At 45.3% G+C, this 67,137-nt stretch overlaps 6 protein-coding genes across 6 annotated transcripts; 4 read left to right on the top strand and 2 right to left on the bottom strand.

The window, feature by feature from the left end:
• Window positions 1-9,804: 9,804 nt before the first annotated feature.
• LOC131294297 (uncharacterized) lies at window positions 9,805-17,161 on the top strand. The gene is made up of 8 exons (XM_058322343.1): window positions 9,805-12,179; window positions 12,251-12,434; window positions 14,005-14,350; window positions 14,436-15,054; window positions 15,122-15,293; window positions 15,377-15,547; window positions 15,626-15,784; window positions 16,062-17,161. Exons 1-8 carry the CDS (start codon window positions 9,805-9,807, stop codon window positions 16,389-16,391), a joined length of 4,356 nt encoding a protein of 1,451 aa, XP_058178326.1. The 3' UTR covers window positions 16,392-17,161.
• A 1,495-nt stretch (window positions 17,162-18,656) lies between these two features.
• On the bottom strand, window positions 18,657-20,564 carry LOC131294298 (mitochondrial sodium/calcium exchanger protein-like). Its single transcript, XM_058322344.1, has 4 exons — window positions 20,310-20,564; window positions 19,481-20,246; window positions 19,044-19,400; window positions 18,657-18,970 (listed from the first exon to the last, which is right to left on the bottom strand). Exons 1-4 carry the CDS (start codon window positions 20,562-20,564, stop codon window positions 18,657-18,659), a joined length of 1,692 nt encoding a protein of 563 aa, XP_058178327.1.
• Window positions 20,565-20,707: 143 nt separating this feature from the next.
• Window positions 20,708-22,828, top strand: LOC131294299 (putative sodium/calcium exchanger 7). The gene is made up of 7 exons (XM_058322346.1): window positions 20,708-20,779; window positions 20,844-21,064; window positions 21,137-21,552; window positions 21,661-21,987; window positions 22,060-22,413; window positions 22,488-22,555; window positions 22,622-22,828. The coding sequence occupies exons 1-7, from the start codon at window positions 20,708-20,710 to the stop codon at window positions 22,826-22,828; spliced, it is 1,665 nt and encodes a 554-aa protein (XP_058178329.1).
• Window positions 22,829-23,675: 847 nt separating this feature from the next.
• Window positions 23,676-28,596, bottom strand: LOC131294300 (troponin C). Its single transcript, XM_058322347.1, has 4 exons — window positions 28,530-28,596; window positions 25,752-25,895; window positions 25,427-25,678; window positions 23,676-23,701 (listed from the first exon to the last, which is right to left on the bottom strand). The coding sequence occupies exons 1-4, from the start codon at window positions 28,594-28,596 to the stop codon at window positions 23,676-23,678; spliced, it is 489 nt and encodes a 162-aa protein (XP_058178330.1).
• Window positions 28,597-40,678: 12,082 nt separating this feature from the next.
• LOC131294301 (protein rogdi) lies at window positions 40,679-43,417 on the top strand (the record flags this gene model as incomplete). Its single annotated transcript, XM_058322348.1, has 5 exons — window positions 40,679-40,779; window positions 40,880-41,282; window positions 41,992-42,195; window positions 42,277-42,765; window positions 43,181-43,417. Coding segments are annotated over 5 exons (1,266 nt in total), but the record flags the coding sequence as incomplete, so codon positions are not given.
• A 6,877-nt stretch (window positions 43,418-50,294) lies between these two features.
• Window positions 50,295-59,572, top strand: LOC131294302 (3 beta-hydroxysteroid dehydrogenase type 7). The gene is made up of 4 exons (XM_058322349.1): window positions 50,295-50,328; window positions 58,289-58,396; window positions 58,479-58,892; window positions 58,962-59,572. The coding sequence occupies exons 1-4, from the start codon at window positions 50,298-50,300 to the stop codon at window positions 59,570-59,572; spliced, it is 1,164 nt and encodes a 387-aa protein (XP_058178332.1). The 5' UTR covers window positions 50,295-50,297.
• The last annotated feature ends 7,565 nt before the right edge of the window (window positions 59,573-67,137 follow it).

The following is a 67,137-nucleotide window of genomic DNA, read 5'->3' on the forward strand; positions in this document are numbered from 1 at the left end:
ATGAATCACTTCTGAATCAAAGTTGATTTAGTTTGTAGTTTATCACACATGAGTGCCGGCCTCGAATAATTCATCCTGAAGCAGTACAACTGAAAATGGTCCGTTTGGAAGTGTACTTGGAGGGGGAAGTGTTTCTTCTGAAAGCCTCATATCTCCGTCATGTTACCAGCTCGTACATCCTCATATGAAGAATTCACCGGTTGAGAGTTTGCCTTTTGTAAGCTTTTTGTCTTTAGTTCTTAATGGCTGACAAGTGCATACATTTTGTACAGCTTCTATTTGGTTCGGAAATAGCTCGTTACATTTGTGTGATTCAACTTGAGTTGGCGGTTTTTATTTGTGCTTCAAAAGAGACTAAGCGCTGAAAACCATTCCACATCAACACCGTTGCATCTCGTATGCAGAATTGCAAATATGCGTGCTAAAAGCTTATCTAAATGCAGCAAAATCGTGCTGCTGCATCGTGCGCTGCGCTCCTGTGTTTTGTTAAACGGTGTGAAGCAGCTCATTTGTCCTCCCCGCCGAGCCTGAAGACAATCGGGGAATAATTTATCTCCATCCCTCATGCGGCCAGACCATGTTGTTGTCGCTGCATTTCAATGTGACAAAGTGTCTTGCCCTTTTTCGGGGGCTGCTACCATCGTGCCACCGTTTAATCTCGGCGAGCTGAAGCCGTGGCCGTCCGTGGTTATGGGGGTTGCCTTTAAAACAGTTATCAAACCAGATGCACACCCAGGTCGCTACCGGGGGCCGGATGTTGGTTTTCCCCGCCTCGTGCCCGTGAAGCTTTCCCCGAGCCGGCCCGAGGGAAATAACACATAACAAATGAGCTCCGAACGGGTTGGTGATGCCCAGGGCAGATGCGTGCCCGCCGATTTGGATTTCTTGATGAGCTGATTTAATGTGGCCATTGTATGCTAAGCGGGATCGGGTGGCTCGGTGGCCCAGTGCCCGACGAAATTTCGGTTCGTGGTACGACGGATGATGTCAGAATTTTCCCATCGTTCGTTCGTGGAAACGGTAACGCGAGAGAGGAAGGTGAGCGAGACCGTGCTGTCATTCGGGAGATAGAGATAGAGAGATAGATTGGGGCTCCCAGGTTTCTTGTGACAGCTCGCGGGGTTAAAGTGATGCATTAATTTACCGCGCATCATCAGTAGCGATCCGTGGTTTCGGAACGAGACGCTGAAGCTCGCCTGCCATTTGTATCTCGTTGTGGCAAATGGCACCGAAAACAATCACACCTTTCCATCGACTCGATTCGTGTGTTCATTTGGTCTGGCAATGCATTTTTCGTCTTCTGTTTCAATGATTGGCCCGCTTTTCTCGCAACGTCATCATCTTGACACACGCCAGTGTCCTTACCGTGACGTAAGGGTGGTGTGGCTCAACCCCAAAACTGCGTGGTAGTTGTCAATTTCTTTTCGTTATTTTTATGCAACACCTCGCCGCTGCAGGTTCGCTGCACGCGGCCTGCCGAAATCTGGTTCGCGCGATTGGATCAGAAGCTAATTTGACAGGCCGGGCGCGCATAAAGTGAGCTGAGAAATGGGTATCACCTTCCCCCTTCGGGGGGCTCAAGCATGTTTAACTGTTCCCATGAAATGGACCACCAACCGACGCCGGTTTTGATCGGTTTGTGATATCTGCCGATTTGGGACGTTGTGCAGTGTTTCCGCTAGTGGTTATCTAAGGCCGACTTGCTCCAGATATTTAGCTTCACCGCGTCAATCACCCGGGGTGGCAAGTGAGGGTGCATATTGTGCGCGGCATTCCTTTATGTTGTTACATTGCCTCGGGTGGATCGGCTTGATTTTGGGGGTAGATTTGCGTTTTCTCACTTTCGAACGTCATGTAAAACGCGCGCGGTCCCGCTGTTACATAGTAGAGTTTGTGGTTGGCGAGGGTCGTCGCCACTTCAGCCTGACACACGCGACTCCCTTTTTTCTTCCCTGCGGGCAATAAAACCCCACTTATTAAACCTTTCCTTTCGAATGTGTTGGACGCCATGATTGCACACCCATTTGGGTTGATAATGCTGCCACGAGTGCAAACGTGTGATGTTTTTCTGACAAAGATTTCCGCCTTGAATCATTTGGATCTCGCGTTGGTGTGTGTGTTTCATAGGAGAACGGGGAGCAGTTAAAGTAGAGTTCGTATAAAAAAAAAACGAATAGGAGCCGGAACTGAGTCTGAAGTGCATCGGGGAAGGAAACACTGTGTGACGGCTTATCGTGTCCGCTGAGAACCGAGAACAGATTCGACCGCCTAACGAACCTAGTAGACTCTTCAAAGTATTTGTCCCGTGTGGGAACGGCGTGATTTTTCTCCCCATTTAATAAACCTAAGGCGACCCTCACCAGCGAATCATCAGCATTGTAAGTTTATTACCATTTGATAACTAAATTGCCAGATGCCTGAGAACGTGGAGAGGTCGTTCTATTGTTGTGTTCCCGGAGGAAATTGACGCCCGCTTCCTTGCCGGTACGGAAAGTCGTAATAAGCATGCATGTCGCTGGTTTCTAGACGTTTATACGGCACACTTCCGGCGGACTAACTCTCGCCTCTCGGATGGTTTGTTTTTCAAAATGGATTCTGGAAAGAGAATCTCCCAAAAAAATATTAATGCTTTTATCGTTTCTCTTTGTAGTTTCGTAACACGGAGATGGAAATAATTACCCACCCTCGGAATGCCAGCTGCCGTGTAGGAATTATCAAATTGGGATCAAACCATTCTCTTCGGGCCATTTCCAGGGTTCGAAAGTGTTTTTCCATCCTCTTCCCTGCCTTTGACTAATGAGTGGCTCGACAAACTTTATCGATCATGCGACGGTGAACTGTTAATTACCGCTTTGCTTGACCGTTTTTCGAGCGTCTTTCGAGCGCGTGACGCCACTATCCCGCGGAATGGAAGGCTTTCTGGTACACACTGAAATAAAGACATACGACGGAAGGAACGCAAGGGAAAAATCGGGGCCAACGGGAACAACATCAGTATAAACCGTCGGGCGAAGAAGCTGACGAATAAGTTTAAACTCTCATGAACCGCAAAAAGCGACCACCAAAAGGTAGCAATCAGGATGGCAGCTGCCGGACCGACCAGCCTTGTGAAGGTCAAACGCAAAGGTGCCGGCCTCGAAGCCGCCGCCGGCGACCGACTTCTACCGAAGATCGTCTTATTTTCTCGCCGCTTCCCTCCTTTCTTCGAGACGACGGTCGCCTGACGATCGTTAAACCCTCCGAAGAGAATTCAATAAGCGGACGAGCGTTTTTCTCTTGTCTTCGTTACCTTTCCAAAATCCACCAGGGGTGCTCGCTTCTTCAGAGGAAAAGGTGTCATGTTCGGTTGAAAGTGGAGTTTGTTCCTGGTCGCTTTGTTTTTTGTTGTCTGCAGAATCGGTGGATTGCTTTGCTGGGTTATTTCTTGTGCCCTCGGGTGGGATGACGAAGAAGAGGGCCGGGTTTTGGAGTCCAATGATGGAACACGACGGCGATGGCACCTAGGGCTTTTCGTTGTTTTCGAATAGCCAAGCGAGAAGTAATAAGAAAAATTATTCAATGTGAGGCTTAGATTGCGTGTTTTGTAGAGATAAAACCCCATTTGACGTCAAGCAAGTAATTATAAGGGAAGTAAGTAGTTAATGATTTTTAGACAAATCGGTTTCAAACTGTTTGGTAAAATGATTTTAAAACATGGTAAAAATATACAACTTTTTCTCGCTCTCGTTCCAACAATCAAATCGAAATGAATCATCCGTAAATTGTCCGCTCAGATCATTTACCTCTCTGAAGTTCATACCACAAAATTAAGTGACGCCCCCGAATTGCGTCCGACCCAGCATCGACGTCCGTCTGTTGTGTGGCTGAAGATATTTTCCTTGAACTCCCTCCCGGACGGCCATCGCTCGCCAACAATCAATCTGTGCCCATCTTTGGGCTAGTTTTCTTACCCATCGTATCTTATTCGCCTTATTAATGATAGTCACCCACCGCAGAACTGCCCACGTGGTGTTTCGTGGGTTGTCAAAAGAAGAAGTAAAAACGTCTTGCGGATGCCATTGTTTCGCCTTTTTCGGAGCAACGTTTCGGGCTTAGACCTTCTGCGTTTTCTGCGCAATCGATGCGTTCGCGATGCGAGAGGGTCCATTTATTTCTGCGTTTGTTAATTGCGGAGCCGATTAACTCCTACTACAGCTAAGGACAGACACCAAAAAAAGTGTGTTTTTCCAAACGTGGGAACACATACGTGGTAGTTTCGACATTCGGTGAAGGAAAATGGGACGTTTTCTTCTCTTTCGGACACTCGGCCACTTGGGATCGCGAGGTGGTTTATTAATTCCTCCACGCTTCGATCAACGCACGGCAGCATCAAAAGTGTTCGATAGATATCTTACTTTTACTTTTTTTTTGTTGTCTAATGAAATAATTATCCATGTCGTTAGTTTATTACGCAGAAACACCTCTCGTTCGTTATGCGAACGAATATTCGCGGATGGTGTATTGCGAATCAATTTACGAATTTGCAGAAGGTGCTTCCCAAAATAGCGCAATGACTTAATGATGAGATTTTTTTAAATAAAGTTTTCCTTTTTTTCTCGAGACTCGTATCATGAAATTGGTATGTTTACGAATTTTTCTGCTTCACTGTGCTTTGTTGAATTTTAAATATTCACCACCAAACCGCATGGATAATTTTTCATTTTTCCATCCCATCTGACAACATAAGTTAACATTTCCGCCAACAGAATTTTCCGTAATCTTACAAATTGGATCGTAATTTAATTCTAGCGCGCCCGCGCGGAGGGCGTTGCTTCTTCGTGCGGTTTGTAAATTCAACTGTTAACCTTAAATCGATACCATCGTAAACATTCCGTGATTGAGCCATATTCCCATGAAGTTTGTCATCCTCGTCGCGTCCCCGGTCTTTCTTTCGGAGTCCTTTACCCCACTACGCTTAGCGTGTGAAAGTATGCAGATCGTATGTAACTCCCTGCAAACCGCCTCCCCGTCCCCTTTGCATGCCACCGCGGGGAATTACGGTGGAATTTGATCCGATTGCGTGACGTTGGGTAGTTATAATAATTTTCCGATGCCACATAGCTGCCCAAGGGTGAGAACACGGTATATCCTGGCTGAGGACGGAAAGGATGGTGGTCAGATTTTTAAGTTCATCACAGTTTGTACACAAAATAATCCCTTGGTTGGGTGGCAGAAGTTTTCGCGTGCATAAAGAAAACCACACCTCGAAACGTGGTTGGAACGGAGATTGAAGGAAGATCCGGTGTGTGTGCAGTTTTTGCAGCTGGCTATCGTTGGCTTATGTTTTAATTAATTTAGTGAATTATGGTACCGACGTCAGAGGGAGCAACTTTCAGCCACGTTCCGACCGTGCCTTGATGGCGGCGAATGAAATAATGTCATTGTCTGTTGATTACGCTGGTGAAGGCGATGGTTTCGTAGACATTTCGGACAGACGTAACCGATGGGTTCTAGAAGGTAATAGATAGTTAGCCGCTTGCATTTTGCTGCATCGCGTGACCTTCAGTATTCTTATTCGTTGGATGATGTCACTATGATCTTCCTTCAACAGGAAAGGATTTGAAAAGAATAATATGGAGGTTTCTTTTATTGTCATTCGTTGCACTGGGCATTAGCAACGTTGGACTCAATAGTATTGATTTTTGTTCGGATTTTTCTTGATCCAATTACTTCCCAGGAGGACGTCATTCGAAATAGGAATGTGCAAATAGTTGTATGTCTTATGCCTTGTGTATTGAATCAATAATGTTTCAGCGCGTTGTGGTCGATCTAATTTGTCTTCAGGGAAACATCAACGAATTGCTGTTGGATTGCAACCAGTAAGATGTAACAATGATTTGATGGACCAGAGCGCATACTCCCGAGACATCGTTGATGAAACATTCACAACTTTAGTTTGCAGGGAAGGTCAAACCTCCGAGAAACGACATTGCCCATAAAGGGAATTCCGGTCGGTAGGCATAATGCAGGCGCATAAAGAAATCCAATATGCTGCGAGGGTTGCGATAAGCATACGGCACATCCGTACCAGCGTTGCAGCGTGCCATTATGAATCCCCAAGGAATAAGGTTGCAAGGGGGACGTGGATGCTATACACGGGATGACACGCACCCAATCCCGCTGTTTTGTAATAAAAGTAAACCTACAATAAATATCGGGAATGTCTCAGATAACACGACGAGTCTCCCTGCACGTGGCGTGCGCGGAACATGCACACGAACCAGCACGCCGTATCGATTGTAGCCACCTTCGGATGGCTTCGTAAGAAAATCGTACCAATTTGGGTGCAATCGATCGCGTCCGGCCACTTCTTCGACGAGATTTGGTGTGAGTGAAAGTGGTCGGCGTGAACAATGTATAACATGAACCTGTCGAATTGCGATTTTTGTTAGCAAGCGGTCCGAGGGGCTACACGTGTCCAAGATATATTGGAGCATTTGTTGAACAACCTTCCCCTCGGACAAAACATGATAACATTCGGGGGGGTTTTGTGTTCGCTAAACGAATCTCTGTTGACGAGAATGACGGGAAACGATTTAACACAAAGGTAAAACTGCCCTTATCCAGGTCCAAAAAAATGTTAGAACGTAGAAAGCGAGACGATGATAATTCACCTTGAAAATATCAAAATTAATAGATATTAAATCCAAAAGTAAGTCTATATATTTTCGAACTTTAAAAAAATGATGTTAAATAGAATGAAAGTAAGAACTTCTCGAAAGTTTCCGGTGAGCTGTAATTTAAACTGGAAACATGGAAAAATATTGCATTTCATACAATACAACAACAATACTAGAAAATGAAACACGTAAAGCATAAACGTACATTAAACTCAATAACCAAATTTCCTGTGCTTTTACGCGTATATTAAAAATAGTTAATAAAACAGGTAATACCCCAGTGAATGGTGTTTTGCCGGCTGCTAAATTTGGGCAGAATATCACGTTTTCCAATGTTCGCCTTCACCCCTAAACTACCCTCATGCCTTTCGCGTACGGGAAAAAAACACTACGGTCATATGTCCCGAGGGATAGTGCCGCAGACAGCCTAATTTCGCACGAATCGACCATTTCGGCCATTTGCCAGAATGGACACATCAAAACATGTGCAGCGCCAGCAGCGTTCACCCCTAAGCGAAAAGGAGTGGCCTCTTTCTGATTGGAATTATTTCCCCCATTTGCTAAACGTGGGTTGGAAGATCATCCCAAAACTTTGCTCTGTACTTTTGTGTATTACTTCGTGTCTCTGGTGAACCAAAGTGTTGGACACATTGGTAGATCTCCCTTGTCATCCCCGGGTGTGCGGAAAGCCGTTTTGAGTCCGATTCGACACCGATGTATCTGCATCAGTTTAGATAGAGGTGTTGAACTGGAAGAGATTGCTCCGCCGAAAGCAAATTTGATGGACAGGAAATTCATTTTGAATTCCCCCAGCATCTCAAACGTGCGGCGGAAGGTCCGCCTGCTAAAATTCCACTCGCTCTGGGCGATAAGGAAATAAAGGAAAAGGTTTAACTTTTGCTTGCATTAATGTCACATCTCTAGCAGTTTCCGTTCGGTGGATGAATGTGACCGCGGTAACGGCTCCTGCGCCAACTGGCCCAAACGGAAGGCCGCAGGTTATTGCTGAAATCAAACACGAATTGCTTCCGCTCGGATTTTGTGTTTTACGAAACTATAACCTTTCTACTGACGCGTCCGCATATCATTATTCAAATCCACTCCGGTAATGGCAACATTTTGCTCAACTTATTCGAAAATGGGTAGCCACCGGTTGGTTAATATATTTTCACGAAAGTTTTGCATCGTTTTTGTCCAGGAAATCCGTTCCATGTGGTGTTGTATGAATGATGCCGCAAGGCTTACAAAATAAATTAACTTCGCAAAATGTTTCTTCCCAACTCAAAATAACCGGTCGACGCCGTCGGGAAGGGTTTACGGTAAAGCGTAAGATTTAGACCTTCTAAAGTTCAACTCCACGTCCGGCCGGTTTTCGCTTCCCATCGCTTACGACCGTGTTAATCCGTACTAGTGGGTATCGTTTATTTGCCCATTAAAAAACATCGTTGTTGTACTCAGGGTCAACCATGTGTTTTATTTTTTGGTTCTTGTCCCACCAGCCCATTTGCAAACCATTTTTGCAATCTCAAGCGTGATCTTTCGGAGCTATTATTTCATCTTTCCTTATCGCTCCTTTTTGCCTCATTACGTGGTGTAATGTAATGTAGGCGATATTCTTTTCAGGTTTTACGATACTTCCACTGCTGTTTGGACGTAAAAAAACCGAAACACGATCGAGCGTTAAGTTAAGTAACCGGCGAGCATTTATGGAGTGTGATTATAAAAGGCCGATTTAATAATTTCCAATTAAGCTACCACATACATTTCGTTGCCTCTCTTCCACCATTTTCCATTCCCATTAGTTGTTTCTCGTCGGTTTCGGTCGCAATCGATCTGGAGCAGAAGAAAAAGCGAACGCTCGCGCGCCAGTGAAGCTGCAATCTCCCCTTTCTTTTGTTGGTTAAATCATAATTTTCATAATTCCGTGTAATAGGCCACGTTCATTAGGTTTCGCAGCTGCAAATTCGACCGAAGGCTTCGGTTTAAAGATCTTTATGCGCGCCTGTTTTCCACCTCGTCTGCCGAGATGGGCGTAGGATTGAGTGGGTCTCCGAAGCGGGGGACGATTGATGTGAAAATCGTGAGCAAAGAAGCCATTTTTTTGCGACAGAGAAGCGATCCTCCCTGGGGGTATATGTTCATCATGCTTTGTTTTTCCCACGAAATGCACAAAATTAATGTTAGTTGGTTGTGGGCATGGGAAGCGAATGCGATTGAACCGAACGACCCGAAGAATCTGCCAGAATGCATTCTCCTATGCTTTAATGCTCGTCATCATTGCTTTGTGTGAACGGAATGTGATTCGAATGTCTTTTTCGCGGTTTCGGGAAAATCTAGAAGAATAAAGTATGATTGCCGAGTGAAACGTGACCTTGTGTGTGGCCATTTCCACCGTAGACCGGCGTAAAATACATAGTACGAGTTCTTGTACTCATTTCTCACTAAGATTTCCTCCTAAAAATTATAATCACTATCGACCAATTTTATTTATCTTCTCCATATTTTTTTGAAGAAATCGAAAATCAGACAAGCGATTGAATTTTGTTTAAAATATGTTTCATATGGTTCGAATACAGCAATATAATACCGTGTACCAATAAAAATAGTCAAAATAAGCACAATTTTGCAATAACATCTTCTTCACTTCATCATAAAATGGTTTGACGAAACAATCGAATGTGCTTTACTCGTTCGCAGAAAACTGAAGCCACTGATAGAAATCATCGTGGTAGAAATTTATCGATTTTTGCAAACACTGCGTTGTCATTTTATCTCCTCGGCTAATAGTACTTTGAAAGTCCCGATAAGATAACCCCCACTGTCGGTACCTTGTTTGTGGGTGGCCATATAATAGCTGCCACGCCGCCGAGAAAGTCGGATCACTTCAGTTCAGTTTTTAAAGTGTTTAGCTTCGGTATGTGTCTCCCTTGTGTGTCACTAATGGAAGGTTTTTATTCTCCGCTTGTCTTTTCAGTTTACACCAAGATCGTCAAACGTCAACCATCTTTCGCCGGTACGCTGTACAATCGATATGACAACCGGCGGCCTGGCGGGTTGGAGATTGTAGGACGAAAGCGCACTGCAAGCGAAGGCTCCGGTGAGCCACATGACGACCCTATAACGACCGGTTTTGGCCTTCCGCACGATGGAGGACGTGAACATCCCGTCGGAACCCGTCGAATCGGTGGGGCCGACCGAAGGATGCGAAGCTGGTGAAGAGCAGGAGCTACGGCAGCCCGCCGACGCGTCCGACGCGAACGAGACGGAGCAGCTGGAGAAGATCCTGGCGCTGCAGGACGGTGACTCCACCAAGTCGTCCATGGAGAGCTCCTTCACCGTGACCGACTGCAACTGCTCGTCGCTGATCGAGCGCACGGACAAGCTGGACGCGAACGAGCTGCAGCTGGACGCGAAGGTGAGCGAGCTGATCGAGGATCTCATCAAGCCGGAGCTGGAACAGTGTGGCGAGAAGCTGAGGGCGCTGACCATCGGCGAGACGACGGTGGTAGCTTGCACGACCGCTGGCGGTGGCGGCGCGGTGGTTGGAGGCGGCGATGGCAGCGATAGCGGGGTCGAGTTCGGTGCCGGATCCGGTTCCCTCACGGACACGGGCGTGCTGCAGCGGGCGCTGAGCAACAATAGTGCCGGTTACGCAAGCAGCTGCTGCGGGCTGGACGGGGAACCGAACGGGATGAGCATGTCGTGCAACTCGAGCATGATAAGTTACAGCTCGGATATCTACGATAAGACTGGCAGCACGGTGCTGTGCGGGCGCCTCAGTACGGATTACTGCGCGAGCGAGGGTGGCAGCGAAAGCTCGTCGGTTACGGGCGGCCCGGTCAGCTCGCTGCGCAAGGCTGGTGGCTGTGCGGTGAAGAAGAAGGTGGCGGTGAAGGAACCACCGGCCAGCCGGTCGCCCCGGAAGTCGACCGAGAGTGTGTCGAGCAGTGGTCGGAGTAGTTCGCGGTCGCGCGGTTCATCGTTGGGTCGGTCGGTTTCGCTGAACCTCAAGTCGACGCCACCGGCTTCGGCGCTGAGTGTGGCCGCCGCCGCCAGAGAGCGGGCACGCTCGAGGGATAAGTCCGTCTCGTCGACCGGCACGACGGCCAGCAGCTCGATGTCGGGTAGCGTGAATCGCATTCAGCAGACACCCATCAAACCGATGCCACCGCCAAGGCGCCCGCTGAAACCGGACTCGCTGCCGACGGGCATCAAGGATTCGCCGTCCGGGCAGCGGGTGACCGTTTCGCGCACTCCGTCCATCACCCGCGGGCGCACACCACTCGGAACGCCGACCGACGACGGTCGGTGGCCGTCGGTTGGTGGCAGGGGAGGGCCCAGTTGTGGCGGCGGTAATACAACACCCCGTTCCACCCGAGCGAGCTCGGTCGTGCCCGAAGGGTTGTCCGTCAAAACGCGCGTCGGACCTTTGGCACTGGACGGGCCATCCAAGCCTTCCACCGGCACCACCGGTTCGCCGATGAGTTTGCCCAGCGGAGTGGATAAATTCGCCACGCTCCCACGGCGACGAAAAGAACGCTCGGCCGAAGATCTAAAGGCTGGGGCGGGCAGTGGCGCCGGTTCTCGTAGCAACTCCGTAACGCGCGAACAGGTCTCCAACCGCATGGCCATGTCACTGTACAAGAAGGTGCCTACGACGGCAACCACCACCAACAACAAGTCGGACCAGCAGGGTATGGCCTCGAACAAATCGATCTCGTCCTCTCACTCCCGCCTCGGCGCGATGGCTTCGTCGCTCTCCTCGTCGTCGGCCGCGGCGAAAAAGTTGTTCCAGAAAACAAAGATCTACCACGAAACGAGCGTACAGACGGCCATCACCTGCCAGGACGTGGAGGACGCGTTCGGTGGGAACGCGAGGAACATCCGCATCGATGCCGTCGAGACGGCCACCAAACAAACCCAATCGGACATCCGCGACAAAGAGATGGAACGGCTCGAGGAGAAGCTGAAGAAGATCACCACCGAGTACACCACGCTCATGTCGAAGTTGTCGGAGAAGTCCCAACTGGTGACCTCCCTCGAGCAGAAGCTGCTGGTCGAGCGCGAGGAAAAGCTTGCCGCTCAACGGGAACTGCAGAACAACACCGACCGGGTGCTGGGCATGCTCGAGTCCATGCAGGCCATTCCCAACAACGCCGACACCGGCGACTGCGACAGTTTGCTGATGCTGGAGTCGCAGCTGCAACTGTCCGGCACGGTGTTGGAGAAGAAACAGGACGAGATCGTACGGCTGCAGTCGATCTGCCGGGCGCTGCAGATGGACATGGAGCGCTCGCTGAAGAACCAGGAGGAGCTGCTACGCCAGAAGACTGAGCTCGAGGAGGAATCGAGCGAAATGCAAGACTTCCTGCAGGTGGAAAAGCAATCCTGCATGGACGCACTGAAGGAGGCCGAGCAGGAGGTGGCCCTGCTGCGGCAAAGCTTGCAGCAGCGGGAGAGCAGTATCGAGCGGCAGCAGGAAGAGTGCCGCCATCTAGTCCGAATATCTGAGCAGAGAAGGTAATTACAGCTTTCTGTGTCTTTCACTTTGCAGTTTGGTTCCTTATTCGAGATCATTTTTTACCTTCTAGACAAGAATACCTGGGAATGCAAGCAAAGTACAACGCCCTAGAGAGTCGTTCGAAAGATATCCTACTGCAACAAGGGGCCGCCGTCTCCGGTGCGTCGGTGGCACTCTCCGGACTCGGTTCGCGGCTGGACAACCTGGTCGAGCAGTTAATTGCATCCTACAACATCTCGGAGCAGGACCTAGAGGTGAGTCTTTGATGGTGGCTTGTGAAACATTTGTGGGTTCTTGGGAGTTATGTTATCGTCTTTCGTTTAATTTGTAGGCAGTTGTGGTAGAATGTTGTAGAAATTATGTATTTTAATCAAATCATGTGGCTAATTACATCATGTTCAATCATTCACACTCGTACTAACACCGTCTTTCCCTAACAAATCACTCTCTGTCTTTCTCTCTCCCTCTTTTTCTCTCTATGTGTATTCCATTTTCAATCGACAAATCGACCCGTTGCTCGTTGATCCCGTTTCGAATACGATCGTATGCGCTCGCTCCACCTCTTTGTCTCTCTGTGTTTTGGTTTTTCCGCTTGTACTAATGTGTTTACATGAAATGCACTCCCCCGGGTGCAACGGACGGCTGCGTATCGTGTGCTGCGCTTGTTTACATTATGTCCCCATGAAATGCATCGGGCATGCTACACCCCTTCCCCAAACGGGGTTTGATTCGTTGCTGCAAAACCCCAAAACGAAATAATTGGTGATTCGCATTGCGGGTGCGTTTGCTAAAACGAACCCCCTGTCGCGACTAACAATTAAAATTTGTGTAGCGATTACGTGCCATACGGTAAGTCGGCAGTGTGTCCAGGCGTGCTTGCGTGTGAGTTTGTGAGTGTTAACTTTCCTTCATTTAACTACGAATAGTCTCCCGGAATGGCCCTTGTGATGATCCAGTATTGTTAGATCCTATATTCCCCAACGTGCATCTGATTTCGACTGTTTTTACAAGAATATCAATGCGACTTGTAGGATACGCACTATAGGGTTTATTTATGTCCGGGACTACACTACGGCCAACCCAATTTTGTAAGGCAAAATGATACTCTCCTATTGTACTCTTCAAATTTTGTTCTCTCGACTATTTTTATACACAAGAAACATTTTAAATACATGAAACTCTCAATATCTTCATTCATTTTTTTATTGAATTGTGCGCATCTACTTCCTTGACGATACTATTGACAATTGAAAAGCAGATAAACTGTACTAATATATAAAAATGAAAAACTTCGATTCGAAGAACTATCCCCACAATATGTTTTTTTACAAATCAGAAAGAGGTAAAAGATACCAGAAAAGCCCACGAGTCGTTCGATACTTTGGTAAAGCTTGAGGCCCATCATCATCATCATCATTATCATCTCTAACTGTTGCTGTACAGTGTCTCTTAGCTTATAATTATATTATTGGCAGCATGACAAGTATTATCGGACATATTTTATCCACTTCAACGGTCGTTAGTCCCTGGCTTTAATGAAAACCACAAGCAAACCAACGACTATAGATGTTCAATAGAATGTCCTCAACTCTCCTAACCTACGCCAGCTCCATCTGTCCGTCGTTTTAATGTACCGTGTTGCTTCCTGGGTGCTTGGATGTTGCTTAAAATAGATGAAGAATGACCGTTTAGCTTGAAACGGCAATAAGTATCGTCGCATTTGCATGAGAAAATGTGGCTGTGTGTGCGTGTTTTTTCTTATTGGTTTTCAACAGGAGTCCTTAGCCGAATGTTAATCAATGTTTCGGTTTCTCGTTTTCACAGGACGTAATATACCACAATGAGGCGTACACAAACAGTGCCAGCAGTGGTGACGGCAGCCCAGAATACGAGCAAACGTCCGACAAGTATCCGTCCGATTCCAAACACCAACAGCAACATCTGCAACACCAGCAGCAGTCGCAGCAACAGGTGGCTCAGGGTAACGCGAAGAGTGGCTTCGATGGATGCGATGTGCCACTTTCGCCGCAACGTGGCCAATCGTTTATCGCAGCCGTCATAAGTGCGATCAAGAACGCGACTAGCAAAACGACCAGTGTAAAACCAGCCGTACCTACTAATGGGGCCGCTGGCCATGCGAACAAGGAGTGTCGCGAAAGTAATGGCCATGGTAAGGGCGAGGTGCTCTGCCAAAATGGGTTGACTTATAGTTTCACTGATTTGATTGTTTTTTTGTGTCTTCTGGTAAACTTTAGAATCGGACTCAACGGAAATGCTCGACTCGGAAACGGAACCGTGCCTGATGATGGACAACGTGCTGGAAGACGTCACGATGCCGGATTCGCACTCACACAACATGGTCTCGTCGTCGACCCGCATTTCACAGATCGAAATGCCGTCGTCGATGGAGAGCGGAGTGTGTGCAAACGCGCCCAGCGGACACATGATGATGGCACATGACGAATCGCTCGACAACCTCTCACAGGCCATCGCCAACCGGCAACAGATCGAGCTGCAATCGAACATGATCGCCAGCGGGCGTTCCTCGCGGTTCCACCATTCGACCAGCAGTGATCAGCAGGCGCGCAACTCGGCCGCAACGATGGCCTCGTCGGCGGCGGCCGGTGGTGCGATTACTACGGCCACACAGGACCACACAACCGCAAGTCACTCGTCCTCGCTGGACGACGACGAGAATAGTTGCTGCGCGGAAGCATCGATGGCCGAAATGCCCTCCATCTGCGAGTATTGCAACGCGCAGTCGCTGGTTGATCAAGTGATCGATGTCGATAATCTGATCACCAAGCTGCTGAAGGTCCTGCGGATCGTGCAGATGGACAACGATCATTGCATCCAAGAGCTGATCAATCATAAGTATGTGTTCTGTTGACCTTTCGAATGCTTTCTTGTTCTAATATCGAATGTGTGCTTCCCCCCTTAGGAACAAATTGGCGATATCTAACGAGGAGATTCATGATCGAGTAAAGGAGTACGAGGAGCTGAACTACAAGCTGCAGGATGACCTGAAAGATGCCTACCATCAGCTGCAGCTGCGGGGAAGTGAACTGAATAGTAATAAGGTTGAATTGGTAAAGCACCGCAAGGAAATTGATGTGAGTGGACGGTGGATTTCTTGAGCCGAGAAGTTCTATTGCTCATTTTCCGTTTGTTATTTTTTTCTTCTTCAATTTGGCAGAAACTAAACGAAGACATCTGCCAGCTGAGCACACTTTGCAGTGATAGTAAGCAGGCCAAAAAGATTGTGATCGATCGTGAGGAGATCTTGAATGCATTTAAACTTTGCAATGAAGATGAAGCTGTACCGGAGCAGGAACTGTCACAGTTCATCGTACAAGCTTGTACTGAGGTAATATGACGACAACAAGCGGCCGGAGAAGAAACTTGTTTTAAATGTCGATCTCTTCTTTTTGCCTACTTCCAATAGATACCCAAGCTTAAAACAATGCTGTATGAAAAGGAGCAGCAGTTGGCGAAAATGGCTAGTAATGCGTCGAATAGTCCAAACATCGTTATGACAGCTAGCTGGCACCAAGCATTGAGCGAGGCCAAGCGACAGTATGAGGCCATCGATCGTGCACTAGAGGTAGGGTAATCTACAGAACAGTAACACGTAACATACACACATTTTAACACATAAATCGAAATTAATTTTCATGTTCTAGAAGTAAAGATATGGAATCAGTCTAATGTTTGTCCTATCAGATATTCAAAAGGTTTGCAAAAGCCTCTTGATGCTTTAAGAACAAGCGTTAAATTAGTGGTTCAATTTATTGATAAAGCTGATATTGTTGTAAAATACTATTTGGATTCCTCCGCTGTAAAGTGTAAGACATATCTCTTTTTCGCCATTTGCCCCCCAGACTTTGGACAGCGTAAAATCGATTGTACAACAAACGCCGGCCCTGATGGAGCTGCAGCGAGACCTGGAGGAAACGAACTTTGCGGCCGCCTCCAGCTTTCCGCTGGTGACCGCCGCACAGCTGAATCATCTAAACTGCGCTGGCGCGAACGGAAACATTGCCGGCGGACTGAATGGCAACGGGAACGGTATTATCGATCTAAACGCAAACGAAACAACGACAATGGGCGACAATGTGGCCGGTGGTGTTGTCGGTGCCCCAGCAGCGGTAGCAGGACTACAGCTTAGTCAGGGTGCTGATGCAAGCTGTTACATCGATTCGACTGCGTAAAATTGACTTGTATTTGGGAGAAGTGTGTAATTATTGTTTTGCTGACTATCCTCCATGTTCTGCTTAGTTTTCTTACTTTTTAATAATTCTTTGTTCATTTATCTTTGTACTCATTATGTCATTTGTTCTTCTGAAAACAGCAGCTTTTCTTGTTACCTTTAATCGTATCTTTGTTTTGATGATTATATCCGCTTCAACGATATCCTGTCTCTTTTGTTATTCGCAACCTTACGTTATAGTTTCTCCAAATACATCCACATTCTCCGATGTTTCATTCATCCGAGCAGCAAGCGAGATTAAGTAGAAACTAAGGATTTGATGTGGTAGAAAACCCGGAAGCTAGATAACGAAATAATACAATCCCCTAGTTCCATGATAAACTTTAGACTGTAGTTTATGATTGTGATTTGCTGTTCTCGCTATTAGAGTGTCGTATGCAAAATAGAACAAACAAAAAGGAATCTTAGAGTTAGATATCTTAATCCGCGGTAAACAAAAGAACAAACGTTTGCTAATCGAAGCAGTAATAAAAATAGTAATTTATTTCCTAAACGCATTTCCAAACAGTTCTCTTTCCAAACTACACCACCCAAGTCAATGATGGCAGCAAAAGAGGGTTCTATTTTGTTTGCGCAAATAGAACCGGAAGAGTTAGTGACATTTTCTTCCTTCCTTCCATGGTTCCAGGCTGCATGTTTTAGCTGTATGTAGGTTTATTAACTTCTAGAATACCTTCCTTATCATAGATAGAGTAAACTGAGGCAAATAACAATCGGAATTGAATTTTAAAAGAATTTATGCTCGAAACGTGAAGAACAATTCCACCCATCTGAAACACGAACAAACACTTCCATGGACCCTGCGTTTGTGTTTCTCTCTGCACCATCATCATCCGCTGGAATGAATTTAAATTGGTTGACGACATATACTTTTTTGAAAAATCAACAGGCTTCCCACGTTGCTGACCACGTAGTTTTCTCTAGCATTTATTATAGTCTTTTCTCGGTGTAGGAGAAAATGAATCTATATATACGTTTCACTGCTGAGAGTAAAATATAGATCTCCACCTAGTACCACCCGCCAAATATACATGTTTAGTGTTGCAGATGCAAAGAATTCCACTTCTCCAGAACACTTTTAGTCTAGCACTTTTTTTTTTGTAAATATTCAATGTGTAAAACCATTTTGTATTTAACTGTAATTTAAAGGCACATCTTTTGTTTGGTCTGGTGGTTTATTTCCATTATACTGTTTCCGGGTCAAACAAATGTTTTGGTAAAGGTTTTTGTGTTACCTTGAAATATGGTTTTATTAATCAATCCTAAACTCACAATCACCACGAATCCACTATCTACGAACTGCTCTTGCTTTCACACAGTTTGCACGTTTAATCAAACTTTATAGAAAACGAAGAGCAAGCAATAGGAAGCATGACCATTAGAGTGACCGGGTAATGACATGTCCTTTTAATGACTGTAATGGATGTGATATGATGGTGCAGAAGAATAACATTCAAAGAAACCAAGTCCGCAAACACTTAGACCAGTAGGGCGGATAAGTAACAATTCCTAATTCCCAATGATCATTTGTTTTTTTAAGTATACTCTTCAAAATCGTCCGTCTGCATCGGTATTTGGGAACCAAATGGAATTATTCGAATTCGAATTTATATAAAAATCAAAACAATTACATGCACTCGAGCCAATTTGTCGGAAGCAAATGCCTTTAAGTGATAAATGCGCAGCAAAGAGATATAGCGAAATTGACTTTCGCTTTCGTAAATATCCTTACACAATCCGATGTGGATATAATAAGATTAAATAATACCTTTGATACGCTCGAGAGCACACAGAACATATAATTAGCAGTCCAAATTGCCATTGCATGGAAGTAAATGAAATGAGAGATTCCACAACGTGTATAATTCACCCAATTCTATCTGTTACGATCATGTTGTTGCAATGAGGCAGTCGTCAGGCGGGAATGAAAGAGTTATGAAGATTGCCGAACATATAACAACAATAAATAAACCAATAACAGAATAGCTACGAAAAATGGAGATGTATCAATGCAAGCAGTAACTAATAGTGGACGTATGAAATGTTATTATACATTATTCATCTTTTAAACCGTTGAAAGCTAAATAAAGCAAAGCAACTATTGTCGACCTATTTTGGGAATAAAACAGAAATAAAGCGCCAAATATTACCTTTGTTTTGTAGATCGTATATTACGTTCGTATTCGTCTTCAGTTAGTACGGCATTTCATCTTTGGTTAGGAATTTTATCCAGGAAATACTCGCCATCGTCATTGTGGTCGGTTCCATAGCCGTGGGTTATTTCAAACTCGCACAGCACGATGTACACCAGAAAGGTGAAGTACAACGTGAAAAGACAGAAAGCAAGACTCGTGCGAGCCTGGAAGCGGGAGAATAGCACCGAGAGGAGCAGTGTTAGCGTGATCACCAGCAGATACGCAGCACAAGTTGGACCGGATGTGCCATCGCGCACATGGATTGTGGTGGACCCGGTCCGTATCATCTGCACACAGAATACCGTACATAAACCGATCAGAATATCTGGAAGAAAAACGACATCGTGTAGTGAAATGCACCGCGCACGGAGAGAGACAATGGGAGAGGATGGACTTACTGAAGACAGGTCCACCAAGACAAGCAGCAAACGCGAGCCTTGGATATCCTCGTTTGGCCAAGGTAATGCTGGTAACCAGATCGATCCAACAGTTACCCCAGGATAGTACGGTGATCACGAACGAAGCGGAAGATATTTTCGCAATGATGGAGAGTGTTTCAAGGATGGCCACCATTTCGTACATCAGGAGCATTACGAGATATGAGGTCGCAAACACCGTAAAAAGAGCTAAGGCGTTGAAGAAAAATGGTTTGCGGTCGGTTCTGGTGGTGCAATAAATAATGGTTGTTAATACAACCGTTGTCGCCAGACTGCCAAGGCAAACGTATCCGAGTTCCAGTGTGTCCAACACATCAACTACAAAACAGAACATGTTAAGGAAGAGGTATTATTTATCGATCCCTTAGAGATGTCTCATATTGACACGTTTTACTTACCAAAAGCCGTGTAGATAAAGAACAGGGGAAACAAGTTCAAATTGACCGTGAATAAATGTTTCGACCAGCCGTGAAGCGGTAAGCCATAGTTCACTTGTGGGAGAAGCATCGCTGTAATCGCTTCTATAAGCAAATTGCCTAGGGAGATAATCTTCCCAAACAAACTGGCGTTACGAAATCCTCCCCGTCGTAATGTTCGCAATATTTGCCATATGCTATTCTGTTCTCCTTCATTCCCATCAGTTTCGGTGCGACTTATATCCAACGCGTTGCCGGAAGCATCTCGAACAGTTATTTGACTTCGCGATCGGTTCCCTTGTCGGTCAAGCACGAGCGAAATTGTGTAGAGCGCCGAGAGGAATGTCACATACAGCACGAACAAGATGACCGTCTTCAGGATCCCAACCTGTTCCTTGTACATGAACGCCTCAACAAGTATGGCAGTCACCAGCAGGGTGATAATGTTCGGTACGATCACTTCCGGGTAGATGTAAAAACGCCTCATCGAGATCACCAGTGCGGCCAGGAAGGAAGTTTGGTAGACGGCCGTCCCGAGGTACTGGTTGAAGATAAGCTCGGTGTCACCGGTTGTGTGTTGCTTGAGCATGGACAGTACCTGCGGGAGTCCGTTGCCGTAGGTGAGCAGCGTGACGCCTGCAATGTACTCGTTCAGGTGTAACGACTTGGCCACGTAGAGTACCGCATCGACGTAACGGCGAACGCAGATGTTGTGTATGATGCACGCAAGCGTCAGAGCTATCAAACACTAAGAATTGGAAACGAGATTCTAATGACTAACTACTCAATAGGAACAGATGTTCTTACATACCAGACCTGTTACTGCGAGGCCAAACAGGATCACATTTGAGCTATCGACTATGCAATACATAAAGTGCATATAATCGATGTAATGTGCCGACTCACGGCAATGTTCGGTTTCCTGCACGAAAAGGCACCTCTCATCCGCGTGTACTGAATGCACGTTACTGCACGGTTGAGTCTTAAGGGACACGATTATATTCTGATGGGCTTCATACGTTGGCGTATCGTTGGTAAAAAAATCTAACAACTTCCCGGAACTCATCTTTATAGACAGGAGTTGGTTACTGGAACTGAAGAACAACTTTTAACCACAGCCAACTCTGATGCAGTTCATGTTGTCGAAATAACCAAAGTGTCCAAATTGATCAAAGAAGCCAGGATAAAATTGTTGTTTGTCGTACAACAATGTGTAATCAAACGAGTTCTCTTTTCACACGCTCTTCGCGGCATGCAACCTACGTTAACTTTCCTCGAGCTGTAAGTTCCTAATCTATCAAATACTGTACTGGATTTCAGCCTCATTTGTACCATGTAATTTCAGGATGATTGTTCCTACTTACACAAACTAAGTGTCGAGGAGCAGTGTGAGTTCGTGGAGATGGCAGAATCGTGCGCGGAAAGTCGGTTTTACTTCAATTACGTTGGTTTCCTGTACTGTACCATCGGCTCTGACCGGGAGTACCTATTTTGGCTCGGATTTTTACTACTATTATGCGTTTGCATGTACTATTTTGTTGTCCTGGGTACGACTGCGGATCAGTTGTAGGTATTCCAGGATCTTGTGTGTCTTGCTTCTGCGTGCTTCTGCTCATCGTCATCATGTTTGCTTTACAGCTTTTGTCCAACGCTGGCCACCATTGCAAAGACGTTGAACATCAGTGAAGCGTTGGCTGGAGTGACTGTTCTTGCGTTTGGTAATGGTTCGCCGGATCTCTTTACAGCCGTCGCCAACCCGGATGCCGATACTGAGCTTATGTTTTCCGAGCTGCTCGGTTCGGCGGCATTCGTTATCGGTGTGATTGGTGGCGTGGTGTTGCTAATACAACCCTTCAGCTTTGCACCGTGGGCAATCTCGAGGGATTTGGCCCTGTTTGTGGTGGCTGTCCTGTGGATAACTTATCGGGCATCCGACGAACGGTTTAGCTTATTGGATAGTTCGGTGCTGATTGGAATCTACGTGGTATTTTTAGGATTGGTTGTTTGGGAGTTTATCCGGGCAAAGCGTCAAGTGCGTAGAGGTAAATTCCTTCGTCTCATTTATATACCAAGGTTTTGAAAATGAGTGCTTCTTCTTTTTTCGAAAGCATCACTTCATGGGCAAGTTCCCGAGATGGACGTGTCCTTTCAAAATCTTAGAGAACGAGCTGAAATTATCATTAGACGTCGTGAACCAGCACCGGTCCATGTGCAAGAGAGGACAATTCCTCAACGTGAAGAAAACATACCCGACAATGAAGGATTGCTTCGGGATTTCTGGATTCATTTGAACCCCATCGATACGGATGAGTGGACGCAAGGAAGCTGGATGTCGCGAATGTTCTGCATTATGAAAGTTCCCTTCGTGTTAGTGCTTTTGCTTACCATTCCAATCGTGGACGTTACAGCGGAGCGTGACGGTTGGTGTAAGCTGCTGAACATTTTGCACTGTTTGACTTTACCTCTGTTCATTACATTCGTTAATGGTTGTAAGTATCTTTAAAAATGCTTTCCCTGTTGAAGTTGTATAATAATCACTTTATTTCACTTTTTGGTTTTAGTTGCTTTTACGAGCATTTTCCACGTGCCTGTGCCTTGTTGGATTGTTCTAGCGTCCGTTCCATGGGTGCTGGCTATATTCTGGACCTCACGTACCGATCGCTGCCCACGGTACCACAAACTCTTCACCGTGCTCAGCTTCCTTGGCTGCATTCAAGTGATCTACATCGTGGCCCAGGAAGTGGTGAGCGTGCTGGAGACTGTAGGGATCGTGCTGAAGCTGTCCAAGTCCATCCTGGGTCTGTCGCTGCTCGCCTGGGGCAACAGTGTCGGCGATTTGTTCTCCAACGTAGCGCTAGCTCGCCAGGGATACGGTAAAATGGCGTTTGCCGCTTGCTTCGGTGGGCCACTGTTGAGTATGTGTCCATTTGTGAGGACAAAATCACAGAGAAAATATTGTACAATGTCACAATCTTTTTCATACTTTTAGATCTTTGCCTCGGGTTAGGTCTTACATTGATAGCTAAGGCGGTTGGTGAACCCCATCTGGATGCAGAGGTAAGTGTTAGGCGCGGTTTTTTCCATCGTACAATCGATCTCTGTTAAACTCCCCTATACAAGTAGGTTCGCAAAGGCGTAATGGGAGAGAATTGTGAAGTGTATCTACTGCAAATCCTAACGACCACCTGGATGGGGTTGCTGTTCACCAATTTCCAAGGGCGAAGAAGCATCGGGTTGTGCATGATAGTGACCTACCTGGTGTTTTTGATCTTTTCTTTCCTGGGCGAGTTTGAACTCATTCACCCTTACGGCACGGATCATCATCCCTAACCCGAAGCGTGAAGCATAAGTGCACTGTTCTTTATTAAACTTGTAACTTTATTAAATATTAATAATACAGTACGAAAACAAAAGACATAAGACAAATACAGTAGTGCCTCGAGAAAGGTCGTTCAAATGCGAAACGCTGTGTAAAACTTTGCGCTTACTCGTGAAAATTAGGACAGTAGTTGCTCCATAAATGTTGTCGGTAATTCATGGTTTTACACATTAGAAATCAAATCAAATAATTCGAAGGATTTAAATTCTTGCAACACTCAATCTTGTTTTGTTGTGGTTGTTGTTTATATTTTGTTTTAAAAAAAGGTGCTACAGTGTGTAGTCTAGGAATCAAAGTAAAAATCTTCCAATAACTAATACCTGACGGCAGAATCTGGTTGAGAAATCTGCACGAAACTTGCGCGGTAGTTCCACTACGAGATGCCAGACAGACCAAGATGTCCACCATTCTTAATTTAAGAATTTGCTACGCTTCACAAAAGAAAAAAGAACTACAGTCCAGCAACACTGTAGCAATCGCATCGACTAGAAGGAAGATGACGGGGTCCGCCCCCTGGGGGGTTGTTTCACCCAATAGATGGAAGAAACGAGGTGGTGGTGGTCTTGGGAAAACAACTAATGAAGAGCGTTGGAAATGGAAGCTATCAGCTTTGGACCAAAAGGTACAAAATAGGGAGTTGAAAGTGTATGTATGTTTGAGTGTGTATGTGTGTGTGTATGTGTGTGAATGCAATAAATAATGATACCGAAGTATGATGGTGTAGCACCATTTGATTAGCAGTAAAATTCGCCTCCCGATGCGCCGTCAGTTCCGGGACGAACGATGGAGATGGAGCACTTAACCGGTCATCATCTCCATGAATTCTGAAACAATAAAAAGATTGCGAGAGGTATTAGGAACATTTGATCGCAGTTTAATATCGCTGTGGGTTTGTGTCCAGGTCCAAGATTGTAGTAAAAGATGTCGCCTAGATGTGACACATTAAGCGAACAGCTGCCTTTTATAACCGACCCAATGAAAGGTGCATCGTTTGCTATCCACAACCAGAGAGGAACATGAAATGAGAGTTTAATGTTGTCCTGGAAATTATTACTACCACCTCCGAAGACCGTTGGACGCAGTTATGGGTTGGTTTTTTTTTTTTGCTCTGTTCAAATCTCAAATCGCATCTGGATGTAGTTTGTTGGCAACAGTTTCAAAAAAAGACGCAACCGCTTGAGACAAAACCGACAAACTACGGCCAACTGTTGGTTTCCTGGACAATGTACGTCCCGAGTCCTCTTTTATTTACGTCCTACACAAATTTCCACCCCACGTCCGATGAAACCGATCCCACCCCGTGGAAAATGGCCCCATGGAAACACCCCTGCTCTTCAGCGCTCTGGACTAATTTTAGATTTTTTGCCAACCGTACGTGCCGTGGGACACGAGACCTCGCGATTCACCGACCGCGAAAAAGCGTGAACACGGGGAAAATGGTGTCGGGAAATGGTTTTGTTCTTTCCCGACCCGAATCGGATCGGTTTACGATCGACCGTTCCGTCGCGATGATCGACATCCTCCCCCCGAGGAGGACCCGTTTTTTTCAGAAACGTCCTGTCACCGAGGGCCTATGCCTGTGTGCAGGCTTTCGCTAAAAGTACGCGAGACATGATGGTGCTTCGTTTGATGATTTACGGCACGCTACAAGTATGGGTCGTAATTTTGGGGCCTGATTTACGGTCGCATAAACCACGGATCAGCAAAGAAGTGGCAAAGTTTTACGGCGGACGGCATTTAGGAAGATGCTTGGAATGACGATAATTTGAAGTCCCATTATCGGGATGAGACGGCTGAGTTGTTCAGGGTTCATAGCCATGCACATGCTTAAAGGGTGCTTTACTTTGTCTGATACTGTTTAGCCTTTGAATAAAACTCAAAACTCACAAAGGTAGCCTATTGTGAATGAAAAATCTTCCTCCAAAATGGATTCCTTCCTTCCCAAAAAAACCCAACGTCAAACAGTTTAAATTTTCCCCAAACCCTGTTTGGGAAACCGAAGAGAAATCGTTTCACAATGCGTACAACGGTTCGAAGACGACAACAAACGCACCAAAAACGTTCTTGGCCAACCGGTTTGGCAAGGGCTCGTTCCGGCGAGGTTGTGGCTGTTATTATTAGCATTTATGAGATGTTTATAGTGGCTATGGCGCGGTCCACACACACACACTAACACACACACACACACACTCGTCTAAACGGTGTTTCGGTGGCAGCCGAGATCGAGATTCGGAAGGTTTATTTGTCCGATTTCGTAAACATCAACTCGCGTGCGCTTTTCCGGCTTGGGAAAGGGTTTTCGCCGGCACGGGAGCGCTCGATAAAAGGGGGCATATGGCGTTTTCGATGTTTTCCAAACGTGCGGCCATCGAGAGTGAAACCAAAGTTATGGCTACGCGTACGAGATGGCGTTTTTTTCCCGATCGGGGATCGTAATCCGGAACCGGGAAGGTTTTTTGGGGAATGATAGTCGCGCTGGTCTTGTTTACAAACGGGAAGGGAGGGAGGGACCGTGGGACTGACGTCAGAGCGGTGGCCAAGGGACTTACCGTCGAAGTCAACTGTGCCGGAACCGTCGGAGTCGATCTCCTCGATCATCATGTCGAGGTCCTCGTCGGTCAGCTGGTCGTCCAGCTCGCGCAGAATCTCCCGCAGGCAGGTGGTCGGAATGAACCCATTACCCTCCTTGTCGTACAGGCGGAAGGCCTCGCGCAACTCCTTCTGCAGCGCCTCCTCGTCCTCCTCCACGATGAACTTGGCGGCGAGCGTCACGAACTCGGCGAACTCGATCTGGCCCGACTCTGGGAACGATGCGGAACAAAAACGATGGGTGTGATTCGGGAGCTTGGCGATGCGGGTTTTCCGGATACTCACTGTCCTCGTCCACCTCCTCGATCATCTCCTCGAGGATCTTGCTGTTGAAGGGCTGGCCCATCAGCCGCAGGATCTCCGCCACCATGTCGGACGAGATGCTGCCCGTCTTCTCCCGGTCGAAGCTGTTGAAAGCCTTCTGGAGGACTGCCGGGGGGGGAGAAGGTTAAAAACGGATGGTTAGAAAGCCGAACAAGTGCCAAATGGACGGATGGTCGATGTTCACATCGGTCGATGTGTATTAATTGAAAATGAAATAACACGGTAGAGAAATCATTAAAACCTAATAAAACTGTCCCAAACGGCTCGCGGGAGGCGAGGGGGTTCCGTCAAGAGACGGCGAATACTATCTAACTCGCCACGGTCCATCCGACGGGCAGTGCCAATAACGAATTCCGCCCAATTAGCGATGTCAATCGAGCGGACAGCATCCACCGAGCGGCCGTCTATCGTCTGCTCGACGTCTGCCCGAGACTCGCTCGCCTGAGATTTTCCGCCAGCGCCAACACGCACCGCTCGCCCTGGCCATCTGCCAAATCGGGCCCTCCGCTCGGTCCGATCATGCTTACGAAAGTGAAAATGTGCTACCGAGGTACAGCTTCACTTCAACCCGACGATCAGCTGAAACGGTAATTGTTCGCAGGATCATACCGGACAGGGCCAATGGCAACAGGGTGGCTTGTTGTCGCCGGCGAAATAAATGTTCGCAACCAAGCGGCCACGTTTAATTGGACCGTGAAAGGTTCGGGGTGGATATTATGTTTCCGTGGCTCTCCCGGGGAGGGGTCGATGAACTTTGGGAAGATTGTTTCTCTTCCTCTTTAAGGTAGCACATTTGTGTTTCTCATTAGTTGTATAGACTTGTTGATGTCTTACGTTTTTTGCCATTTGTTTATTTTATTATTATTTTTTTTCGGAAATGTTTATAATTGTTCACATGCCCTCTTTTATGTTGATATTTAAGTATGGCTTTACGTTTTTTTTTAAATCTGTTTCCGTTTATTATATTGAATTCACCTTGACTTAATGCTGATTGAGGTTTTTAAGCTTACAACTTTTAATTTTGGCAACTGATTGGACGGTGTAAAACAAAATTAAATTTACCATCGGTTTAAAATACTGTTTTGATATCTGTTTTAATTCATTTTAGAAAAAAAGAGAATAAAATATAGTTTTCATAACTAATTGGAATAAAATAATTAGTCAACTTCTCAACAGACTGTGGGAACCTCTGGTTTAACGAAATAATTGGCACATTCAAATGCCATTTACAATACAATTTCCATTACTCACAACGATTGGGCGGAATTTATTTCGCTTCCTTCAGTCGTAGGTAATAAATAAACTTCCCACCAACTAATACCAACTCGTCCTGGACGTGGGTGAAGGGTAAAAACCCATGTTCGATGGAGAGAAAAACGATACGAACACCAAAACAAATCAAACAAAAAAAAACAAGCATTCACTCTTCCAAAACAAACTCGCTAAAATTGGCCAGAGTTCGTGACTGCCATCGTAGGGATAATCCATAACTTATTTTTGGACCAGTTGCAAATGGAACGAAATCGTTCCTCTACGTCACGTTGGGTTTGCTTTGGCCTGTGGGGGTGGTTTTTGGGAAAGATTTTACCAGTCGTTGTGATTTCAATGCATTTCCTTTCTGTCGACAGGGGTCTGTGGTCGAGAAAAGTAATTGCGGTGGTTCCCTTTCAGTACTTTGGAAGAGCGGAGAAACATCCAAACAAATTTGGGTTACTGATCGCATGAGTCAGGATTGATCGGGAAAATAAAAGACTGCCTGAAACGCAAACCAAGGGAACGTATTTGTTGAGTAATGTTCACAACCACCAGAACCGGTAAATAACCCGGTGGAGAAAAGCGGAAAAATGTGGAGCACTTCGAAAAAACGTGACGTGACGATCCGAAGGGAAAATAAAAACCGGAAAAATCGATACCGATCGTTGCCGGGCGATGAGTGAAGGCTGTCAAAATAGCGATCAGGGGGGCAGGTCTTTCGAAATGAATGGATTTCCCCGAACGGTGTTTGGGAAAAACAAAACACATGGTAGGAGTCGTCCGAGGACGAGTCAAAACAACTCATCCATCCGGTTTGAACCGCAAGTGGAAAACGGTCGGTGTTGAGTGGCTCAGGTGGTTGCGAGTCATTGGCTCACAAATTGAGGACGCCAAGTGTAGCGATTTTTCCAACAGCAACCGACGCCAAACGCCGATTTTCTTAACCCTCCGTGCGACGGACCGGATACAGGCAATTAGTCATTAGCCACTCGGTGCTATTGAAGCAGTTCGACACCGGAGTAGCAAAGACCTTGAGGAAGAGGACTTTGTGTCGCGTGGCCCCAGCGTGTGGGACGCTATTTTGGCAACAGCGTGTTTTTTGGTGGAAGGAAAATAGAACTTGAAAGCAAATGGAAGTAGAAACGACACACTACAAACAGATGGCGCCCGATCGCGGGCCGATCGTACGGTCGACCGACGTCATAGGCCATGTTAAATGTTGGTCATTTCCCACCTCGAGCGGTTCGAAATGTGTCCATGTTTGTCACTGGAAACGCTCCCGAGCGTGTTGGCGCATTTGGAGGGTTTTGAAGGATGTGCCTGCCATTTTTTATTAATATTTTTCCTCCCGCCACTGTTTGCCTCACTTTTTAGTGGTAGTATTTTTTTCTTGCTTGGTGATGATTTTCCCCTTCCCCTCACGCAGAACAACCAAACCCGCGCGAGTGGGTGTTGTTTGATTGGAAAGTGTTGTAATATACTTACTTGCAATCTGCTCGGGGGTGAGATCATCCTGGAAAGAGACGTAAGAGATTCGGTGAGGACGGGGCATGTAAAGAAGCAAGCGTTTCCCATTTTTCTTCACCACTTCGGTGGGTTGGAAAATGGATTGTATTTCCCCATGTGACATGTTGCGACGAAGGCCACTTCTCGCGCAAAACAGAAAAGAAGCCGCGTCAACCCCGTGTCGACCGCCAACCGGGCGTCTCCATCGTGGAAATAAAAAACACTTTGGTTGGAAAATCCGGAGGGCAGCCGGGTGACCTGGATTTTCGGCTTTCGGTGTTCTTTTTCCATGTCCACCATTTCTCGTCTGTCTTGTCGGGGAGTTTTTTTTCCATCCGATACATGAAACCCGAAATTGCTACATCCAAACTTTATTGATGCAACATGGAGACGCCTGGTGCTTCGTTTCGTTTAGCATGCCTTTTTAATCAAATCCTGGAGATCGACGAACTTAGTAGGCCGAGTAATATAATTTTGTTTCATTGGTTTGTTTTTAATTTCCTTTACCAAGAAAAAATTGTGTTAAATTAAAAGCTGTATTTTCAAAAATGTACTATTTCTCCTTCCTAGTTTTAGTCTTATGAACATCATTTATTAAAAGAGCTAATTTTTTTATTTCTTTATAAGATTTTTTTGTATTAACTAAAAAAAAATTCTGTTTTGTCTTTTGTTTAAATTAACTTTTAGTATTTTAAAGCTTTGTAAAATTTTACACTTGCAGGAATCTAGAAAATTCATTGGTAAAAATTGTAGTAGCTACACAGCTTTTGGCATTCCAACTATTTTAACATCCACTTTTGCTTGTTTTAACTGAAATTGCATAATTTTAAATAGTCTTTTAATATATTGGAAAACTTTTCCATTTCACTTTGACTGTTTTTTACCACTTCTTGCTTTTCAAATTACAATTATGATCCATTAAATCGCAATGAAGCGAGCACAGTTTTGATTCCAAAAATAAACTCAATTTTTCACATGACACACAGATCACAAATAACGACTCCCAAGCTGATCTACTAACCATGGCTAGTGTTGTAAGTGAGTTCGAAGAACACTGAACAGAACTGAAGAACTTTCGCTAGCTTTGCTTCACGGGATGATGCTGCCGACACGACTGCACACTATCGACTGATCGTCGGACGGTTCGCTTCCTGATCGCTTTCCCTTTCGGTTCGTGCTGCTGCTGCTGCTGCTGCTCGACACTTCTTATAGGAGTTTTCTCTCCTGGAGCGCTAATATGGTTTTCTCCCACACTGGCTGTGTTCACTGGTGGTTGTGCTGGCCCTGAAGAATGGACCCAAATATCGCTTTCCGTTGCACTGTACACGCTTTTCCCAACGCTACTATTGCTGCCCACGGACGAACGGACGGTTTTTATTAGCTTGACCCAATGGAAACATGGCCCCCATGCGTCCCTTCCCGTCTCGAAGAGAGAGAAGGAAAGAGAGCGACCGAGTGTGTGTGCGCGTGTGTGTATCTACGGGATGGTCAAACGATCGCGGTATTGCGCGTAACTGCAGCGGCTAGAATCGGGCTCGAAAGCAGTAGCATTTTCTCGTGCGCTTCATGCGGAATCGCGCCGGCGGAAAATTGGGACAAACAGAACCCCTTACGTCCCACTCCATCGCGACTGCGATTTTCTTTTCATTCATCGGGTTGTGGATAAAGTCGCTTTCTACCAACTCTGTTGGTTGAACTTTCCTCCTAAGTGTGTGTGTGTGTGGGGGGTAAAAACACATGTCGGCGTCGTTCGGCGGGCACGAAGCCGCGATCGTGTCCACCCTTATAGCTGTTTTCCAACCGTTCGAGCTCGGTGTTCCCACACGCTCCCCGGAAAATCGAGACGAGACGGAGCGCGCTTGGTTCTTAAGGGCGGTCAGAATGTTTGCGTTTATGGAACCGGGTCGGTATTGCTATCGGTCGCCGCATCATGTAGGCCGAATTACGTTGCACCGTCGCCCGTCTGCATGTGAGCGTTGTGTAGCCATTTGGGTTCGCGCCGCCGATGCAGCCGATGTTGACTTTTGTTACGCGGACGGTCGCGGGAAAATGTTTGCGGTAGCACTGGCGTGTGAAGGGCGGCCGGGTCAATCGAATGTAAACACACTGGGTCGACTGCCTGCCTGCGCCTTTCGCCGGAAGATTAATGAGTGTCGACTCGAGCTCGAGGCCGGGTTTGCCGCTGGGATACGATTTTCAGCTGTGAGACGAACTGCAACTGGAGCATTGGCATTGCGACTGCTGGATAATTGAAGCTGCCAAATATATTTAAAATATGCATTTGTTTAATTTATGTTTTTTGGTTATTCATGATTTTTAATTTACCTTTGTGGCCCGCAATATTTACGTGTAATTACCAACGAATAGGTCTTTAATCCGCACTTTGTTTACATTATCAACTGAGCCACGTTTACACTTCAATACTCTCTTCTCCTACGCTTGAGTGTATTTTGAAAGAAAACTAATATTTCGCAACGTGAAATTGCCACATTAAAATCAATAGCTTAAACTACAGCGCGTACAGAACAATTTACGGGACGAAGTGGAGTGTTTATTTGGGTAGTTTTATTATAATCCGTTTTATTATCATTGGCATTGCTATTGATCATCTTGTTTGCCCTCATTTAAAAACTTAAATTCTTTGGTGCTAGTGATCGTGAGTAGATCAGTTTTGGAACTCTACAGTTTTGGGACGCACTAAAATATAGTTCAATTTAGTACATTATTTTGGCCACATGTTAAAAATACAGACATTACAATGGATCAACGAATGATCCAATACGTTGAATTTCGGCGTGTTAAGTGTTTTCATAAATTAGTATTTAAAAATGTCAGCTTAGGTCGGTTTGTACAAGGAATATTTTGTATTCTGCTTTTCGCTTCGACCTGGAAGTAGAACTTTCCCCTGATAGTAGAGCTATTTGTTGAATGTAACGTATTTTACTTTACGTTTGTTGTTTATCTCGATTGTTTACCACTCGTGTATATTGAACATCTTATTATGAGAATATTTTGCTGTGCACCACATGGGAAATCGCAGTTTGTCGAGTTTTCTCGAACATCAGCTACGCACCAACGAGAAAAATAGGTTCTTCGGTGTCAATGTTAATTTTCATTTGCGTGCTCAACAACAACACGTCAGTGATCATCCAAAGGGGGAAAACAACCGCCCAATGCCACGAGGAAACAGGCCACACGGGGATCGGGGAGCTTTGTTGACCAACAATAACCTTCCTTCACGGCGGTGTAAACCACTAGAAAACTATAATTTTAGGTTATTTTGAAAGGACTGGTGGGATTGTCCTGCTCGTATTGGGTTTCGTCGGCGAATGCGACTCGTCAAAAGCAATAACATCGCAATGGTGAATTACAACTGGCTGCACCATCGTCGATATTATCTGAGCCGAGTGAGGGATAATTACCCTCTTGTTTGCTGCGTATCAGATATCGTGGCTAGCCGGTCAAGTAATGCGATTGCGTCCCAAACGGACGAGCCCCAAAAAATATTTGCCCCTTTTTCGTGATTAATCGCGATGCAGCGCGGCCTGTCGGCTGACATTCCGCATTAAAAAGGAAAAAAACCTGAAGAAAAACAACTAAAAAAAATACGGGAAGAAAGAAACAAGGCGATGTCGATGGGGCGAACGGAAAAGGCAGCAGGTGATAGAGCAATTTATTTCGGATTTAAAAAGCTGAATGAAGTGAGACCACGTCTGCTCAACCTAGGATGAATAATTTACTCGCGGAGGGAAATCTCGCACCGTCGGGAGGGGTTGGAAAATCTGTTTGCAAAAATACATTGTCGCGTGTACCACGATGTCGTTTCAACGTGCCTTTCACCGATCGTTCGAGGGTTTTCTCATTTTACGTTTCTAGAGTACAATTTGTCCAATCTGCGCTGCAAGACGAGGGAAGAAAAAACAAACCAACACCGTAGCACCACCCCCCGAATGATGTACGGTAATGATTGTTTTCTTCCTGCCAACGGTCTGGGTGAATGTTTTCTTAGGCCTGACCCCAACGGGGAGGTTGGGAACAACCGAGATAGAACGTGAGCGAGTTTGACAAATTATTGCCTTTGAGAGCGTTGTGTCGTGCTTCTTTCGTGTATTAGAAATAGTTCGTACGTTCGTGCAACCAGTTAAAACTGGTATTGGCATAACACACGATCGCTGCATCGTGATCTCATGGTAAGAAAAACAAATCCATAAGAGTAGAATAATAAATTCTAGAATGAAGAGCACCTGCAGCAAATGGCTACACTACACGCTTGCTATGATGAAGTAAGGGTTTGGTTCAAGAAAATGTCAAGTGCCTTCCGTATGCCTTGAGAAATGCGAGCCTTGACCCTACTCTCGGCCAGCAGAATGCATTAAAATATGCCATCAAATTCATCAGTAAGATTTTAAGGAATTTGCAAACAGTTAATAAATAACAGGAAAATACCTCTCGAGTTGACACGAATGAATGGCACATTTTTACGAGAGTTCCCTCACGTCAACTCTTTGCAAAACGTTCCTTCTGGTTATCATTGTTTTTTTGACCTTGTTGATACTGTTAAGAATAACCATAAGAAGGTTATTTTCTTGTTCCATTTAGTTGATATGAGTTTTCTTTCCACTTTTTAACGTTTTTTAAAACGGCCCAAACGCTCGCTCCCGTTCCATTTCCGCCGAGAAGGAAATTATTTTGTTCGTTTCTGCTCTTATTTTTCGTTAAGACCTATTAAAGAAATGAATCAAAGTAGCTCATCTGAAGGGCGTTTGTTCGTCCGCCATCGGTGAACCTTTGGCTGATTGACAGGTGACAGGTTGCAAGTGCAACTGCATCCAGCGATCGGCGCACGTTCAGCAAAGTGATCGTCCACCGTCGCTTTCTCACCTTCCCGTGGCCACTTAAACCGGTTCAAGGTTGTCCCTGGCGGCGCACAAAGGACTTGGACGTGTGTTTCGTGCGCTACAAGTGTCGCAGTTAGCCGGCTTAATTGGCCCACCCCCGCGCAGCGCCGAAAGGAAACCGGGAAAACCTGGTGGAAGTAGTGTACGACCCAAAAGGAACCCGTTTCTTCCAGGGTGGTGTTCTGCATTCACTCTTCGGTGGGCAGAACGAAGGGAAAGGGAGGGTGATTGAGATCGACGCGTGGCCGTAGTCATTGCCCGGTTTTCCACCGTCGAAAGGTGGCCGGTAAAAATAGCTGCACCGAGGAAAATGCTCGCGCTTCGCCGGACTTCGAGTCGGAAATGTCTGACCGCAAAGTGCACCGCCTGCAGGGCGCAGTGTGCATCTCGGAGCTGGTCAGTTCCAGCGATGCGCAAAATGGCGCCAATGTGGGTCAATGTGAGGAAATCCGCTACGGAGGAGTTTGAATGAAAGAACACCTTTGTGTTCGCTTTTGCCTTTTATCGTTTCAACTACCAAGTTTAATTGGCAAATTACGGGGAAAGTGAGAGCGGATCGCTTTGTGGTCTAAAAACAAATCTTTCAAGAAAGAAAAATAAGCAACCAACAAATCATCCTCCAAAATATTGCATTGAAAGCAGGTGTCAAATGAAAACAGTGTTCTTTTATTACACTACGGTTGCGATTAAAACTCGACCCCGACGAAGGAAAACCCACGCTGGAAAGGTGTTTTCAAAGTGTATTTTCCACAGAAAGAAAGAAAAACGACGTTTCACCTACTGGTCCGCTTGAAATGGACTTACAACTGTTTGCGTCGTTTGGTCAAAGAATTAAATCTCGAAACCACACATTGTGCGGGCAATGCGGCCAAAGAGTCCGGGAAACCTAGTTGGTTGTCTTCCCACCGTTTGGAAAGCGACTGCAATCACGGGTCCATTTGCACGCGGCATGGAACTATGGGCGTGAAGGAAAATTCCGTCAGGTTGGCGAAGCGAGTAAACATAAAACAGAAGAAAGCAAAAAAAAAAAACGAGAATCCAAATCGTTTATTTACATTGTGTACATTACGGTTAATCATAATATTTATTGGTTATTCAATTCGCCATGACTTCGCCCGTCTCTGCGGCCGGTTATTGCTGCGTCCACCTACGGAGGCGGGGAAACGTTTTCCCCAAAACCACCCCGCCAAACAGACGCACACTCATGCGTGCCAACCGTTCGACTCGTGATGGGATGTTTTTCTCGACCCAGCCAGCCTGATTAGTAGTCCCCGAGGGGCCGTTCTGCAAGATTTTGAACCACTTGTTTGGTTTTTGTTTGCGTACGGTTGCCTTGGGGAATCTTTTCTTTTCTTCGGTATCTGGTATCTCCTTAAATGCCGCGACCGACCGTTTTGTATTGTTGTCCGGTGTAAATCAAACCGATGTGCTGCCGAGGACGTGAGTTCCCGCGGCGACTCAGCTGTGGGCGATCTTCACCTGCTGTGCACGGCGTTGGTGGGTGAGTTAAAGCATGTATTTGGAGGTAAAAGCATCTTCTTTGTGGACTGACTATCCAAACTTACGCTGTACAGGTCCAACTGAATATTTCAATTGTTACATTGTTCAATTGTTACTTATAAAAAAAAATATAATAAATTGAAAATTGCGTTAGTCCGGTATATTCCAATGTTGAAGGTTTTGAACACCAACATGTAACCATGTTACATATTTATTGAACCTCCAATAAATTCTCAAAGACACACGAGTATATTTATCTACCAAGCAAAACACTTTAAACACATCAAATCAATTTCTAAATAAGTGCATTTCGCGTTAAACGACATAACATAAGACAAGTTGTAAAAGTAATCAATAAACATGAAAACTTAATACATTTCGATCATCATTCATTTTACACAACAAAACATGGTTGGGTAGATTTTTGAATCTTAAACAAATTTTGTTTAAATCATGTCGTTTGCTCTTTTTGCAATCAAGTGATGATCAACAATTTAAGAAAAAATATTAATTATTGTTTGTGTTTTTTAAATTAGTCAGGAACGTGTCAAATTTAAATACTATTTGATAACTATGTTGACTTCAAAGTTTGATTAAATATGTAAGTTTTGAATCTTGAGATATATTCAGTGCAATACTAATACTTTTCAAAGGATTAAATATATCTTTCATGATCAAAATTGAACTGGTATCTTTTAAGAGATGGGTTTGTATTCCTCTTTTAGTTAATTTAACATAATGATTTGAAAAATAATTTTAAAAAATTGGTGTGTTGTATGTCTTCATTCTATCTTAAAATAGTTTTTTGTTAGTTGAAGGAATTCATCCTGACATCAACTTTTTTAAACCCCTTTATAGCATTTCGCCACAAGCCATTGATCGTTTCTTGTAAGATATAACGATTCCTTTAACTTCAAACTCTACCTCATGTGCTCAAAAACCAACTCGATCCCATTCAAAGCGATCTTTTGAAGAGCTTCAACCCATCCACAGTCACCGGCCATTAGCTGTATCAATTCGCTGATCGGTTCCGTTCGACGACAAACCGGGTGTCCGGGCGGGACCACCGTTGGGTCGGTTTTCCACCGTCAGCTCGGCTCCGATGCCGTCATCCGTTTATCGTTTCTCGGAAACTACGGGACGCATAAATCATAACCGTTGGAAGTGGGTCTATTTTTAAATACGGAGGTTTTACGAACCGTCGTGCGTCGTACCGGTAGCGCCGCGGAACAGTACATCAGGCCTTTTTTTTCACCACCCCCGCCACACTCGTTTTTTTCCCACACAAAACGCGGTGCAGTGTTGTGGTTTTGTTTTCCCTGAGCAACGTACTCCGAACAAAGTGGACTACCGATACAGCCGGTTCAGCTTGTCGTGCACTTGTCATCTTCTCGTTGGCTCTTTGTTTTATTGTGTTTCTGCTAGAAGAATTTGTTTGAGACATACTGACGCTAGCTCGAAACTGGTTGTTGTCGCGCTTGAGGGTGAAGTGCACTGATCTGGTATGTCCAAGGTTTCCGTGGTGTGTAAGATCCTTGATCGTGAAATGAGTTTGAAACCTCCGGAGGAGCAACAAAAGTTTCTCCATTAGGCTTCAAATAGGAAAAAATGAAAACAAAATGTTTATTTGTTTCAAATCAGTGCTTAGTGTAAAATAACCATAATGAACATTACAAATTCGTTAAAAAATATCATTTAAAGTAGAAACCTCCCTGGTGTCCCAAGGAAAGCAATAATTTCATTGTGCCGCTAGTAAGTTGAACCGCACGCTGCCACAATATTGCCATGGGATCACAATTAGCAGTTCATAAACTGGCCACAATCTGTACCAGCTGAAAGTAAGACAACTCGTTTTCTCATTCTCTTCAGTGGCTCGCAGCCAAACGAAAACCACCATCTGTTGGAGATTTACGATGGCCGTCCATCTGCTGACTGATGATAGGGTAGTTGAATTTTCTGTTGAAAATATATTTGCGCGAGTGGAACGTTGTGCATGGTTTAAGTAAAATGTTTCATCCCCAACGTGCTAGAAAATGTCTCCCTTTTCGATGTCCTTACTAAATCCTTGTCTCCCTTTCGATTGTATGCACGCACCGAGCAACTTTCATCGTACGCCGCTCTAATGCACCTTAGTTTTTTATGTTACTACCACCTTTCGGGGTCACGCTGGATGAGAAACGACTTGTATAAGAAAAACCGTCCCACCGGCAACTGGAGGAAACCGGGAGGTTTCACCGACACGGGTTGACATCATCGCGTCACCGAACGCTACACCGACGTTGAATGCGTTGGGCGGAGGTTGTGTGAGCTCGTGCGCGAATTTTCCCACCCATCCACCCACGCCAGCAGTCCAGACTGCGCGCGGACGATGATGATGATGGTGATGATGATGATTTTTCACCGCCACCGTCGCGCCGAAGGCGAAAAGATAATTCCAGCTTTATTTATGACATCCAACAAGTTGTTCTCGCGATCGCGTTGTCTCGAATGTGGATGAGGTGAGAAGCGAGGAAAGCGGTCGGCTCGTGGGTTGGGTGGTGGGGAGTGAGCCTTAGGAGCCGATGGAACGGAAACGGGTGAGGTGGAAAGCCGTTGAAATTGTTAAATTATCGTCCATGATGGCTAATGGTTGGTAAAAGGTACCGGATTAGAAGTCAAACTACTGCAGATGCACTTTTATTTATTGTTTTTGAGTTGATGATTTACTTCCCAGCTTTCAATATTATCTAACCTTCTAAATATGCTATGAACTAAACCCCAGAAAAAATATGTTGAAATGGTTTGTTTTAATTAGACTTAAAAAGAATTAAATATTTTGAAAATCATTCTCTTAGAGTATTATCAGTGGCCCTTAGCATCCAATTTTACTATTTCTAAACTAAACTATTGAATCATACAAAATTTTACAATTTTGTCTTATGTTTTGCAATATATTGTTAGCACTATATCATGTAATAAATTATCAATTGGGATATTGCATAATTTTCATATTTTCTACCTTTTCTTTGTTGTTCAATTTCTATGGGTTCCTTAGCCATGAAACATACTAGGATTGATTCGTCATGTTTTGTCACACATAAGCATATATTTAACTGTTGCTGATCAAACTTTTCTATTTTATTCTTTATAAATTTATTAAACACCTTAAGGAGCAATATTTGCATTAAACAATTCATAATGTGAATGTGAATTGATATGTCGAAACATCGCGCTATGTGATCATACCAATGCTAAATTAATAGCTGATAATGTTATATAGAAGCAACAACGTTTATTACAGCTCTTCAAACGAAAAAAAACATCCTCCTAAAAACTGATAGGAGCTTGCTAATAAACCGTTGGTGTATGTTTGCTTTTCTTGCTAAAAAGATTCGTACTATGCCGAGCCGGAGCAATAAATCAACATAGAGCGTAACGATCGTATCGGTGCTGTATGCTGAGCGTTAATTTTCGACGGAGAAAGATGCTGCTGCGGTTGATTACCAAAACCATGAGCGGAAGGTGGTGACCCTTCGAGAGATGTTAACTTTACACCAGGACCATCAGGGGTGGGAGGGAGGTATGGACGTAACCTTTGCTTTCCATCGTCTGTCTAATCATTCTCCACCGGCAGCTGTCACTCACGCCACGCCGGTGCTTTCCGGGGAGCATCGGACAACGAATCCACGATCGTGGAACGGCGATGCGTCATGTTCCGCTTGATTAATAGCTGCGGACAGCACCCGCGCCCCCTATCCAGGCCCCGTAAGTGTGTGTGTCGGTGTGTGCTACCTGTCTGTCACGACGGCGAAGGTCACGACGAATATCTGCATCACATGGTCCAGCTGATTTGGTGGAAAGAAATAGTATAAGGCGCCTCGGATAGCATCGTAGGCTTATCAGCAACGGCGGATCGGGTCGGGTGCTGGAAAGGTAGCTGGGGGGAGGGATGCGCGGCGGTGCGCGCCCGTTATCAACATTCAACCGTGCGGCCAGTAAATACGAAACGAAATCACAAACTAGTCAATCAGTGGAAGCGGCCCGAACAACAACCCGGCAGCCAATTGTCGTCCCAATGGTTCCGGCGGTTGTTGGCACATCCAGCATCGGCGTCAGTGGATCGCCAGACTAGTGATCGAGATTGTGTGTGTGTTTGTGGTGTTGTGGTGTCTAAGTTAGTTGTGTGCCAAACGAATTGTGATCGAGGACGTCGTGGTTGTCCGTCTTTCGAACCGACCGAGTAGAGTCGGCGCGTACCAGTTGTTTATCATATCTGTTGATTTTGTCAATTATCGAACCTAAATTTCGAACCCCTGAAAAACCGTACATGTGAGCGAGGAACGAGATACATCGAGCACGCGGGCGCTGATCACGCGGGTTTTTGTGGAACGCGAAATTCCACCGTCGGGAGAAGCTGCTCTTATTTTCTTTGTTGCCTATCTTTCTTCACTTCATTCTCCCTACATTTGAGAAGGAGTAGTTTTTCCCAATTTCATAAAAAAGAACATTGTGTCAAGTTGCGGCGGTACATCCCCTGGATCAGAAAATGCTACGATTGTAAGTATAAAGCCATAATCATTAGCTAATGATATGCGATAGCAGGTGCTTAGCTGCCAACAATCACACTTTCACTCTCGCCCCACTCAAGTGCCCAATTCCCCCATTGTTGCCTTAACCATGTCGGGAACACCAGTCTCGTGATATATTAAGTGTGGTTTCCATAGTCCTGCGTGAATTGCCTTTTAAGTGGTACATTAACCTGACCCGTATCTTACGTCGGAAGATCGAAAAGTTTCGTTGGTCGAAATGTTACCGGCCGGCCGGGGGGAACCGAGTGTAGTGAGCTAATTGGAGGGTGTTTTTGATTGTTGCTGGCTGCAGCAGAATTTTATCTACTGAGTCACGGTACTGAGTAAAGAAGATCACAGATAAAATTTTGTTACAGATAATGTTACGATTCCTTCGAAAAACGTTGAGTAAAAAAAATTTGCGGTTACAGTGGCGAAGATAAGCCTGGTTCCAACGTAATGGGTTTTGTTGTGAGAATGTTTTCCTAACTTGTATATGAGTGTTTGAGAATTTTATAAAGCAAACGCGGTTTCGTCAGCTTCTTGGGACACTTCTCTGATGTCGAGAAAATAAATGTCACGTGAAAAAATCAATCAAAATATGTCGGTCTAACACGTGCTCACATTACCGGCTTTTTGAACGTTCAAAACACGTTTCCTTCAGAAACGGTACAATCCATGGAGAATGTCGTTCAAGGTATCTAAACCTGCAGGTTACACTAACGCATGCTGCGGTTGTGTCATGTTTTGACGCTTGTAGTGATGGGGAAACTGAATCCTACACCCAGGTTCGAATCTTTCGATTCAAATCCATTCTGAGATCCGGATCGTCGAATCCGAATCCCAATCCGTCATATCATGCGTGCTTACCAAACTTGCCGATTTTTCACAGTATTTGTTATAGTTTAGAAAATCAATGGTTGAATTGATCCAAAGCCTAAATTCGGTAAAAATGGTCTGGTCCTGGTCTGAACCATTGTCACTCCGTCAGCAAATCAATTTAAGTCGATTCAAATATTTCAGGATCAAGACAAAATCGATTGAAATCAAGTCCCATAGAAATCAAATCTGATTCGAATCCCAATCGAGTTAAGCCTTTGGAATCCGTCTAGGGATTGAATCTTCGGATCTTCGGAATCGTGATTCTGCCAACACTAGTTTTCAGTGAAAACCAAAACATTCCATTCTATCACTTCGTGCGTGGTGCTCGTCTCGTTTGTTTGTGCATTTTTCGCTCTTTTCTGCGAAAATCTTGCCTTTGCGGGCTGCCATCGTGTTGATTGCGTAAAGCTCTTCGAAGTGATTGCATCCGACACTGTACTAAGAGTGCGTTTATTGTTGTTTTCTTTCGATTCCGTCGATTTCTGCGCGCATCACACAACAGTAGCGGATCGAACTGGTTCAGCCGACCGCACTCCCGGCGGAAGAGTGGCAAAAGGGTGAAGGTAACGTTCTCGGAGCCGCTCGACGCGTCCGACACCAGTTCCAGCGGAACCGCCACCTCTACCTTCTCAACGCCGAGCCCCTCGTCGTCGGCGGGACAACGGTGGCGCTACTTGGAGAACATCTTTGGCCCATCGTCATCGTCATCCCTTCCCAGGAACGCCCCGACCGACGGACGCGCGGGTAATCGGCCTGCGGGGGAGTTCGAGCGAAGCAGTAGTGTTCGGACGAGTAACACCAGCTACGGGTCCGTTGGTAGCGGACCGTACAACCGACGTCCGCCACCGCAGCGTAAAGTAGGGCAGAAAATGGCCGATTGCGAGAAGGAGGAAGCCCTAAATCTGGTGAGTCAACAAGCGGCCGTCCACGGGGTGTGCTTGTGGAAGTCGATGGGTTTCATTATCAGTATGCAGGGACCGTTGCGATCGTCACGATTGTACATAATCGGCGTGACAAGGAGAGCGTTTCCATTGCTTTCGAGCCGCTGTCTCGGTGAACCTAGCGTGACATGCCAATAATTCATTCCAGGTCGACGATTATGCATAATCGCCGCGATTGAAGCTATATCTTTCACCCGCTAAACGCTTTGGCTGGGCGGGGGGCGTATGGGGGATGGTAATGTTGTTGTTTTGCTAAAGCCTAGTAAACTACCCACTTCGCCGCCTACTATCGTCGTTTGCATCTATCAGCACAGTGCAAACTATCACCAAGGCGCCCCACCATGGATGGTGTGTTGGCACTGATAGTGTGCCTGCTGCTTGAGTAGGCTAAATTTATCTACAAGGTTGTTCACTTTTGTGTCGCTGCAACCCGCGATGTCCTTCGTCTGCTGTACAATAATTCATCATTGAAGAGTTGATGGCGTGTCCACTTGGGCTCCGGGCAGATCGTCGCACTAGAACCTGAATGTTCAGCGTGATAATTGAATATCGTTGTAATATTAATCAGTTTTTCTTCTGGCCTCCTCCGTTTCTCAATTTCCATTACCATTTTCCATCGACATCCCGCTGTGTGTTTGGTCCGGTGTTTCGTTGCCCGTCGTGATCGTCACAGCAGGTGGAATTCGAGTGGGTACTGCACGAGGAGGTGCACTCGGTGCTGAAGCAACTGCACGCCATACTGGTGGAGTGTGCCCACCGGTTTCCCGTCCCGCTGTACGGTAACGAGGGCAAGAAGCAGGACAAGTTCGTCCTTACTGCCGCCCCGGAGCAGCTGAAATGTATCGTCACTCTAACCGGGGATAGTATAACGCATGCGGTAAGTAAAATGCGGCCCACTAATGGAATGGTTCCCTACGGATGGATGAATGATGCGCGTTTGTTTTCTTTCTCCCATTAGGACATCAACTTTAAGGTGCAGCGCCAGCAGCAGCAAATCCAGCGGACCTCCATCACGCAGGACTACCCGTGGAAGATACAGCAGGTGCAGGATGCGGCCAATCACCTGCAGCAGGCCATCAACCATATCGACAACGTGGACAGTTCGTACCATTTCAAAACGTCCGACGAGGTGCTGCACATTCTGGGCAACATCCTTGGGGCCCTGCAGCGCGGTCGCACGTCGCTCGTCGTCCCGCGCAAGAAGCCCATCGAGGAGCTGATGAAGGGCCGCAACATGAAGGCGCTCTCGCCGAATCTGCCGGAAGATCTCGCCATCAGCTTCTACATCCAGAGCCATAAGCTGATCTTCGTCGCGTACCAGCTGACGAACTTCCAGGGCACGATGAAGTTCGACTCGTGCCAGGCGGAGTGTTCGGTGCCGTGGCTGAACGAGGTGCTGGTGCTGTTTACGGTCGCGTTGCAACTTTGTCAGCAGCTGAAAGATAAGGTAATGCTTGGAGGATGAGAGGGGAAATTAAAACGAAACAGTCGATGACGCCTGCAATAACCAGTTATGCCAATTAGATCAATTTACACTTGATGAAAACGGTCATCATGGCGTGACGGAATCTCGGCAGGGCACGAGGTCTCACCCCGTCATCGAACGTGGCAGAAAATGGTCCAAAGTTATTTACTTCTGACAGTACGGATAATGGACGATAAGAGCTTTTGTTTGATGCCCTTCAGATAAGCTCCCGAAGTAGGTGGTAGCATTCGATAGCGGGAATTTTCTTATCAACAGTTGATTGACACATACGATAGTATCACAGTGACTCATATTTGTGCTAATTTTAGGGTTATGAAAAACCCGTTTTTTTCAATAATTCCTTTCTAATCCCGGCTCTGTTTATCTATCTTTTCAGATATCAGTATTTTCGCAGTATAAAGATTTTACTGTCGGCTCCCGCTCGCCATCGGCACTGTCCTACTGATGCTGTACCCGGTCTTGCGGATGCATTACATGCCGAGTGCCGCTTCCGTGCCCATCGTAGATCACCATACCGTCCCGTTGGTCGTTGCCCGGTTGCAAGTGGTGAAAAGCTATGGGGGGAAAATGAGAGACAAATTCGACACGCAAACTAAAACTCGGGCAATCTTCGCGTTGTTAGAGATAGAAGGGTACACTGCGATGGAGTCGATCGTCGCGTTATACCTGTTCCCCACATGCTGTTGGCGTAGGTCATTTGTCCCATCGAACTGGGCGATTGTTGATGCGTGTGTGTGTATGTGTTCGGATGTTTGTTGCTAAACAAACGCTTCCCGTTGTTATTGCATTAGATTAAGCAGACTACACATAAGCATAGTGTCCATTAATGCATTTTTATCACCATATTCATCATCCCTCTGCCCGTTGTCCCATCCAACTGCGGGTCTGTGGATAAGCGGGAATCGGCACGGTATGGATCGTGCACTCGTCCGGTTTATCAGAAAGTTGGATTCGGTGAAAACGTGATGGTTTGACGGGATATTTCCACATGTTTTCCTTACACGATCCTCTCGCCGATCACGACAACTATCCCAAATTATCGGGCGGTACTTACAGAATTGGAATCACGAATCATGAATGAAACCGGCGACATCATGCTGCAGCACAGTAGTAAATTAATTAACCTTCAATAGTACATTATAGTATGCCAAATAGAACATACCACAAAAGGACGGTAAGGCAGTTTCAGTTCTGCGTTTACGCATCACCACTTTTCTATAGTGACCCTTTAGAAAAGTGGCATTGAACTGCGGGTAAAAACCAAAAGCAAAAACAAAAAAACAAAATAGGGAAAGGCAAGGAAAATTCGGAAGGCGTGAATCCCGGAATCAGTGTTTTGGCGGATGATGTACTATACAACACTTAACATGTGATAATGCCAAAAGCCAGAACAAACGCTACTGTAAACCGATAGGATAGTATTGCATAACATAACTGTGCGTGTTGCAAACGCCGTTCATTGACTGATCATTATGTCGTTGGGGTTGGTCGAATCTCAGAGTGCGAGAGACAGGAAATACTAAATGAAGAGAAAAACTGTTAAGGATATTTGCACTTTCCTTTTAGAATGTCGAAATTGGTAGAGTCTTGCTGGGCGGAGAGTCGGATGTGAAGGAAGGAAGCAGGAAGCGTGCGTAGTTAGGATGAACTAGTACTAGCTTTCGTTCCCGGTCCGCACTTTAGTCATTATTTGTAGGTTTTTGCCGGATCCTGTCTAGTGCTGAGCTCGGAAGGGTCGGTCATTTGTTTTTAATTTTTATTTTTACTCAGTTTTCGAAATGAAATGATTTATGAATTTTGGATTTAATTTATAAGTTTATCTACAAAGGAATTGGAATAAAGGCATATGATTATCGTAGTATTTTTATTTCAGTTTTTCAGTAATTAATTTTTTTTATTTTTGATTGCTTTTTTTCAGCATTTTCAGAAAAAAATGTTATACCTTTTAGCAAATACAACGTAACCTAAGCATATGAACAATGATCTCATACGGTATAGTAAAAAAGAGTGTCACACGGGGAACCGTGAAAGTAGTAAAAATCGAGAATAAGCCTAATATATCTACTGAACATTGTTAAAGCAAGATTCGGAACGTTCGAAGATTGAAGTCAATTGTGTTAACAAAATTAAATACTAAATGTAACCGGTAGTCGACCCTTTCATGAGCGGTTCTAAATTAGCTTTCGGATTGGTTAAAACTCTTAATAATAAAATCGTTACTTAAAGCTTTGACGAGTGCTTAACAAAATTTATGCTGAAGATTTCTGAATTTAAACTGATAAAATTTTAGCGAATTCAAATGTAAAACAAACGTATTTAAATCCAAAAGGGTCATATTTAAGCTCGTTACACGTTGTAAAGCAAAAATCAATCGTTCTTTACACCGATTATGATAATATTGTCGTGCTAGAGACATATACGTCTGCGGAAAGAGTCTTGATATACTACCGGTCTTGATACCGCCAGCAAGCGCGTGGTTTACTGGCATACCGCAGTTGATGTGCTTGATGTACGTTTCAATACCCTCCCCCCTCCCCCCCTCTACCCCCACACAGCTCCCTCCCTCTCGATGAGTGAGGATGTAGGATCGGTTTCCCTTTCGTACAGCAAGAAGCAATAGGCAAGTCCTCCCAAAAACCCTGAACAAACGATTACGGCCTTGGTCCGATTTCAACTCAGCTGCACCCAGAGCTCGAACAGTAAGGACAATAATACAGTAATTTATAACAGAAGCGTAGAATGGAGAAAAATTCGATAAACCAATGTTGGACACCCCTAGGAAATAGTTCGGTGTGATCCTCTATGCTGTCTAACATTCCAACTGTATCGCGAGATCGCGAGCTCCAATTCAACGATACCGAATGTAGCAGAAGCAAACGAGATGACAACAAATGAAAAAGCGTTTACAAATGAAAAACACGTGTGGCTCTCTCGACCGGTCGACGCCATGAAGCGATCGGCATCACCTTCTTCTAGTGTTACGCCGCGCTTTGTGGCCAGAAATTAAAGCAAAAAGCGGAAATGACGCAAGCGTTAAATACAGGATTAACGAACAGCGGGTGAATCGGCTCCCCATGAGTGCAGCAATAATAATGATACTGTAAATTATATACCTAATAAAATGAAATAAAAACAATAATCAATCGAAACCGTAAATGGAAGTCATGCTGTTACTCTTTTTATTCAACTTTTTTTTCATCGATCTTTTTGTTGGTAACCATTTATTATTATATTTTTCAAACGATATTGATAAATTGAAGAAGAAAGGAAACGAAGAAGATGAACACCGATCCGATCCACTTGCTTATCCGGGTGTGAAAATTGGGCAATCTTCGGTAATGATTAGATGATCAATTGTGCGTCGACTTCTTGCTGCGTAGCGATTACAGTGCGTTTTTATGAAACTAACGAGTCATAGAAGGTTTTTGTGGCGTGTTGAAATGGATATGGTCGTTTCTGTTTCGGATCTATTTGTTCGATTTTTGCTTTATTGCCATTATTTCATAATTTTTTCCCCAATATAGCTTCCCTCGGGAAGATAAATCGCTCTACAAAATATTTTGAAAGTCAGTGAAAAACACATGAATTGTATTACATGTAGCAAAAGGAAATGCTGCCAATCCATACCCATTAAACAGTAGTTTAAACCGTGTATTCTCATTACAATCGTATCAATCGTCCTGGATTAAATGGTTTTTCATTCCAATTGCGTCTTGCCAAGCGGAAGTAAAAACTGTGTACGAACATGAATGTAACAACTTGTAGCGACGGATGGCGTTCCATATTGGACGATGTTTTCGGTGACAACTGACCACGTACATGTAAAGTGGCTACCGGTATCGAGTTTTTTGTGCAAACAGCGGTTGAAAGAAATTTGTGAAAAAAGAAGGCAAGTGTTAAAATAAAATTGAAGCATAATTATAAGAATCACGAAGGGGTTTACGGCGGTAATAGTGTCGATGTTTGCATAAAACCACACAACTCGCAGTATGTGACGTTCGCCGATGGTAATGATGGTCCCGGTGAAGGAATGGTAAAACAAAACCTCCGATACAACCGGATACTCAAAAAAACATGGCCACGAAAAACAGCAATGAATTCTACCAGGTTGCGAATGCTGGAGGATCTATAGTGCTAACAGAAATTATTAAACTGAGAAGAAATGGTCGTTAAAACGAGACTTTAATTGGATAATAGTACAACTGTTGCCCATATTTAAAATGCATTCGGAATCGTAATTGCAATTTTATAATAATTTCGATTGATGTATCGAGTAATCAAGTTTCGAGTGGTTAAATTACAATTAATATTTACAACAAATCAATGCAGTTTGAATATGTTTTGGTAGTTTAAATAAGTAGAAACCATCAGCGGATCAAACCGTATGAATTTTGATGGTTAGCGTCATTCGGCTACTACTACTACTTGCTTCGAGACTGAATTGAGATCGAGTGTAGTCTCAAACTATATTCATAATAAGTCTAGGCTTTCTACTTAAAAAAAATTATCGCTTAGATCTATTGTTTTTCTTATTCTATTGATCATAAAAAATTTCTTTTGATTTTGAAACTAATTCAAATAATTTATCTTTTTATTCAAAACACACCTCGTCTTTTTTTCTTCCAAAGGTTCACCTTTAAATCAGTCTTCATCACATGTGAAGGTGGTGCACGTGGTCGGCCTACATTTGCAACTGACAGATTGCTCTATCAATATGGTGTCGGAACCGTTACGGAAGGATGCTGAACGTCCTTGTCGCCATCCTTACCGCTCACTTCCAGTGGTTCCCTCTTGTACCCTAGAATCGAGCTGAATAAGGGTTCGCTCATCCGAATGAAACGATGATAAAAAGCGAAATGCATTGTGCTCACATCCGTTGGTGCATAGAGCGAAGGACAAAAAAGAAAACGCTCCGCTATATGGGGGATGATTTTTTTCTGTTTCTGAAATTGCAAAACATTAAACGTGCAACACCCGAACGAAAGTCGGGAGGGTTGAGGGTGGCAATTGGTGGAGGATGGCATCGATATAGCGGTACAACTAACATGGATACAGCTTCTATATGAAACCGAACCGAGAATGATAACGCTGATAATAATAATAATAACAACTACAGCAATAAAGAACAGTCCAAACGGCCCGCTCCGGGAGCGTAAATAATTACGTTGAAATATGATAAAATTAATTAAAATTAGTGTTAATTGATTTCATTCGGAAAATTATTGTCAGCATTAACATGTTCGATTGAGTCATCGATTGAGTTCGCGGACCTGTTACTGGCCTTCTGGGGCCAGGAAGGACGGATTGTGGGACGTACGGACGAAATGTTTTATGCGCTTATGCTGGTGGGCCGCAGTTAGCGTCCTTTCAAACCCGAAACGGCCCGGCCCGATAGATAATTCATCAACCCGCACCTGTCCGGAGGCGGGGATGCGGTTTTCCGAGCCATTATTTTATGGCCGGACGCAACATTTCTCCCGACACCATACCCACACTCCCCTAACCATGCCTCTGCTTTCGTTGAGCCAAAAAACTATTGACATTCAAAATTTCGGAAATGAATCAATTTTACTGCACCGATTTGGCGTTCGCTAACCGCGGCACTTGTTTGGATTCAAATGTGTGTGTGTGTGTGTGGACGAATTTTCACGAGCTTAGGCCTGGTGGGATGTTGCACAAATTTCGTCCAAAAATCGTGTGCCGGGTAAACCAATAAAGTGAGCGTTGGTGATTTATTCCTGCAATAATTCGTTCTTACCGGATGCGGGCGGAAAATTGCTGTTGGGAATGCTAATGCGCTAATATGGGAGCAGGAGGTTAATAATCATCAAGCATTGATCGATCGAATGGGTCGGCCGAGGCTGGTGGTGATTAACTTGACACATTCAGGGTATTGGTGCTCGGTTGGTGCTGAAAACTGTGCAAATTGTGATCAAACATGCTAATGTATTCATTTCTTCGCGCACCGGATGTGCTCGGAAATTCAAAACGATACGCGGGGTCACAGTGCGGTGCCAATTAATGCACCGGGAGTCAATTCATAATGGGGCTGACCTGGGGGTTATTTGGCTGCCGAATGTCGAATTTAGTGCTAAGCTACCAGCTTACTTCGTTCACTTGGCGTAGATCTTTATAGATTGAGTTCTAATTGCTGCAGTTTTCGTCGAATCAAGCGAATATGGTCCCTATCAACTCTCGCAACGACTTGAACATATATTGCACACACTAATGAATAATGCTTTCTGAATTTTTGCAAACCTTAGCATTATGAATGTTTGAATATGAAATAAAAAACGAACAGTATTTGATACATCTTTTTCACTTCTCGACGAAGCACTAATGTTGTTATTCGTACCAGAAAGCAAGATAAACAAATTATGCATAACAACATAAACACATTAAGGTAATTGTTTCACCGACACCACGATCACTATGTTGCTTTCCGCCGTTGTCATTCTACGCTCGTTCGCATCGATCGGGGTTCAAAATCTCACCGAACGCGACCAACGTTGCATAATTTTAGGCTTCGCCAAGGGTTGAGATTGTGGCGCGAAACGGAGAGCGTGTGAGAAAAGTAGGATAATAAAGATAAAAGAAAACATCCACCCCTGTGTTGTGGGATGGAACCCAAATCACAATGCTCCGCGGTGGCAATTCGCGCCGACCTCGCGGACAAACCGAAAGACGATCGCGTACGAGGCCGATTCCGCGATCGTGCTAATTTTCCTCCATTTTCACACCCATCCACCCCCGGGTTGGGGGTTGGTTTACAGTGCTGGCCAGAAGTTGTCACGCAAGACGCGCGTTATCGGGATGGCAAGTGGCTCGAAAGCGAGTGAGAAGGAGCGAGACAAGACGCCGAGGAACCGATCGCGGGAAGTGGAACAAAAGAAAACCATTCGGTAGGAAACGAAAGAAAAAGGTGAAACGATCTTCGAGCGCGTCTCGGCGGGAGGGGGGGTGCGTAGGATCACGTCTCGATAGGAACTTGGACGACTTGGCTGGAATCAGTCGAGTAGCGGACGGCGTGCGACCTGGACGTAGCATTTTGCCAACACGGTATCTTTCGGGTGTGTCAGGCAGAGTCAGCCGATCGCCGGGCTAAGGTGTGCGTTGGTGCATTTTATTCGGTGACACGTGGATATAATTGCCCATTCGGCTCAGTGCAGTGTGTATTTGTGTGTGCGCATGTCAATATTTGATTGCGCAAACGCTTCGCCAGCGCTTCTCGATAACAAAGTGTAACGATCTCTCGACGCGCTGATAATGAATCCGATCGTGATGCAACCGGGGCCGTAATTCGGCCTTCGCGAAGGTGTCAATCGGCTGTGCGTGTGTGGGTGAATTTGAATCTCGAGAAACATAACATATGCGCCAAGTGATTGGAAAATCCACCTGAAGCTGCCGTTACTTACAAAGGCTCCGAAGTCGATAAAGACGTGGGAGTTAGCATATTGCCAACATCATTGCAAAAGGAAATATCTCGTTCAAACATGGATAAGAAAGAGATCGTACTAGTCACAGGTGAGTGATGGCGAGAAGTGGCAAATGTTGCTGATGGAGTAAAACTTAAAAATGTTTGACCAGCACAATGAACAATGCAACCTGCTTTGCTACCCGATACCGATCGCGCTGACGATCAAACTTTGTCATACATGGATGGCACTTCTTGCATACAAAGCGTTGACAAACGTTTCGTTGGGAAGGTTTCTTTAAGCAACATGGAGTTATGCAATCGTTTTTGGCAAGTCCTTCGGATAGAGCTGGCATCGATTGGAACACACGAAGGATGATTGATGGCATCGGGCTGTATTGCACAGCTTGACATCCGTTTGTGTTGGAAATGGATGCGACGGGGGTCGGCAACCGTTTATTGAAATTTGTCAAATTTTATAAAATTATTGCAAGTATTTTGTAAGGCCATGTCATTGGCAAAATTAAATGTGAACCATGCTGATTGTTTATGTTGTTCGTGAAAAAAATTGTATAATGTTTGAAATTCATTTGCTTGCATATTTTCAGTTTTTCAACGCTTTCTAATCGAACCATGATGATGTTTTCATTGAGTTAATAAATGCTAAGCAATGTGCTTTACTGGCCTAGTTAAACTTTAACTATTGCAATGCAAAACGAATATCAAATTCAAACAAATAACCAGTTTGTTCAAGAGAATGTTTCTGAAAATAATAAAATAAGTTAATTTTCGCTTTAAAACCGGAATTTATGCAACACTGGATTGATGATTTGTGAATGTTTTAATGTTGGAATAAAAAAAGTGTCTTTTGGCTTATGTACCGTGGGTTCTGTGAAAGCCCGTAATGACTTAGTTCCGTATGTAAATATATAAATTCAAATATACCCGGCGAAGGCTGTCCGATCTTGACAGTTGAGAAAAAGTAGCTCGTGCATCACCCCGTACCGTTTGCCGACCCCTGTACTTTGTCAGCCTCACGGGGTTTTTATTTTCCACACCAAAAGCCCTTCGTTTTGCTCGATCTTCCGTTTTTAACTCCTCCTTCAATAGAGGCGCGTCGAAACTCGTGCTGGACACGACCACCGAGCCACGTGACCTTGCCTTGCTTTTGCGCGATATTTCTGTTTTCTTCCATCATCTTCCATTTGTAGTTTTCTCACGCCTCGATCCAACCCGCGGATGACGATGAAGATGATCGAGCCGAAACCCTTCGGAGTTATCTGGAGCGTGAAGGTGGCGATGGTCGGTGAACGCAACGCGTTGTTCTTTTGAGGTCCGAAAAAACGTGGCTAGTTTTATTCGGGGGTTGTTTATGTTTGCTTTCGGAGGTAATTAAAGCTGGCCATCGGTTCGATAGACCAATTTTAAGCGGCATCACATAATCCACGAGGTATCGACGAACGGCCACTTCCACTCGAGGCGAGTGTTACACATTTTTGGAAGAAAATCATCTAACCGAACCGTTTCCCAATCAGGTGCCCTCCGGAGAGCCGAAAGTTTTCTGGTCGAAATTTAACAATCTCCGGTTGTTTCACTTTCGTTGCCTCGCTTGCACCACCACCACCAACACCCCGTCAGCGGCCCGTAGCATCGCCCGGGACTTAGTTAATACAGCGCCGCGCCATTGCCCCATGCCGCCATCGCTAAACCTTCACCATCGGCCATATATTATCGGACCCGGTTGCTTGCACCCAACCAGTTTCGGCGGCGCATTGTCTCGCTCTTTTTTCTCGTGCGTCTTTTTATTTGCATCCGATATCGGACGCGGAGCGTTTGGAGGTCTTCCAGCGGCCGCAGCTAAAACCCGCTCTGCCGGGACAGGTATTTTGGAAACACGCTGTTACTAAACCACCACGCGAGATCGGCTTACGAAAGACGGGGACTGCGGAGGAAGCTTGGGCCGATTTTCGGTTATTTTTGTTGACTTTTGTCGATGTTTCGAATGACTCCGTTGACCGATCCGTGTCGTGTTGCGCAAAAGCGCCGTTGAACCGCATGCCTGGAAAAGGGGTTGGCTGAGTGAATTCGGGAACTTATAGAAAAGGTTTCGCGTTAGGCATTAGGTTAAAACGTCTCACACAACAGTCGAGCCGGTGACGCGCAGAGTCCAAAGTGTCCAAATCATGGGACGAGAGGTGGGTCTAAAATAAATTAATCACTGGCTGGGTGTGACGTAAGTTTATCTTTCTGTCAGTGTCTTTTTGGAGGTCGAATATTTTAAAAAGCTCCAAGAGGTGTTACAAAAGAGTGAAAGCGTCAAGCATTTGGATTTTGTGTTTTAGGCTAAATGTCTTTGCTGATTTTCCTAATCCTCCCAATTTCGCGCTGAAGCACACGTCATGCAACAAGGAGCTTTCCACAAACACGAGCTTGTTGAAAATAATCAGTGATTGAACCTATATCACACATCCCCGGCTCAACAGGGAACCATACACGTGTGGAAGTATTTCAAATTAAATTGTTAACATTTTTGCTGAGTTGGGATGTGTTCGTGTTTGATCCTTGATTTTTTCCCCACCAACTTGTATAAGCGTTTGTCTGTACGGCTTTTTCCTGCGTTCTTCCTAAATGTCATCGACAGTCTCGTCACCTCACACGTACCACCGCCGTGCAAGGAGTTTTCACACATTTCGCTTTCGATAAACAATCCACGCCGGGCAAATCTGATAAGTCCGGAACGTGACTGGCTGAAAATTTAATAACGAAATTCCTAATTTTTCACCCGGCCTCCCCGGATGGAGTGCCCTCCACGTTGGGTGTCGGGCTGGCTGAAGCGGTTTGCCGGGGCGGAAAACACGTTCCTCGTGACGTATTGCAACGTTCATTACTCATTTTTGTTTTCTAGCGAGCGCGCGTACAAAATGTGTTCTGCCACTTTGCGCCCGAGCGTCAATCTTCTCGATGCTCTGTGTAAAAGCGAGGTAAATAAATAACGCACCTTGACGCCACCATGGGGCGGGCAAATGGTGGGACATTTTCGAACCATCACTAACCTGCGTGTGAGAGTTGGTTCCACTCAACCGGTAAGTGTAGCAATTTTCCATCAAATGCGCGCGAGTAACGGAGCGTTGTTACGAGGTTCGGGCGATGTGCTTTTGAGGGTCGCTTCTGAGGCGGCAGACAGAATGGCGTGAGACAGTTCCTGGGCTTCGTTAGAACACGGCAGCCCCAACTGGAGCGTAACTATGCAGCCATCGAGATCGACTCTTACCACTGCTGTGGAAAATCTGTTTTCCTGGATGCCAATCTTCAGAGTAGGACGCCAGGAGTTCTTCATCGATTCGATCGGGCTTTTTGCGCCCCTTCTATTAGTTTAAATTTGATATTCAGTGAAAATCCGATCGGCCAACGTAAACACTGCCGTTCCGGGATCTCAAAAAATGAAGTCTTTAGGAAATTCGGGAAAAACTCGCTGAAAGCCTGTGGGTGGTTTTGGTTCTGTTCTACCGGCGCCTCTTTGTGGATGCAAGAGAGTTTTTCTTGGATTCTGATGAGGAGAAAACTGGCATGCGACTTATTTCCCTTGAATTTAATATTGATTTTTGCAAATCCTTTCAATCGAATAGAGAACAGACGAACTTTACGACTCAACATGTAAGGCTGCCTGAAAAGCTGAATATGAGGAAGAAAATAACAGTTGTAATAACTTCGGATTTATATTCTATGAAATACTGTTTTATCACAAACCACAACAAACATGGCTCGTGGTATGTTTTCTAGCAATCATTCAACCGATTTTACAATAATATTGTCCCCAACTCCTAGAAGATATTGTGGAGAATGCTTTTCTCGAAAGAAAAGATCAAATTTTAATTTTATATTTTCAATTTAATAGGTTAAGGACAATTACTGACGCAGCAATTTCTTCAAATTTGTGTAACTCACTACAGATCACTTGAGGCAGGGGAATGCTTTGTCTTTTTGTATTAAATCATTATAACTATCTCCTGGAATTAATTTATGTCTGTGTCAATAAATGTTGATATTTTCTTCATATCTTCATATCTATCGTGACCAGTTATATCATGTGTGGGTTTGTCCTTCCTCAGTAGAATGAACTAAATGAAGATTTTGCAATATGGACATAACCCTATAAGGAAGTAGATAGTGCTCTTCCTTCTACTCGATCGCCTCCATTCAATTGGATGTGCAATTTCGACTTACCGATAGTCGAGAGGTTCCAGCTCGAGTACACCCGATAGGATTAGTCCTGATAGCTTGGTGCGCGTTTGCGAAACAACACTGGACCAGTCACCTTTCGCCCAGCGATGCCCAGCAAGAAAGAGAGACAGAGAGAGAGGGCGGTAGAGTGTCGTACCGTTTTCGAGGAATTTCCACTCAACTCACAGTTGACTCTAGGATGATGGATTTCCGGTTCGTACGATGTATCCCGGGCAAGCCGTCGCTTCGATGGCAGAGGTAGCGACACCCGGAGCGACACTCCAGCAATGTAGCGAAAGACAGCTCGCACCCAACGATCCGGTGGATGCGAATTCGGCGAACGCTGGTGGCACAACCACCCGCTCGATGAACGGTTTATTTAAAATTCAAATTATGTGTAAATACAAAATCAAAACGATGATGATGATTCTATCAACATAATGAATCTGTAATATTGGTGACGCGCCTCGCCTGTGCGTGTTGGTGAACCCGGGTTTCTGGCACCCTTGAGGGGGAGATGGAGTCCTCGAGAAGGATGAGGTGTTTTTGGAAAATCCCCCCAGTACGCCAGCCCACCTTCAGTGGAGGAAAAGTGAACGCATTTTCAATCCGAACTGTGTGTTTGTGTACTTTGCCGGTTTGATGCGCCTCCGTAAATCTCGCCCTCTCTTCCTGTAACTTCCTCGCTCCACCGTTCACCGGTGGAGTGGTGCAACTTTACGCTCCAGGATTGTGTTTTCCCCGTGTTGGAGAGGGGAACCTGGTCGGGCATGGCACGGTGGTACGGCTGACTGTTCCGTAAACTGTTTTCCTGTTTACTTTTCCAAACGGGGTGTGCAGGCGACGAGCGAGCGTTAGTGTTCGCGAGTGCGAAAAGTTAGTGATGAAATTCGTGCACGGAAAATCGACCCCCGAAAGGGGGGGGGGAAGCGGAAGTCTATTGGCTCAACCCGAACTCCTCCTACGCGCTTATTGAATGCGCTTTCGTTGCAATCAGTTTATTTACCAATATTATCGCTTTTATTAGTACTACACATCGCCATTATGGATGCACACGCAGTGCATTTTATCGGCGGCAAATAAAATGTGTACGGCTTAATTAAGTAAGTTTGGGTCTCGGTTTGCCCGGTTCTATCGGGTTGCTGTTGATTGTTCTGCTTGGCGGATTTCGAACGACGTGTGCCTTTACAATGGCGTAGTCCATTGAGGTGGGTTTTTTTTCTGTTCTGTTTCAGTGCAGAAATAGTAAACGGGTGCGCAGATTAGCTGACGCCGCGTGGATGTAGATATTTCGGCATAAACAGTGTCAACAGAATTAATTTCAATCATAACTGAATCTTTCAAATATTAAGCTTTTGTTTTCATACTACATTGGTTTCATGAACAATGGAATCAATGTTTTAGAAATTTAAACTCTAAACGAAATTTGAAAACAAACAAAATTAATACAAAATCAATACATAGTGATCTGTGAGAAAGATACAAAAAAGAGGTTTGAAGAGTTATTTAAATTACGGAAAATTTTACATTTATGACTGTCAGTTTCAAGGCTTTTATTTTGCTCATAGCAAGAGGAATAATATTTTCAATGGATGTTATTCATGAAACCTCATCATCTATTTTACTGCTTCTACATATTTCAAATACGAGTTACGAAATGTAAGGTGCGTTTATTGATGTTGATTTGCGCTTCGCACGCTGAACACGTTGTGAAAATCTGAAGCCTTGTGCGGTTGTGGCCAGTGATGGAGTTGTGAGTTTTTTCCTCGACTGGTGGTGGATTTGTATTATTCAATTTAATTTTCGGTTCTGCCTCTTTGCAGATTATACCGTTGGCTGGAGTTTGTGGGATTGTGCCTTTTTTACGATTCACTCTTTTCTGGGAAATTTCGCGAACATCCTTCCACTAACGTGGTGTGACGTTACCGAACGGGTTATCGTTGCAATGGGGTTTCCATTTTAATTCGCGCAAATTCAGCGCAACCACCCGCACGCAAATCGTACCACCCGGATCATCACCGTCGGGCAGGACGATGCTCGCATGTGTGGAGCAAGGATTTGATTTATTTGATTTCGAGTGGGTCTTTTCCCGCTAGAGCACGATGGTGGCGCGTTCGGCGAGTCTACGAGAAAAGCGAGCGGTGATTGATGTTGGAAAATCTACATCCTGTCGAAGAAACGGATCCATGCCGGTGCCACCGTGGGCACCGCTGGCTGCTGGCAAGGATCGTACGATCGGTTCGCCGCGCTGCCAAAGTAATGGATGAGTGATTTGGTGAACATTTTCTCCACTAAATTAATATCACACCGTGACAGTGTGGAGCGCGACTCGGCGTTCAGCCAGTGCAGTGCCGGATGCAGCTCGTGTGGATGGAAAAAATATGGCACTTTCGAAACGGCGAACGATTATTCATACTTCCAGTCCTGCTAACGCCTTATTGATTTTGAGCGATGTGGACAGATTATGTGTCTGTTTGAAGCATTTTCCGAACGTTTCCGCGCGGGAAAACCGGCACAAACGGGAAGCGCAACGATTGCACTTGGCACCGAATCGAGCGTAAGCGTTCCATAAACATGGGTCGGCGTCCCATTTCGGGAAGGGTTTGGCGAGTTCTCCCACGTGACGTGAGTTCTTCCACTTGTCCCTGCGTACGTGTAACAAGGACTGTTTTTTTTGCAAAAGTTTTCCAAACGATTTCGTCAAGAAGCGCCATGGGGATCAAACCCCCGGTGTTGAACGTTGAAATTGTTTACGAACGACAAACAATTCCCCGCCCCACTATTTCCCTCCTCCACTCCTCCACCCCTTAGGGACCAGTTGCTAGACAACTTTTCCTGCTGCAGTCAGCTTCTTTCGTCGGTTGCACAAATTTCGTTCGAATGCTTTGCGGGGCCCAAACCGTCGCTTCCTCGACCCATTTGGGTGGTGCCCCGCTTTCCCGGTTTAGCTATTCGGTGTCAAGGAAGAGTTTGCTGACCCCGATGGGCTTTTTCGTTTGTTTGCTATGTTTGTTTGGGAATCGGAGTGGGAGTTATTATTTTGCACCACACTTTGGAAGGAGCCGCTTTCTACGCTCGATTGTCGTTAAACTCAAAGATTTTTGTACGGAAAACATTTGGACCATCAATTGTGACTCTAAACTGTGGAGAATGTTCTTTACTACTACCGTAGCTCACCGATGGGAGTGGAGAACGGGTGGTGCAAGATTTTTGGAGCGAGGTCTGTTTACTTTCTTAATTTTGATTCACTTATTGATTGTGTTGCTTACAGTTCATGCATTATTTATGGTTCATTACCGAACTGGTTTCTTGTTTCAGCAATTGTAGGTTGCAATGATAATTATCTTAAAAAGGTTTTAAAATGTATAAACTGTGGCTCACGTAGTTTATACGTACACTTCAGTCAGAAAGCTAACTTTAAATTATGAAAGTCAGCTTCAGAGGCAACAAGGGAATGAGTTGATTTGAGTACCTTTTATTTTAAGCAAGCATAGCATTTAAATTGTAAAATAAAAATCGTGCAAGCCATAATTTATGCACAATTTGGTAAATTTAAGCAAAGTAAAGTAAAAGAGACCTTCTATTAAAAATAATAGTTTTACAAATTGTGAAAATTGACCTCTGTTGTTAAGCTTGAATTGAACAATCCTCTCGGTACTCATTACAAGAATCTTCTGAAGATTGAAATGAGAAATAAGATACAAAAGTAAAATGTTAATTGGGTTAATTATAAGGGTGGGAAAAATCTTTATGACAGCTGTTGATTGATTTATATCATTTGTCAACTCAAGTTAATGGTTTGAAAGTGTTTTCATCTTTTCCTTATTGCTCTCTTACCTTCACCCATAGGTGGGTCCGGATTTTACGGCCAGCACTTGATCAGACTCCTGCAGGAGCGGGATCCCAAGGTTGGCGAAATACGAGTGGTCGACCTTAACCCGTACGAGAACCGTCTCGGTAAGTAAGCAACCCGGTTTGCACACCGTGCATCGTGCGGCGTGCGTAACTTTCCCTTTCCCTTTTTCGCTGCATCCCGAAGGTCACACCGAGAGCAAGAAAGTCATCTCGTATGTCGCCGACATCTGCGACGAGGCCGCGTGCGCGCCCGCCTTCGAGGGAGTCGACTGCGTGTTCCACCTGGCCGCGTACGTGAACTTCGACTTCCCACCGAACGTCGGCGAGCTGCAGCGGGTCAATGTCGATGGGACGGCGTCGGTGGTGGCGCTCTGCCGCCGGTACAGCGTGTCCCGGCTCGTGTTCGCCAGCGACTGCCTCATCCACATGACGCCCTATCTCGGCAAGGCCAACTTTACCATCGTGTGCAACCAGACGGAGCCGAAGACGAAGATCCCGACGAAGGACGCCGAGTTTCAGATTCCCGGCTACGCGCCCTCCAAGTGGAGGGCGGAGTGTCTGGTGATCGAAGCCAACGACACGGACCTTGCAAATGGGGGTAAGTGGTCCACTAGCGGGCGATTAACACCAATTATCTCATGGTTGGTTTTATGGTTTTATGTTCCAGAAAAACTGAAGACTATCGCCATCCGACCGCCGGTGATGTTCGGTGAGTGCGACGAGCGGTTCGTGCCGAGTATCGCGAAGGTGGCGCAGCGGTTCGGTGGGGCCATCCCGAAGATCGCCGGTCCGGGCGGCAAGCAGCAGATCATCTACGCGGGGAACGCGGCCTGGTGTCTGGTGCGCGCCAAGGACGCCCTGGTCGAGAACGCCAAGAACATCGCCGGCTATCCGGTGTTCGTGACGGACGAGTCCGGCATCGAGGACACGACGCGCTTCTGCCAGCGCATTTCCCGCGCGAACGATACGCTCAAGCTGCGCCCATCCGGCTACCAGATTCCGCTGTTCCTCACCTACTTCCTGGCGTTCCTGCTCGAACTCCTGGTGAAGGCGCTGCACCCGTTCACGCAGATGCGACTCCGCTTCCCGCCGTGCGGCATGCTGTCGTACATGTCGTCCATCATGCTGTTCAACCGGATCCGGGCGTCGATCTACCTCGACTACGAGCCCGTCTACAGCGAGGAGAAGGCGGTCACCAACAGTGCCCTCTGGTACGAGCGCTGGTACCAGGACTACTGCCAGGCGCAGAGTTTGAAGAAAAAGATGAAATCAAAGTGAAACCCGTCCGTTCGGATCGTTCCAGGGATTGCCAAATCCCTCGCGGTCACCTTTACTAGCTCTCCGGACTGATTCGTATTTTGGACGGATGTTTGCCCCGGTTGCCAATCGATCGATCCCCGGCTGTATTAACTCCTGTATTTCCTATATCGGCTTGCGCGGAAGAATGGTTGGCTAATTTCGATGGTCTCCGGTCGCAAAGTACTGATTTCAGGCGTAGCCGGTCAATTCCATCCGCTCCACAGCTTTTAACTTTCTTCCAATATATATATCTCCTAGTCTCCAACTCCCGGTATTTCGCGTGCTCCACAAAAGGACCTGCTATTTCTCGGAACCCGATCTAATGAACGCTAGGTTTTCGTAGCTTGACGTTCCGAAAACCATTTAATTAAAATTAACTTCACGATTATTAGGTCGTCTGCGGAACTCCTTCGCCCTCCCCTGCTCCTCCCCGGTCCCCCGCGAACCCAGTGAAAGGCGCGCACATCGCGTGGAAATTAATTAAACTTGTTTTGCCTTGGCCTCACCCTCGGAAGAGTGGAAAGCGGCGAATACCGACGTAATTCAGTTTCCTTTACGATGTGGATCGATCGGCCCGGCATACTGATGGCCCGGGATGCCGTACAGAATCTAATTACCATCTCTAATAATCACGATAATCTTTGACAATTCGCATTCGGCGGAGAGAAAGAAAGAGCGAAAGACAAAACTCGTAGACGGTGGGTTTTCCTTTACTCCTATTTTTCCTATTTCCTGCAATTTCTGATACTCAGCGCCGATATGTATCCGCTTCGCTTCTGGGTAGGTCAATCGTGGTGGGCTGAGATGGGCGTCCCTTTTTTGTGATGTTACTTCTTCGCCGAACCCTTTCGTGGCGAGATCTTCAAGCAGCACTCGTGGGCCGCTTGTTTGGCCTCACCATGGAGTGATTCTTTAGATTCCATAACGCAACATTCCGCACCCCATTAGGGATTACGGGTTGGAGGGTTGTATTGTAGTTTATATAAATTGAGGGTACAATTGAGCGTGGCGGTAGGTTTAGCACGGACGGTGAGCTTCCTCAAAGCAGATTGACGATGGCCTTAACGCGCTACGGCTCAATGATGGTGCGGTTGTATACCCGGTATCCACCGAGCTCGTGGCGGGAAGGTTTTGGCGGTGATAACAATGGAGTGGGGGGGAAGAAATATTGTAAAATAAATAAAATTTATTGGTCTGGTATTTGGTTTGGGCACTGCTTTCATCCCTTTCCAGGGTGGATTCTGATTTTCTTCTGAAATATTAACCCATTGTTTGGGTGACGCCAGGAAAGAAAGCCAATGAGCAACTTTTAACAATCATAGGTTAAAATTAATTTGTGTATAAATGGCGGAAAAACGCTAACGGGTCACTCAGCGTACCGGAACATAAATCTCGACCGTTGTTAGAACTTTCCCGTCCCTCGTAACGCAAGACGTTGTGTCGTAGAGGTTGGGATTTTTCCAATGCACAAACAAACTCATTTGTTATTGCAGGCGTTCGTCTCATGGCGGGTGATGAGATTCCGGGCCACAAAGGAGAGAACGGGAAGCGGAAAAACCCACAACACAACTCCATCACTGAGCGGACGGGCCTGGAACGACAGAGATTACGGGCATGAATTAAAATTTCCACCATCAAATCTTACTCTAAATGGATGAAGCAATAATAGCGTCGGTCCACCGTTCCCTTCCCCGCCCCCTCGGAGGGGAAACCCTGCCGCTGCCCGGGGTTTTCCCTGCGATCGAAACTGCCATCTTCCACCTACGAAACCTACGGCGGGGCACCTGAGGGCTGGAAGCCCGCGGGTTTGGGAGGAAAATAATCAACGTAGCTGAAAAGCAATAAATCTCTTCTGCTGCCAGTGCGAAAAGGCACGAGTGCGGCATCCTCCAGGCATCGGCAAAGGCAGCGACGGCGCCATCGGAAGCCAATCGAAAGAAAGTAATCCTATCGTCGTGATGCGACGCGAAAGAAAGTAACGCTCGTACGGGCGGGCTGGACCACGGGAAACCGGGTGAGGCAACTGGGTGCGGAGCCGGTCTTCTTCAGCCGAGTCCCTGGGTTCTCGAGTGGAGGATAGGAAATAAATATACGCTCGTAAATATTTAAGAATAGATTGCTATCGACGATGCGACGATAGTGGCAGAGCACGAGAAATCGACAAATTAAGATTTTCAGACGCGCACCAACTCGTCCCGGGGTGTGTTTACGCCCGTGGGATAACCGTTGTAATGGGAGGGATGGATGGAAAACGGAGTAAAAAAAAAGAAGACAGACACTCTCTGCACTCCTGATGGCAAGTTTTCCCTCGGTTGCTTTCCGCAGTGACACAAACCGAAACCGCCGGTGGCCGAATGAAAACAAGCAGCGATTTGCTCCTTGCTTCTTGCGTGGAAATCGGTACAGTCCCGCAATCGGTTTGCCGTCGGGGAAAGCGGGAACCGGGCATCGGTTCGGTTCGGTGTTGATGAGAAAACAATGTGGCCACAGCACGGAACGGTTCCCCACCCCCGGGGCGAACCGGAGCCTCGTCGTGGCGGAGTGTTGAAAAAACAAACAAACAGTGAGCCAACTCGCTTCACGCAATTGGTGACAAACCAAACAGACACCGGCCACTGGGGCAGGCGGCAAAGGCGGTAGCTCCGTGGTTGGTAGCTCCGGAGGGCTATTTGGTGGTTGATAACAGACCTGAACCTGTGCGCTCGTCGGCTTTAATATTTGCCACGTTCGAGCGGGCTGGTGGCGGAAAGGGAATTGGAATCGGAGCACTCAGCAGACGCTACTTTCGTCGCTGAATCATCAACAAATCAAATGGATTGCAGTGAGGCAAAACAAAATGACCGTCCGGTAGGAATCGCACCATGAAACGTCAAAGTTGTGAGGAGTAAATGCGGCTAAATCTTAAATCGAAAGATATCGCAACGCCACCACAATCACAATGGGCTCTCCAGCGAACCACCCTCGAACCACCGGGAAGGTGACGAAAGGCTCAACCGAAGAGATGGAAGTGGCTCACGGGGCTCGGATGACTGACTGTAATTGCCGAGCATTAAGATGTAACGAAAGATGGAGTCGGTTGATAAATAATTTATCAAATTAATTTGGAATTAAGTTTCCCGATTATGATGTACCGTGGGGGCGGGGCCCTGAAGAGCGGGTGTCTGTGTGCGAGGGTGCCCGTGAAAGATGGCAGGATGCTCGGGGCGGATGGTTCTATGCTAAGCGCGCAGGGCAATCGGTGACCGCGGTGCCCCAAAATAACCGTTTTTGCATTCGAATGACGAACGCGCGCGCGATGGTGATGATGATAATGAGATTTTCGAGTAAGATTTTCGCCAGAACTTCGCTCGTGGCCCGCGGCTTTGCTCGTGGTTTTTGTGATCTGAATTTATTATCATCAGCCATGGGTTTTGGGAGGAACGGTTTTGCCATCTGCATGATCTGTGCGATTGGTGGTGCGATCCGACGGCGTTGATAATGAGTGTGATGATGGTGTCAGGAAGTTTTGGTGGCTAAATTAGGAACCCTCCCGCACCGGCAAAAGTGAGAACGATATTTAATGTTGGTGAGCCTCACGGTCGCAGGTTAGCCTTGCCCAAACGCTAGGGCGAGCGTAGAGTTAGTTTAGCTTTTCACAATGTGCGACTTCCGCGATTGACGATGATTTGGTCCATGTCGAAGGAGAGACGATTAGAAGGTAAGATGCTGGTAGGCTCTGGTTTGTTATTTTTTTTTGCATCCCAAGACCTACTTCTTGTGACGCTGACTGATGACCTGACAGGCTGACCTCGGACGGAGGTTGTTGGTTGATAATTATGCCACCCGACCGAGAGGCCAATTACGATGGGCGAGCAATAAAAGCGACCAACCACCATAATTGAGTCACTCCGCGTTCTTGGGTGGTTTATTATATTAATTTGCATTCTAATCGCAGCCGTTTGTGGGCAGGGTTTTTGGCGACGAGTGGTTGCGAAACTTGCTGATTGATGAACGCCTCGTTCAATCGACCACTTCCGGTACGCGGATGTTTCTAAAAAGATGCACCACTTGCATTCCGACGCCACCGAGCTGTCGATTGTCTCAAGTGGATCTGGAGCGGTTTCGGATCGTTCGATCAATTCAATTCGATTTACAATGATAATTTGATTACAGGTCGCCAATGCTAATTGATGCAATTGATAGTTTAATGTATGCATCTTATTACTATAAACTTCCGTCAGCAATTAACCTTTTAATGTTCATTTCCTGTCGTTATAAAAGTTAATAAAAACCTCATCAAATTTATTGAATTTGATAGATTTTCTCCTAACACTTTTCCCTGTAAAATGTTTTGATTATACAATGTTGAGGGGCAAATTAATATTCTCGTTTGTTTCTATTCCGAGTAAGTCCAGAACAATATCCCTTCTATTGCCGACGATTAAAATTCATATTGATATTGTGAATAAACGGTTTTCAGGTAAAGTAGTCAATATGTTATTTTACTTCTTTTTTATTTTACTAACACGATCATCCAGTATAGCTGGTATGGAAATGAACGATTTTCTGATTCTAAACAATATATTGACACTCGTTCTCGTTCCATCTACTGGCGTGGATTTGTTGTGAATGAATCTAGATAAAATTAGCTTCAATGTGTCAACGAAAAACATGCAAATGCAAAACTATGCTTATCTTCCGCCCTCTTTATCGGTTTGTTTGCAGTTGGCACAATTGCATGGTGCAGCAGGTGGAAACATCTGTACTTAGATAGAGAGTGATGGAAGACCAACCGAATACCACCTGTATTCCACAACTGTCCATTGACAATTCGTTTGCGTTGGCACTTCGAGCGAAGCCATTCTTTTTGAACGAATGCACTTGCATCGGGAATTGCAACGCCATTGATTTGTTAGCTTGTCTACGTGGGTGTGATTGTGCAAGTGTGTTTGTAAGTAGGTGACCGATTTTCCATCGCACGGTTTTATGCATTTCAGTGAACGCTTTTTCCCTAGTTTCCCGCTTCTTCATAGCACCATTCGAATTTGACGTACGTTTGGTTGTGTTTTCTGAGTCAAAAACGCGACAGTTCTCGATCGTGAGTAAGAATCGTGGAAGTGGTATGGCAATGAGGTTATTAGTTTTTTGCATAAGCACCGCGAATTGGGACGATCAGTCGTTTGTAGGCACGCCGGTTGCAACCGACGATTCGATGCTTCAATTCAATCGCTGTTTTGACAGTTGACCTGACGTCTAGCCTGATAGAACGGCTTGATGTGCATGGTGAGGAAAACAAACAGGACGGCGGGAAAACCCAAACAAAATGGTTCTTCCATACATTTGGAAGGATCGGTAAACAGGCAGAAGACAGGGGTTTCACACCAGGACACCAGACACGTTGATGTATTCCAAACATAAACTTCACTGAAAGTATCCTCGCACACTAGGAAATCTATCCGGTACTTGTGTGCATCGCAAGGAAATGTATGCACAATTTGAGGACTGACGAACTACGACTAAGTTGAATATACGTTTAGGTAAGTTTAACATCGAAAGACAAATTTTTCTGTCCGCCACTATTAGTGTGTGAATCTGTTTATCTACTTGTGAAATGAATAGCAAGGGGACACAAAGTATTGAAAAAATCTTCATTGAATTATGAAACACTTAATTGCGTGCATATTGCACACACCAACCCCGACCTGACCGAACATGATCGATGGATCGGAGCAAATTGTCCGCGGTAGGCGTGTAAATAATAATTTAATCATCGAAATTAAATCATCGGTCACCGGGGAACCCGCCAGAATGGCCACCGCTTTCCAGTTGGGCTTGGGTTAGGGAGATCATCGTTTAATAGAGGGAACGTAATTAGTGAAATGGAATTAGTTTGCACCACTGAGCCCCAAACCCGCTACGGACGAACAATTGGGTTTAAAAAGTACATCATATGGATAATGTGATCAAAATTATTTTCCTATATAGAACCATACCTATTCGGGCCTATGATTGTGATAATGCAGCGCTTATTATCTTGTTTTCGTATCAAATTGATGAGTAGGTGTAATTTTTACGAGCCTTGGAAAAAAATTAATCAGGTGATTTAATTCCGGAAAATAATATCGTTCACTCCGGACAACACTCCGTTTCGCTAATCAATTGAACACTCATACACTTTTTTTAAACATGAAACGGCGTACTATGGTGTTTTTTTGAAGTGGATTATTTCCGACATGTTTGTTCAAAATTATTGAAATGGTAAAACACAGGAATGATAGCCATTTTTTTTAATTTTTACTGGCATTATATTATAGTATATCTTTCAAATGTGTTATAAAGGAAACATTTTTCCAATGGGAATAACAAAAGCTTGCTTAAATTGTATTGCATTGTTTCGATAGTGCATTCCAATAGAAAAAAAAGCGAGCAAAAACAAAAAGACAAAAAAAGCATAAAGAATTGTTATAGGCTTTTATCAAATTTTAAAATTTTCTTCAGGGTAACACTTACATTTTTACGTTTTGAGATGTAACCAAACGTGCTTCGTTTGGTGGTCAATAGTAACATTTCTTGCTGTTATGAGAGTTCAATTTTGCCGTTTTTTGCAGTTTTTCAGTTGTTCAAAAAATATTCCTCGAAAAGATTCAAATTATTGCATTATAACGTTAAAATTATGTTTTGTTTAAAATTGTAAATAATAGTTCTTGTTTCATATTGTGAATATCTTGTTGCAGGAACGAAAACCAATTTTTATGCTCACAGAGGATGTACTAAAGATGTTTCGGACTTCGGTGCAGGTACTAAACCATTTTCATCGAATCGTGGCGATGTTTTTCCTCAATATTCGCTCTCAATGTGTGACTTATGGTTTGAAAGCAACGGGTCCCCATGCTTCGGGCACCGGAGGTCCATTTAAATCCAACCATAAGCACGTAGAAATACTTCCGTTCTTGTATGCTTGTGTTGCCGTATGTGTTCGCTTAGCTGTTTGAAAAGCATTCTTTGTTTGTTCCCTTGACAACATGGAAACACCTACACCAACTGCATGACAACAATAACAGTGACCCTCTGCCTCTAACCCTCTTCTCTTCCCCTTTCTCCGGGGACCCAACCCCCGTGGATTTCCCTTTACTCAGCCTCGTTGGCGCGTTTGGAGTCCATTAAACCGAAAAGGCGGGCGCGGTTTCCATGACAACAATTGAATTAAACAACACCGAAACCCCCGTCGGTTGCAGGGGGTCCGTTTGGAAGGAAAATCCACCGCGACGGCACTCATACAGGTGCACGCGGTAGTGGAGAAAAATTGATGGAAGTGTGATGGAAGTCGGATTGAAAAACTACCCGAGGAGTTTGTGAACTTTCGGAGGGAGGCAGTCACTTCGAACGCGTTCCGCAGTACGGTTTAGTCAGACACATCCAACCGACATAGCGTTAAATGTTGGAAAAGAAAATTAAGAAAGCGACTGTCGAGTACGTGAATGTGAAAAAGAACTTTCATTTCTTCTCCATGACATGTAAACTGATAAGTCTAGTTCGTTCGGTTAAAGTAAATTATGTTTACAAAC

This window comes from Anopheles ziemanni, chromosome 2 (assembly GCF_943734765.1).
Source record: "Anopheles ziemanni chromosome 2, idAnoZiCoDA_A2_x.2, whole genome shotgun sequence".
NCBI lineage: Eukaryota > Metazoa > Arthropoda > Insecta > Diptera > Culicidae > Anopheles > Anopheles ziemanni.

Bases quoted from the DNA above. Each gene is read 5' to 3' on its own strand.
- LOC131294297 (XM_058322343.1), top strand. From the start codon at position 9,805: ATGGAGGACGTGAACATCCCGTCGGAACCCGTCGAATCGGTGGGGCCG. The intron at 15,055-15,121 runs GTATGTGTTCTG...TTCCCCCCTTAG, and splicing joins CAAGAGCTGATCAATCATAA to GAACAAATTGGCGATATCTA. The intron at 15,294-15,376 runs GTGAGTGGACGG...TCAATTTGGCAG, and splicing joins AGCACCGCAAGGAAATTGAT to AAACTAAACGAAGACATCTG.
- LOC131294300 (XM_058322347.1), bottom strand. From the start codon at position 28,596: ATGCCCCGTCCTCACCGAATCTCTTACGTCTCTTTCCAGGATGATCTC. The intron at 25,896-28,529 runs GTAAGTATATTA...CCCCCCCGGCAG, and splicing joins CACCCCCGAGCAGATTGCAA to TCCTCCAGAAGGCTTTCAAC. The intron at 25,679-25,751 runs GTGAGTATCCGG...CATCGTTCCCAG, and splicing joins CGAGGAGGTGGACGAGGACA to AGTCGGGCCAGATCGAGTTC.
- LOC131294302 (XM_058322349.1), top strand. From the start codon at position 50,298: ATGGATAAGAAAGAGATCGTACTAGTCACAG. The intron at 58,397-58,478 runs GTAAGTAAGCAA...TGCATCCCGAAG, and splicing joins CCCGTACGAGAACCGTCTCG to GTCACACCGAGAGCAAGAAA. The intron at 58,893-58,961 runs GTAAGTGGTCCA...TTTATGTTCCAG, and splicing joins CACGGACCTTGCAAATGGGG to AAAAACTGAAGACTATCGCC.
- LOC131294298 (XM_058322344.1), bottom strand. From the start codon at position 20,564: ATGAGTTCCGGGAAGTTGTTAGATTTTTTTACCAACGATACGCCAACG. The intron at 20,247-20,309 runs GTATGTAAGAAC...TCCAATTCTTAG, and splicing joins GCCTCGCAGTAACAGGTCTG to TGTTTGATAGCTCTGACGCT. The intron at 19,401-19,480 runs GTAAGTAAAACG...TCTGTTTTGTAG, and splicing joins CTTTATCTACACGGCTTTTG to TTGATGTGTTGGACACACTG.
- LOC131294299 (XM_058322346.1), top strand. From the start codon at position 20,708: ATGTGTAATCAAACGAGTTCTCTTTTCACACGCTCTTCGCGGCATGCA. The intron at 20,780-20,843 runs GTAAGTTCCTAA...ATGTAATTTCAG, and splicing joins ACGTTAACTTTCCTCGAGCT to GATGATTGTTCCTACTTACA. The intron at 22,414-22,487 runs GTATGTGTCCAT...TCATACTTTTAG, and splicing joins CTTCGGTGGGCCACTGTTGA to ATCTTTGCCTCGGGTTAGGT.